Source organism: Electrophorus electricus, chromosome 5 (assembly GCF_013358815.1).
Source record: "Electrophorus electricus isolate fEleEle1 chromosome 5, fEleEle1.pri, whole genome shotgun sequence".
Classification (NCBI taxonomy): Eukaryota; Metazoa; Chordata; class Actinopteri; order Gymnotiformes; family Gymnotidae; genus Electrophorus; species Electrophorus electricus.
In genome coordinates this window covers 28,547,395-28,619,483 of record NC_049539.1, presented here as the reverse complement: position 1 = coordinate 28,619,483, position 72,089 = coordinate 28,547,395, and the positions used below count along the sequence as shown (strand labels likewise).

Below are 72,089 nucleotides of genomic sequence, written 5' to 3'. Positions count from 1 at the left end.
ATGAGCTCTATAAAGAGAATGTTCCCATAGAATCTGAGTGGTGGCATCTGAGCAAAGCGATGACTTGCTGCAGAGTGTGTGAGGAGAACTGTCCCTAACCCTAACCCTAACCCTACACCCTAACCCTAACCTTAACACTAACCTTAACCCTAACCCTAACACAAACCCAAACTCTAACCCTAAACCTTAACCCTAACCTTAACACTAACCTTAACTCTTACCTTAACCCTAACCCTAACACTAAACCAAACTCTAACCTTAAACCCTAACCCTAACCTTAACACTAACCCTCACTTTAACTCTAACCCTAAACCTAACCTTAACTCTAACCTTAACACTAACCCTAACCCTAACCTTAACCTTAACTCTAACCTTAACCCTAACCCTAACCCTAACCCTAACCCTAACCCTAACCCTAACTCTGACCTAACCCTAACCCTAACCTTAACTCTAACCTTAACCCTAACCCTAACACTAAGCCTAAAACTAATCCTAACCCTAACTCTAACCTTAATACTAACTCTAACTCTAAATCTAACCCTAACCCTAACCCTAACCCTAACCTTAACCCTAATTTGGTGGTGTGTTTCTTTCAGAGCTACCAGGTCTGTCTTCAACTCCTCAAGCTTTAGGAGGACTGAACTGTGCAGGCCATGGTACGCTTGAGCAGAAAGTCCTGAAAGGTTGAAAATCAAACTGGAATATACAGAACCATGAGAAAAACAACACAACACAATCTATAATCTAACAAACACCACATCTCATTAAAAATAAACACAATCTTACATTCTGAATACAAGATTATATATAATCAAGCAGTAAACACAACATGAATAATCAACTGATCATATTAATAGGGCTTTGAAAAGTAGTATCCAGTGTAGGATCCAGTGTAGGATCAGGTATGACTGTAGGGCTTTCATAAAGTATCAGTATGGCCCTTTCTTGGAAGGATTATGTGTAAAGTGGTTCAAGTGAAGTAAACTGCACTAAGAAATGAGTCTCAAGTACTCACGCGGTGTGGTCAGGTGATCTGACAGTACACAACCCCAGACCCTCAAAGCCCTGCAGGTTCTTGTAAAATTGTTCCAATGTTGTTTCATTTCTTCCACAAAAGCATCTTCCTCCATCAATCTCTCCAGCTGCATCACCTTCTCAACAACCTTCTTCTTCATGCCTGAGGTAGTGTCAGGTTCTAGAAACACAAATGATCAGTTGAATTAAACACCCTATTAAAAGACTTCATAGCTTTGGGAGTAAAAGCAGATGCAGCTGTCTGTCCAGGCAAGACAGGCAACAAGTTATTGGTGTTGCATGTGCAGAGAGGGGAAGAAGTGGGAGAACCATCTTAACACGATAATCAGAGGAGTCAGGCATGCAGTCATTTCTTTAGAGTCTGTGAGAGATGGTCTCTCTGTGGGACTGATAGCAGTTTCATTCACGTGACTGAGAAAAAGGGGGAAAATGTTATATCTTGTCTTCATGCTCAAAATCTGCACATTGAAAGACATGAAAAGCAAACAGGCCTCTTTACTTTGAAATGATTCACTAAAATAAGATAGGTGAAATGCTGCTTGATGCAGAATGTGTGGTACAATAGTTATTTTATACAAAATACCTGCATCTACTCCAAATCAGCCATTGCTGACTTGGAGCACTTAAGGCCCTTTTCCCGGACATGGAGACATAAATCTAATCTTAGACTCAAAGTTTATTATCAAGTGGAGATCTTCAAGTTCTCCATTAGTCTAGGACTAGACTTAATTCACGTCTGGGAAACCAGCCCAGAGAGAGCTATCGTTAAGGCACAAATGAACAACTTGATCAAATTAGTCATTTCCCACAAAGTGCCAGGTAAATTCGTATAGTTCTATGGTCATGTGGTGTGTGATTTTGTTTAGTGTGTCCACATGAGAGATAATGAGAATGGGACAAACGATAATGAATAGATGTTCAAATCTGGGAAAAAAGTTTAGAAACACTTTTAAAAGACCTTCTAGTGTCGGAGATACAGACTCACCAAATACCCCCTGCTGCTGGATAACATCATCAAACACACAGAAGGCATGTAAAGAAACACTAATGCACAATGTATTGAACCATGAAAACACTTCATTATACACCAAATACCAGCCTGTATATAAATACCAAGCACATACATACATGTATACATGAATAAAAATGCTACGTGGAAGAGGATAAAAGACTGAATTCTCCACATGACCACAGCAACAGATGTAAACATTGGACAGACATGCATTCACACCCACATCTGCACACTTGGCTCTAAACAGCTTGTACATCACTTCCACATTTACATTGCAATGTGCTTCTTATTGAATTAGATCACCAGTCACACACAGAGTTACACACAAACACACACCCTTTCTCCTGGATTAACACTAGTATGGGCCCCCACAACAGCTTGTTCTCCAGACCTGCAGCAATTGCTGAGGGCACAGGTGTGCTGCTGTGGGATACTACGAGCTGTCAATGAGAACAACATTGTCTATAGACATACAACAATGTACAAAACAAGACATAACATATAAGAATTTGAATTTTAAAATGTGGAATATATACAGAACTTCTTTCAGCCCTACAAATGATTTCTTCATTAATCAGAACCACATGCATCCAAAAAATAACTAAGAAAACCAGGAATGAAACTGAAACCAAAAAATGGCTGAAAACTCACCCGGTGGCACGTGAAGTAAAACAAAGAGTATTTACAGGGAAAGGAGGCCTATCATTGCATTAGACATTAATAACATAGAACATAAGGGAGTATAGAGATTCTGTGTCCTTTCAGAATGAAATGTGGGTTTCATGTGTGATTGTTAGACATTCTCTGGAGGGTGCTTCAATAATGCTTGTTAACGTTAACCTGCAATAAAGGACAGGACCAGATATTCTCTCCAACTCATGCTGAACTCTGCATCTTTATTTTCTACTTGAATATTTAACTTTAAAACTAGCTGACTGGGCATTTAGGAAAGACAGCAGTGAGGAAGTGCTCTCTGAGATTCTCCTTGCCGGTGAGCAGGTGGGAAGGCCCCAGCAGCTGAGTGAGCTTCTCCAGCGCTGTTGTTTCCCATCACAGTGCTGTTTGGTGGCTGGAGGGTTAAAGGAAATACAAACAAACGGTAGAAATACATCTGGAGCTTGCAAACACATGAGCTCCACCATCCCCTTTCTTACAGGGACTCACACTTTCCTCCAGAACAAATGAGAACTGCAGCAACTACAGACTGCCCAAAAATGATTTACTATTTACCTTAAACTACCTGGTTGCCTACAAATATGAGCTTAAACAGAAAGTCAGTAGACTATATAGGGCGAGGTTTTACTAGTGTAAGGAATGGCTGCCCTCCTGGTGTCCCTATTTCTGTTTTTTCCTGGTTGTGTGTTTTCCTTTGCATCTCTGCTCTGTTCCTTGGTTTCGTTTTCGCCACCCCTCGTCTGCACCTTCGTTCTGGTCCGTGTTTTGGTTCTCCCTGTCCCATGTTCACCTGAGTCTGTTTAGTGCATGATTGTTTTGGTTATTTGTACCCTGTGTTTGCTCTTTTACTTTGTCGGTTATTTGGTAAGTTATGTTTGTTCTGTCATGTTTAATTATGCTCGTTGGTTCGCCGTTGTTTTTCCATTTGTTTAGTTTGTGTATCATGTTGCCTCAGTGTTTTCTCCTGGCCCCTGTTATTTTGCCCTCAGTGATTGTGTTTTTCCTCCGTTAATAAACTGCCCCCTGCATATGTATTCTGCCTCACGCTTGTTCAGAGTGGAAACGTTACAACTAGTGCAACAACAGAGCATTCAAATGACACCAAAACAGTGCCAGCTGTATAGATACTATGTACTGACATGCTGTTCATTGATTATAAACTCAGAGCTAATGGGATTGGTCTAGATTCCATTAATACTGCCTGGTATTGACAGGGCTCTGCTGTACTATAAATGTGTTTCTGTCTTCTACTAAAAGTCTCTTCTGGCAGTGCCATTTATTTTGGTCAAATGGCTGCATGACCGTTTTCACACATCTGTAGAGGTGTTAGTGAGGTGAGTCTTCCTGAGTCCCCCGGCCAGCAGAGCATGCATGACCCGAGTGGACAAGCAGCTCTGCATCAGTTTGTAGTGCACAGTTCTACCACCATGTGTAAGCACAAGAAATTCCTCTCTAGAACATTCCAAAGTGACTCTTCATCAGGTCAGAACCATTTTGTTCACAAAACGGAGCAATTCCAACTGGGACAGCAAAATGTGAAGCTCCTTTTCGGGCCCTTGTTTATATGATTTGATTAGAGACCCCTCACCTCCTGGACCACAGCCAGACACACTGTAGGTAATTAGAAGTATTTTATAATCAATAGGAAATTTTACTGGGAGCCATTGTATTGTAGCTAAGATAGGAGTGATGGGATCAAATTTTCTAGTTCTAGTGAGTTCTCTGGCTGTTGCATTTTGAACTAGCTGAAGCTTGTATAGGCACTTAATGGTACAGCCCAATAGTAAGGCATTAATTTAATGCAATCTCGAATAGATAAATGCGTGGACTAGCTTTTCTGCATCATGTGAGGAGAGCATGTTCCTAATCTTTGAAATATTCCTAAAGTGGAGAAAGGCAGTCCTAGAAATATTATTTACATGAGCTTTGAACGAGAGACTGGGAATCATAATAATGTTTAACTGTTAGGGAAGAAAAGATTGTGATTCCACTGAGGTTTATTGAGTAATTAGAGGACTTGGCTGTCTCTGGGTCTAATAGATGCACCTCTGTTTTGTCAGCATTACGTGAGAGAAGGTTTCTCAACATCCAGTGTCTGACATCCTTTATGCATTTGGTTCCGATTCGGATATGTGCTTAGCTGCTGAGCTACAGCTTTTCTAGGATCTTGGAAATAAATGGTAGGTTTGAGATTGGCCTGTAGTTTGACATGTGACATGAGTCGAGGTTAGATTTTTTTATAAGTGGTCTGATTACTGCTAATTTAAATGATTTAGGAACACAGCCAACATTTAAGGAGGAGTTTGTTAAATTTAGTAAAGATTCGATTACTTCAGGTAGGATTTCCTTAAGAAGGTGTGTGGGTAGTGACTCTAGTAAGCAAGTGGAGGATTTTGAGCATGACATCAGAGATTTAAGATCTAGTTACTGTAGACCGGTAGTTCCACCAGGTGGTACATCTCACTGTGAGACTCCTGAAAACAACACACCCCACTATAATATATCACCACATCCTACAATATTATATAACATTATAACATGGACTACACACTATAATACAGCACAAACACGCATATGCACATCAAGGACATTCCTTGTCCAAACACACACACACACACATACACACACGTGTGCTTGCACACAAACACACTGCATGTGTGATGCATTATTCTTTACACACTTTCTGGAGGACATAAAGAGCAGCAGTAAATGCTTTGTCAATATTTTATCATCAATATGTACTCTCCATAGTTTACAGTATAATATGAAACATAAGTATTGCACACATGACTACTCAGGGCACAGTGGTAGCTCACCAGTTATGTTACTTGACTATTAGTCAGAAAGGTGCTAGTTCAAGTCCAACCACCACCAGTTTGGCACTGTTGGGCCCCTGAGCAAGACCCTTAACCCTCAATTGCTCAAGTTGTGTTCAGTCAGAATTGTAAGTTGCTTTGGTTAAAAGTGTCAGCTAAATGCCATAAATGAACTCAGGTTAGGTGTATGTATAGCAAGTATTACTAATACTTTTAATATTGTGTGTGAATATGTAAAATATATATAAACACATTATATACACTAGCACCATTAATACATTATTAATTATATTAACACTACTAGCATTATATAAGCATTATAAAATTATTGGAATAAAAACTGATCTGTAAATGTTTCCATCTTTCTGTGTTTTAGTGAGTGATTGTCTAACTTTCTTACGTGAAGTTGGTAGGTCTGGATGGGTTCTCTATCATAATGAAATGTTCCAAGAAGTTTTCCTCGATTTCATGTGAACACATTACACCCCTTAAAAAGGAGCAGCTCTATCTGAGATGGTAGGGCAAATTATTAATTAAAACTATTAATTAAAACAATTATTGTGCTACATGTATTACCTTTGGTTAAAATACCCACACAGCATAATGCATAACATTAATACATATGCCTAACATTAGATGCATATGCATAATACAATCTTTACAGCAGCCTCAGGCAATGTTGGTGTGTGTGTGTGTGTGTGTGTGTGTGTATGTGTATGTGTGTGTGTGTGTGTGTGTGTGTGTGTTTCAACACTCACATAAACAGTGAAGTCCTTTGGATTGCTGTTTATGTGTCCAGTGGGTGACACATTACGAGGGATGTATTGGAAGGTAACATAGGTAATCCGGAGAGGATAGGACAGAGCGATGACCAGGAAACCTTGGGAACCACAGAATGGCCAGCACTTACCAGGGTAGAGCTCAGCCTGCAGAGAGAGAGAGAGAGAGAGAGAGAGAGAGAGAGAGAGAGAGAGAGAGAGAGAGAGAGAGAGAGAGAGAATATTTTAAACGTTTGTAGTGTCAGTCCTGCAGTGACTCTTCAAGCAGTGAGAGTACTCACATCCAGAGGGTACATGTCTGTGTGAAGGTGCGTGGGATCAATAGTTATTCTTTTCCACAGTGTCTAACAGTTCTTCATTGACAAATGGGTACCAGTACCACACTCCTGTAAAAAATAACACACTTGTCACTAACACTCCAGTCATCAAAACATCTGTTACCAAAACACCTGCTGTCACTTCCTAACTGCTACCAGCACACCTGTCATCTTACTGCATTGCTGCATGTGCGTTCCTCCTATTGTGTCTTCTGTGTGTTGCCTGTAAATGTTTTCCCCACACGGGAGCTCGAACATGAGATGATTTGAGATGTAGTGACTCGGGAATGCAGACTGTGGAGAGACAGAGAGAGAACACGGCTGTGCAGAGTGCAGAGTTGCACAAACACACATGCACATACACACTCACGTACACAAACACACATATACACATTCACATGCACGCACACACATATCTGCACACAAACTTACCTGCAGAGCAGAAAAACATCAAGCACAGAGATTCCAGACATCAGACTGTACCATGCTGCTCCCAGCAACAAGCAGAGCACGGCAAAGGCACGAGCTAAACAAACAAACAAACAAACATCATTCAAACAGGTGATAATGATGATGAACTCTGTTTAATATGGAGAGGAGTGAGCACTTTTCAGAACCCAAACTCTGCCTCGGCTGAAGCCTGAACAGAACCTCAGAGAAAGACATGGGCAGAATAAATCTCCATCCCCAACACTCTCTGTCTAACTGTTTGTCTAACTGTCTATACTTCCTATACCCTACCTCCTACACCAACATATCCCCTATACCCTACCTCCGACACTAACATATTCCCTATACCCTACCTCCTACACTAACATATTCCCTATACCCTACCTCCTACACTAACATATTCCCTATACCCTACCTCCTACACTAATATATTCCCTATACCCTACCTCCTACACTAACATATTCCCTATACCCTACCTCCTACACTAACATATTCCCTATAGCCTACCTCCTACACTAATATATTCCCTATACCCTACCTCCTACACCAACATATTCCCTATACCCTACCTCCTACACTAACATATTCCCTATACCCTACCTCCTACACCAACATATCCCCTATACCCTACCTCCTACACTAATATATTCCCTATACCCTACCTCCTACACTAACATATTCCCTATACCCTACCTCCTACACTAATATATTCCCTATACCCTACCTCCTACACCAACATATTCCCTATACCCTACCTCCTACACTATTATATTCCATATACTCTACCTCCTACACTAACATATTACCTATACCCTACCTCCTACACTAATATATTCCCTATACCCTACCTCCTACACTAACATATTCCCTATACCCTACCTCCTACACTAATATATTCCCTATACCCTACCTCCTACACTAATGACTTAACATGCCCACACACTCACACACAAGCATGTCCTCATTTAGCACAGTGAAGTGTGCACACACCCATGTCCACACCATAACTCCACATAGAAAATGTCTCTCTCATTCACTCTCTCTCTCTCTCTCACACACACACACACACACACACACACACACACACACACACTCACACACAGTCACACACACGCTCAAACACAAACACACACACTCACACACACACAAACAAACACAAACACACACACACTCACAAACACAAACACTCACAAACACAAACACACACACTCACACACACACACTCACACATACACTCACACACACACACACACACACAAACACAAACACACACAGGCATGTCAGGGAATTACAGCTGATCTTGGTACTGTCCACCCTGATTTGCATTTTTAAATGTTTATTTCAAGTGCCCATTCATTACTGTACTTTACTAGTACTGAAAGTAATTATCTGGCTGGGATTGCCATGGGAGTATATTCTACATTATTTGTTATTTCAGGATATCTTGCTTTACTCCTTTATTTTGTATTCTGTTCTTTTTACACGGCTGGATGATACTGTAGAGTGACTTTATTATATTGTACACTTGACAGTCCACACTATTCATCTGAAAATAATCCTTGGTGCCATACTGAACCATTCTGTCTCTCTCTCTCTCTCTTTCTATATATATATTTGTGTGTGTGTATAGGCTCATAAAAAGAATAACTGGAGTAAATTATATTGGATGTGGAACCAAAGTATTAATCAATCTTTTTTTCCGGAAAGCCCAGTAATATGAAGGCAGTCCAGCTTTAGGAGGCTCAGTGAATGTTTACTGCATTTCTTGACTGACAGGAGAGCATAATCTCTATAAAGTATTCATGTGACTATTACTGAAAAACACTAACCAAAGAGAGTGTTACATCCTGTGTTACATCAGCAGCTTTCCTGCAATTTCTTCTTTTTGGATACAAAGTAATGTCAGTTTATGGCAGGTGTATCACAGTTAAAGACTACAGAATGAACACAGAACACAGAATAAATGAATAGCTTTGCTAGTCGTTAATATAAGATTTTGCAGAACCTTCACTGGTGCTCATGACTCACAGATGTGTTTGAACTACTGAGTCTATATAATCACATGGATTGGCTTGGGTTTGATATTATACATGATCACCTGCCATTAATGCCAGTCGGGAACAACAAAGTTCTTTATATCTAAACTCAAGTTAACTACTTCGTGGCATCACCTGTTAATAATTAATTAGTAATTAAATGAGCCACTAAACAATCTGACACCTTTAATGATAGAAAATCTACTGGAAGGGGCATAGCCTTTTACTATAAAGCTCCCACACTATGGAATAACCTTCCTGTGAATGTTCAATATTTAGACACAGTCTCAATATTTAAGGCTAGGCTGAAAACATTTTTGTACGGTCAGGCATTTTTTTAACTACTTCCCATCTTAGGTAAAGGTGTATATCTGGGGGTCCATGGGCATTGAGAGTTATAGTAAACTGGGAGGTTATTGAAATTGTCTATTTATAGCATTTAGCTACCACTTTTAGCCAAAGTGACTTATGATGAGTGCAACATGAGCAATTGAGAGTTAAGGGCCTTGCTAAGGCACACAACACTGGAAACTTGGCAGCAGTGGGGCTTAAACTGGCAAACTAGTCAAGTGACTCTATTACTAGTCAAATACCTTAACCACTAAGCTACCACTGCCCATGTTGAGGATGTTATGATGCTGTCACTTCACCTCTCTTTTGTCACTCAAGTTTGTTGACAGAGTGGTGGAGTGCTGGTGTTCCAGGGTGCCCTCATGCCTGTGGTTCCTTCTGGCCCTTTCCTTTTAGCTGTGCTACCATAGCTAGATCTGCTGGAGTCCATCACTGCACATTATAGTTCCCTAATTTACACACCCTCATACCTGGACATGCCTAATAATGTATTCTCTCTTTCTGCTGAGGTACACCTAAACCTATATATACAGAGAACATATAGAAGTCCTAGATGTGGTCGAGGCACACAGATCAATGTTGTTCCCTCATTTTCATAAAAGAATCAGAAACTCATTCAGTGTCACATGATATGATCATAACGAACCTTCCCACAGAAGCCTTGGAACCCACATCTAACAGCGATTATCATCATGGAAGAGACTAACAAATATATAGACCCTGAGAGCATCTATGCAAACATAGATGACTACAAGAACCAGCCAAGAGTGCATGAGAGATCCTGCCAGGACGGTAAATTACAGAAATGAGGTAAATATTCAGATCAACCACCGAATCAAAGGCAGAACAAAGTGAGGAATATTTAGGATCTATATCCCTCTGTAACCAAAGAGACAATTAACTATATTTTTTAGTTGCCTAATTTCTAATTTAGTTCCCTAATAATGTGCATCTTCAAAAAATTGACAGGATTTAAGTAAAACATAAGAAATGAATGGTTGAAATGTTTGGTTGTGCTGCAGCAGAAAAAAAAATTTGTTTTTAGATAAAAGTAAATAAAAGTATTAAAACATTTAAATCATCAAAGAACTATTACAACTCTTAAATCATTAAAAGTGTGTTTTAGATTTTGTCTGATGTAGATTGAAATACATCTGCAATGCAGACAACTGGAACATGATGTTTTTAAAAACAAAGCAACATTTCAGGCTTCTAATAGACAGAAGTTGTGGGTTAAGAAGGAAAGAGGAAGTATTACCTGAAGTTTCTGCCACATAAAATAGCCTATATATAAAATCATTTTTAAAAGAGATGCACCCTCAGCAAATAGTTTTCTTCAGAACTTTAGTTCTTCACCATCATCAAAGTATAGGAAAGTTACTTCAAATGATGCAAACTCTACAATAGACAATATTTATCATAGCATAATCACATATGTGTTATTTCATTGGTGTGATACCTTCCCTGTTTTGTTTTAAAGGAGAAAATATAGAAAAATAAACAAAGAGTAGGTGTGTCCAGACTTTTGAATAGTACTGTACCATTGCAGTAGAATCTGAAAAGTAGTAGAGGAAGTCTAACCGTGTTGCTGTTGTAATTCTCCCAGGCTGTGAGGCTGCATCTGAGGGAAGGCAGGCGTGCTCTGGAAACCCAGCTGCAGTGTGTTTGGGCCTGCTGTGTGTTCTCCTACTGGCTGTTATCATTGGCCTGGGAATAAAACACGATTCAGGCAGAGACCAGTTACAGAGAGGCTATGACAACATGACTAAGGAGAGAGACCGACTACTGGACATTAACAATAATTTGACTTTAGAGAGAGACCAATTACAGAGCAGTTATGATAACCTCACTATGGAAAGAGATGCAATTCAGCAAAAACGTGGTGAGGATGAATAATATTAGTACTACCACAATGGAAGATATACACTTACTGATGAAAATGCATTATTTGCTAAAAGACAGTTTACAGTCACACCACTCTTCACTGTCTTTCTTTTTGAAGAGATGTGTTTTAAAGGTTGGAGGAAATTTGGAAGCAGCTATTACTACTTTTCTAATGAGAGAAAGAACTGGGCTGAGAGCAGGCAGTACTGTAGAGAGATGGGAGCAGATCTGGTGATCATAAACAGCAGAGAGGAACAGGTGAGGGGAGTGGAGAGAAGACCCTCAGATCTGATAGAAATCTCCTAATTCAACTACATTCTATAGACTGAGTAATCTAGATTATATGTATACACTATCAGCACAAATCTCCTTATTCAACTACATTCTATAGACTGAGTAATCTAGATTATATGTGTACACTATCAGCACAAATCTCCTTATTCTAATTATATTTTCCTTCCCTCCAGGAGTTCATTAAGGAGGTAAACATATATGCCTGGATTGGTCTCAGTGATGCACAAACAGAGGGGAACTGGAAGTGGGTGGATGGGTCACCACTAACCACTGTGTGAGTAAAACAACCTTCCCTATTTTCATGACGGTTCACACATTTGCGAGTGTAGACTACACCCATACACTTTATTTTCTAACATCCTGTGGTAATTTTTCAATGGCATGCAAGGTGGATTAACTCACTGAAAACAATCTCAAGGATGCTGTTATGCACTGGTGCCATTTTGTGGTTAAAACAAATTAAAATGCTGTAATATGTGAGCTGTAATCTGTGTTGGAATCTATGTGCTGTATTCTGTGTGTTGTGTGTTAATTCCAGATACTGGAGGAAAGGGGAACCCAATGATGCTCATAAAGATGAAGACTGTGCTGTTTATCTCAATGAAGTTGTCTCTCTGAATACGTGGAATGACATCCCCTGCTCATACGAGGCAGGCTGGATCTGTGAACTATAGTTCCTTCCATGTGGCTTTAGACATTTACACCAGTTGGTTTCTAAAACCAGTATAATTTTGGAAGGGTGTTAGTCTATATTTTAATTCATTTTCAAAACACACAATTTTAGATGCACCCTCAGTAAATAGTTTTCTTTCAGAACTTTAGTTCCTCACCTTACAAGTGCTCTGCATTTGTGAAAATGTATAATGAAAAAGCATCATAGGTGACTGTCTCATGAAGCTGGTTAAGAGAACACCAAGAGCATTTAAAAGTGTCATCAAGGTATAGAAAAACAAACAGGAAGCATAGGTATAGACCTTCAGTCTACCAGCCAAGTGCTCAACACTGAACCTCAAACACAGTGGAATGTTTCCTCTTACAAATACCATTCATGTTCTTTATTTTACTACATCCCTCAAAAATCTATCCAGTGTAGCTTTCTCTGTGTTTCTCTGTGTTTCTGTTGGTGTGAAACAGATTAAAGCATCTTTTCTTCAAGAGCAAACTTCCCTGTATAGAAGGAGACCCTCTTATGCATAAAACTACTGAGTAAAGACCACACACCTGTTCCAGGAAAAAGACCTGTGTGCACTGAACACAGCTCTTAATGGTGCATTGTAAAGGTGTATGTAGGAACAATGTTGCATTATAAAGTTGTTACCACAATGTTACTAAACATGTTCAAGCATGTAAATATATATATGTAGAGAAAGAGATACTTTTTCATATATACTTTTTCATATGTACTTTACTACAATTTTGAGTATATCTACATTTCTTACTACAGTATACTGCAGTTCCTTGTGTGTGTGTGTGTGTGTGTGTGTGTGTGTGTGTGTGTGTGTGTGTGTGTGTATATATATATATATATATATATATATATATGTGTGTGTGTGTGTGTGTGTGTGTGTGTGTGTGTGTGTGTGTGTGTGTGTGTGTGTGTGTGTGTGTGTGTGTGTGTGTGTATGAATCTCCTGTCACATCACATCCAAAAGGTGCTCTATTGGATTGAGATCTGGTGACTGTGGAGGACATTTCAGTTCAGTGAATACTTTGTCATTTTCAAGTTTGAGATGATTTGTGGTTCATGATAAGTGCTTTATCCTGCTGGAAGTATCCACCAGTAGATGGGTTCACTGTGGTCATAAAGGGATGGTGTAACGAATGCTCGAGTGCCGCAGGGTGTGGAGCAGGATGCAGAGACTCTCTCGACTTTGTGAAACATTTAGGACATAGAACATTTAGGACAATGGTGGCACTCACAAATAACTGTAACAGCGAATATATACACACTAAACGTTAACGATTAAGATTGTAATGTAAACACATGCTATACAAACACTAACAAGGGCTACACAAACATGGACATTAACATTATACTCAGATGCTAACAAACAACGACCAACAGTGAGGCACACACTGATGGAGGTTTAAATAAACTGACAAACACTAATGATTAACCCAGTACAGGTGGGTGTGGCTACAGGGGTGTGGCTACAAACAGGAATAAACCCCCACCCCCCACCCCTGCACGCGGCAGGCCATACCATGTGACTTGGACGGCACAGAAGGAGTGAGAGGCGAGGTTTCAGGCTTTTATTGTCCATGACAATAAGCAGAGCAAATGAAAGGAAAAGAAAATACATGGAGAAGTCAGAGTTTCAGTGGCGCTCGGTAATCTCTCTGTAGTCTGATAATGCACAGCACTGACTTCAGGTACCTGTGAGCTTAAATAAAAGAGGAAAATAGGGAACAGATGTGTGAGGTCAATAATCGGGTGATTGTGAGAGGAGCAGGTGTGTAGTGCAGTCCTGAGCAGGAGTGGGCGTGTCCCTTCTGCTGGACGACCGGCCTACCGTGACAACAGGTCATCCTATCCAACACCAATAAACATGTTCAAAGCCACTTAAATCATCTTTCTTCCCCATTCTGATGCTCAGTTTCATCTTCAGCATGTCATGTCTACATGCCCAAAGGCATTGATTTGCTGTCATCTGATTGGCTAATTAGATATTTGCATTAATGAGCAGTTGATCAGGTGTGCTTAATATAGTGGCTGGTGAGTGTATATTGACAGAATCACTTATATTCATCTAGGCAGCAAGTGCTTAATTGCATGTAGAAGAGTGTATAACACAAATTGCACTGATCATATAAAACGTATGATAATCCGTATTACTACACTTAACAGTAGGCAGATATTTGGTGTGTTTTTATGGAAAGTACATGCAGCTGTTGTACCTGCTGAGGTATTTGTTTGTTAAATGTGACATACGGACTTGATCATGATTCATGATGATGACACGGAAACACTGAAACACAAGGCATACCAAACTTAATGCTACGGTACTGAGCAAACTTAAACAGTAGTCAGATCAGAACTGACCCAGCAGTTTTATTGGCATGTGGAGGCAGGTGCATGTGTGGAGGAAAGCAAAATTTATTAGGTGCAAATCCAAAGTCATGGTCGTTAGGGTCAGAAGTCCAGGGTCAGTTTACCAATATGAAGAGTACAAGGATACATGATAAACAAAGGGCTAGGATAAACAAAGGCTAGGAAACACAAACCAAAAGCACATGAAGGCAAACAGGGGAAGCAGCTATAACAAAGATGCTTGGAAGAACTCGGAGAAACAGTACAGTATCTAAAGGGTTAGGGTTAGGGTTAGGGTTAGTACAGTATCTAAAGGGTTAGGGTTAGAACAGTACAGTATCTAAAGGGTTAGGGTTAGGGTTAGTACAGTACAGTAACTAATGGGTTAGGGTTAGGGTTAGAACAGTACAGTATCTAAAAGGTTAGGGTTAGTACAGTACAGTATCTAAAGGGTTAGGGTTAGGGTTAGTACAGTACAGTATCTAAAGGGTTAGGGTTAGTACAGTACAGTATCTAAAGGGTTAGGGTTAGTACAGTACAGTATCTTTAGGGGTGGGTTTAGTACAGTACAGTATCTAGAGGGTTAGGATTAATACAGTATATTTAGGGTTAGGGTTAGAACAGTACAGTATCTAAAGGGTTAGGGTTAGTACAGTACAGTATCTTTAGGGTTAGGGTTAGAACAGTACAGTATCTAAAGGGTTAGGGTTAGGGTTAGTACAGTACAGTATCTTTAGGGTTAGGGATAGTACAGTACAGTATCTAAAGGGTTAGGGTTAGTACAGTACAGTATCATTAGGGTTAGGATTAGTACAGTATCTTTAGGGTTAGGGTTAGTACAGTATCTTTAGGGTTAGGGTTAGGGTTAGAACAGTACAGTATCTAAAGGGTTAGGGTTAGAACAGTACAGTATCTAAAGTGTTAGGGTTAGTACAGTACAGTATCTTTAGGGTTAGGGTTAGTACAGTACAGTATCTAGAGGGTTAGGATTAGTACAGTATCTAAAGGGTAGGGTTAGTACAGTATCTTTAGGGTTAGGGTTAGTAAAGTATCTTTAGGGTTAGGGTTAGTACAGTACAGTATCTAAAGGGTTAGGGTTAGTACAGTATCTTTAGGGTTGGGGTTAGTACAGTACAGTATCTAAAGGAAGACAGCTGCCTGTGTGTAGCTCAAACCTTGTTTGACAGCCTTTCAAATACATAAAAACAGACATAAGGTACATTCAGAGGATAGATTTTCTGTACACATGCGTGGATTCTTATTGTTAGAAATGTATATTTTTATATACATATATAGTCATATATAGTCATATATACATATATAGTCATATACATATGACTACTTTAGTATTATTTTAATTCTTCCCAGCACTGTGTTATAAACTGTGTGATGAGCTCTGGAATGTGAGCTTGCAAATTCATAAAGTTTGTACAACTGTAACATTAGCAGTAGCTACTAATATTAATGTGTTCTCTCTCTGCCTGGCTGTCTCTCTGTCTCTCTTTCCACCATTCTACCTGGCTGTCTTTCTGTCTCTCTCTCTATTGTTCTGCCTGACTGTCTCTCTGTCTCTCTTTCCATCATTCTGCCTGGCTGTCTCTCTCTACCGTTCTACCTGGCTGTCTCTCTCTGTCTCTCTCTCCACCGTTCTGCCTGGCTGTCTCTCTCTCTCTCCATCATTCTGCCTGGCTGTCTCTCTCTCTATTGTTCTGCCTGGCTGTCTCTCTGTCTCTCTCGCCATCATTCTGCCTGGCTGTCTCTCTCTCTCTCTCCAACATTCTGCCTGGCTGTCTCTCTGTCTCTCTCGCCATCATTCTACCTGGCTGTCTCTCTCTGTCTCTCTGTCTCTCTCTCCACCATTCTGCCTGGCTGTCTCTCTCTCTCTCCATCATTCTGCCTGACTGTCTCTCTGTCTCTCTCTCTCTATTGTTCTGCCTGGCTGTCTCTCTCTCTCTCTCCATCATTCTGCCTGGCTGTCTCTCTCTGTCTCTCTCTCCATTGTTCTGCTGTCTCTCTCTGTCTCTCTTCCCTTCCTCTCTTTGTAGATCTGGTATACCAGGGCCAGTCTCCAGACGAGGGTGCTCTGGTGACAGCGGCGCGTAACTTTGGCTTCGTGTTCCGCTCGCGCACCCCAGAAAGCGTGTGTGTGGTGGAGATGGGAGTCCCGCGCACCTACGAGCTCCTCGCCATCCTCGACTTCAACAACGTCCGCAAGAGAATGTCTGTCATCGGTACGGCTGGCCTTCTGACCTCGGGGTTTAGATCAGAATGAGGTGAAAAGCCTCTGTCACACAAATCCGCACGTGTGAAATCCGCACATGGGTGTGCATGTGTGAAATCAGCACGTGGGTGTGCGCGTGTGCGAAATCCGCACGTGGGTGTGCGCGTGTGTGAAATCCGTACATGGATATGAAATTGGCACGTAGGTGTGCACGTGTGTGAAATACGCACATGGGTGTGAAATCGGCATGTGGTTGTGGGTGTGTGAGTGTGAACTTGTGAAAAGAGATGTCACGAGTGATGTGAGATGTCCTGAGTCATATGTGATTATGACACTCTGTCTCTCGCTCTCTCTCACTCTCTCTCTCTCTGACTAGGACTTTATTTCTCTCTCTCTCTCTCACTCTCTCTCTCTCTCTCTCTCTCTCTCTCTGACTAGGATTTATTTCTCTCTATCTCTGATTCAATTTCATTTTTTGTTCTATGCTTTATTGGCTTTGACATGACTGTGATTTAGACAATTTATCTACAATTTCTCTCTGTCTCATTGTGCAGTTCACGTTCAATTCAAATTTGTGCTATTGGCATGAGAGGCAAAATATATGCTGCCAAACTGTACAGTGCCTCAATTAAATTAAAAAACAAAACAAAGCATAATAATCAGAATAATAATAATGACTAAACAACAACAAAAAAAAAACCCAAAACAAATTATTAAACTGAAGTAAGTAAGAAAGGTAAGTGTAATTTAGTCATTTGTGGCACAGTATATGAAAGCAGTTAGTCAGAATGAATCTGTCTCCCTGTCCCTGTTTCAGTGCGTAGTCCTGAGGGAAAGCTCGCTCTCTACTGTAAGGGAGCAGACACCATCATCTACGAGAGGCTGCACGAGTCTTGCAGCAAACTGATGGAAGTCACCACAGAGCACCTCAATGTGAGCAAGCAGCAGAGGGCACACTTCAAATAAACTTGTTCTATGAGCAGGTTACATGTTATGAGTAGGGCAGAGGAAAGTATTGTGTAACAGTATTCAAAGTCCCTTTCCCTTAACAAAGTAGTGTGACACATTATAATTTAAATTCTGGTCATGATTTTACAATAACTGACAACTGGACTTTGTTACACTCATTACTTTCATTATGAGATTAAATTTGTCTCACTACTTTCATACTTTGCTATAGTTACTTTCATTGTTCTTGTGATTTTATAGAAGAGTGGAGATGGTTGTCTAGCCCAGTAGTGTTTCTGGTTGTCTGATTATCTAGCCCAGGCCTGGTTCCGGTTGTCTGATTATCTAGCCCAGGCCTGGTTCTGGTTGTCTGATTATCTAGCCTAGTAGTGTTTCTGGTTGTCTGATTATCTAGCCCAGGCCTGGTTCCGGTTGTCTGATTATCTAGCCCAGTAGTGTTTCTGGTTGTCTGATTATCTAGCCCAGGCCTTGTTCCGGTTGTCTGATTATCTAGCCCAGTAGTGTTTCTGGTTGTCTGATTATCTAGCCCAGCCCTTGTTCCGGTTGTCTGATTATCTAGCCCAGTAGTGTTTCTGGTTGTCTGATTATCTAGCCCAGGCCTTGTTCCGGTTGTCTGATTATCTAGCCCAGTAGTAGTTCTGGTTGTCTATGTGTTTGCAGGAGTTTGCTGGTGAGGGTTTGTGCACTCTTGTTCTGGCCTATAAGGATCTGGATGAGGAGTATTTCTCTGAGTGGAAACAGCGCTACCATCAGGCCAGCACAGCACTGGAGGGTCGTGAGGACAAACTCAATCAGCTCTATGAGGAGATAGAGAAAGACCTGCTGGTACTCACACGAATATGTGAACTTGCATAGGACAAACACACTCACCATGCATCATACATGTACTCATACACACACACACAAACACACACATGCACGCACACTCATAGACACACTACAGCGATTGTGTAGACAGCTAGAGTTTGATAATGACTAACTAAACATATTAATAGATTACATGGATGTAATCAGAGCTCCTTGCAGTCATCACCCCTCTGAAGTGAAACAAAAACCAAACAAAGAGAACATGCGCTTTATGCGACCCAATCAACATCCACTTCCAACACCAGCCCAGCACGTGAACCTGGCAAACTGGTGTCAGAAAAGATGCTGTTTAACACATCTGATGCCCTCTTAGACAGCGTTCATCCATCTCAGCCTGGTTTATAATCTTACAGTTTGCGGTCTCATCATGGAGCACCTGTGCATGGACCCTGTCCAGTGACAGACCGTCTCCGTTCTGTTGCTTTTCCAGAGACAGCCGAGAACATTGGATACTCCTGCAACCTGCTGCGAGAGGAGATGGATGACATTTTTATTGTCGCTGCAGACTCCCCTGAGGAGGTCGGGCAAGAGCTGAGGTGTGTTGAGTGGTGTGAGGCATATGAGAGAGATGTACAGGTGACAGAAAGGTGGCATGGTACTGAAATTAAAGGTCTCATAATCCTAGGGATTATTTTTGTGCTCTCCTGTTTATTTGTGTCTTATCAGAGATGCTAGCATGAAGATGCGTCTGGATTCAGGAGAGGATGCGTTCTTTATCCCAGAGAGCATTCTGGGTAATAACCCTAAAGTGGTACAGGATGAGAATGTGAATGGGGAATATGGCCTGGTCATCAATGGTCACAGCCTGGTATGACACACACACACACACACACACACACACACACACACACACACACACACGCATGAGACATGCACGCACACACACACACACACACACACACACACACACACACACACACACACACACACACACACCACCACCACCACCACCAGTTTGGTGAGAGAAACAGAACAGTAAACATTAATTTCCCACTGTCTGTCTTTCTCTCTCTTCTCTCTTATATGTATTGATTCTCTCCTGTCTCATGCATAGACACAACATGTTTTCCCCCTCTGTGTGTGCATGTGTTTCCAGGCATATGCTCTAGAGGGCAGCATGGAGCTGGAGTTCTTGCGGACAGCGTGTATGTGTAAGACGGTGATCTGCTGTCGAGTGACGCCAATGCAGAAGGCTCAGGTGGTAGAGCTGGTCAAGAAATACAAACAAGCCGTCACTCTCGCTATAGGAGACGGGGCTAATGACGTCAGCATGATTAAAGGTACTTATGCCTTTAACCATTCAGTACACATATGCAAAGCCATCGGACATCATTTAAGATTCGATTTAAGCCTAGAAGAATGTGACATTAATCCAAGACCACGTATATTATGTTACACAGGCAATTACTGATTAACTTCTCCTTCTCTCTCTCCCTTCTTTCTCTCTCTTTCTCCCTCTCTTACTCTGTCTCTCTCCCCGCCGTAGCTGCCCATATTGGAGTGGGCATCAGTGGTCAGGAGGGCATGCAAGCTGTGCTGTCCAGTGATTTCTCCTTCGCTCAGTTCCGGTACCTGCAGCGCCTCCTGCTGGTGCACGGTCGCTGGTCTTACCTGCGCATGTGCAAGTTCCTGAGTTACTTCTTCTACAAGAACTTCACCTTCACCTTCATGCACTTCTGGTTTGCCTTCTTCTGCGGCTTCTCCGCCCAGGTGAGGTCACTAATCAACTCAGGTAAGGTCACTAGTTGACCTGGGTGAGGTCACTAGTCTACCCGAGTGAGGTTTCTGCTGCACCCAGGTTAGATCACTAAACATTTTGCAAAAAGCACCTTTTGTGGATAGCACCATACTGTAGCGGAAAACTTTGTTTTGCTATGAGTTCTCTGTTTAGTAAGTAGGACATAAATTGCAGAAAGAGAGGGAAACACAAAAAGAGAGAGAGAGCGAGAGTGAGCGAGAGAGACAGAGAGCTAGAGATGCATTTTATTTCATATATATTTAATTCATATACACATAAATATACATGCATTTGTGTGTGTGTGTGTGTGTGTGTGTGTGTGTGTGTGTGTGTGTGTGTGCGTGCGTGCGTGCGTGCGTGTGTTATGTTTTCTTGTGTCATTGTGCAGACAGTGTATGATGAGACCTTCATAGCGCTCTATAACCTGATGTACACAGCACTCCCAGTGCTGGGCATGGGTCTGTTTGACCAGGTACAGTGAAACAAATACCCCATTAAACAGCACAAATCAAATACCACAACTACAGCAAAATGCCCCAACTAACAGCAAAAATCAAATACCACAACTAACAGCAAAAATGCCCTGACTAACAGCAAAAATACAACTAGCAGCAAATACCCCAACTAACAACAAATCCCACGTATAAACAAATATAGCTAACAACAAATTCCCCAAATTACCAACAAATAGTTGGAACTAACAGCAAATATCCCAACCATAGTGATTAATGCCTAGCCTATACTGTTACTAACAGTCATTATTGTTCAGTGAGTATTAAGAGTTCTTCACCCTGGGTCTGCTCTGTTAACCTTTATTGGCTTCTATCATGAGTGACCTAGTTTTGACCAAGGGCAGGTGTTGGATTAATGTTTTTAATATACATATACACTGTAAGTGACTTTGGAGTGTTTATTAATACAGCATAAACTGGTACCATCATCTCCTGCACTGCACTTGTCCTGAAACAGGTCAGTCATAAATTCATATGACTTAGTCACGGCTAAGTTACCATTAACCCTTTAACTCCTGAAGGACTGGCAGCCTATGAATGAAAATGATAGAGCTCATACAACACAGGCAACTTAGCTATAAAATGAGAATCTTTTCTTTAGAATCTGATTGGTGATGTCATCACATGGCAAGCCTCTGCTGTCCTGAATGTTAATGACTGCTACAGTCAGTCAGCTGACCCAGGGTGAAGATCTCTGCTACAGTCAGTCAGCTGACCCAGGGTGACGAACCCTGCTACAGTCAGTCAGCTGACCCAGGGTGAAGATCTCTGCTACACTCAGTCAGCTGACCCAGGGTGAGGACCTCTGCTACAGTCAGTCAGCTGACCCAGGGTGAAGAACCCTGCTACAGTCAGTCAGCTGACCCAGGGTGAAGAACCCTGCTACAGTCAGTCAGCTGACCCAGGGTGAAGAACCCTGCTACAGTCAGTCAGCTGACCCAGGGTGAATATCTCGGCTACATTCAGTCAGCTGCCTTCAGAGTACTGTAACACTGCCTTCAGGGCTTGCATCTAAAAGTGGAATTTAACACGAATGGTAATCTCTTAGGTTCAGCTTTAGAAGTGATTCCCCTAGTGTGAACCAAACCTCTCCACTGAACTGAACTGAACTGAACTGAACTGAACGACTCCCTTTGCTTTTAGGATGTGAGTGACGGCTGGAGTCTGGAGTACCCTCAGCTCTACGAGCCGGGCCAGCGGAGTCTATACTTCAGTAAGGGCGCCTTCATTAAGTGTGCCCTGCACAGCTGCTACAGCTCCCTGGTGCTGTTCTTCGTGCCCTACGCCGCCGTGCGAGACAGCGTGAGCACGGACGGCCACGACATGGCTGACCACCAGTCCTTTGCTCTGCTCACGCAGACGTGCCTCACCGTCACCGTGTGCGTCCAGGTGAGGAGATTGCCTTGGAAGGCTTCACTGCGCTTCCTGAAGTGTGTCATATCCCTGACTCTTTGGACATAGTGGGTGGTGGTGTCAGGGGTAGTCGTCTTGAATATTGAAACTTCTTAAATAATTGAGCAAAGATGCACAATTACACAGTGTGTGTGTGTGTGTGTGTGTGTGTGTGTGTGTGTGTGTGTGGGTGGTATAGGTACAGCTCGTAACTCTCTGGACCAGGTCACTGTGTGGCTGACGGTCCTGCTCACAGCGGTACTGTGTGTGCTGCCAGTGGTGGTTCACCGCTTCCTGTTCATGCAGCTCAACCCCACCATCAATGACAAGGTACACACACTCTACTCACACTGATACACAACGACACAAAGTACACACACTCTACTCATACTGATACACAACGACACAACTTAACAAGGTACACACTGATCCACAACTACACAACTTAACAACAGAACAACTACTTAAAAACAGAACTCCTATCCAACAAGACACACTCATTCATATTTCAGGGTTAGAGTGTACATCTATTAGAGTTACATCTGTTTCACCTGGACATATGTGAGCTCATATGAGCACTGGCCATGTATAGGTGGATGGATGGATAGACAGATAGATAGACAGATTGTAGTAACTCTCCTCTGCTGACGCAGGTGAGGTTGAAGGTGCACCAGATGAAGGCCCAGCCTCCTCCCCCTCGCCGCCGTGCCAGGATCCGCCGCTCCAGCACTCGCCGCTCCGGCTATGCCTTCTCTCACGCCTACGGTTATGGTGACCTAGTCACCTCCAAGCGGTTCCTACGGCGACCGGTTCCATCGCGCTCTGCGGGATCTACTCCCGCAGGCCGCTCGGCCGCTTTCAGGCCCGCGGGCCACTCGGCCGGGTACAGCCCGAGCGGGCAGGAGCAGAACCCCAAACAGGCAACAGAACCCACGGAACTGCAGCGGTACCGAGCCGTCCACGACGCCACCTTCTGTAGACGGGGTGTAGCTCCTGAATGAGTGCTGGACATAAGCAGCCTGAGAACCAAATTATAGCAAAATACGAGGATGCTGTTTATATGAAAATGGTATTTGTATGAGAATGGCGTTTCTGTGAGAACAGTGTTTATATGTTTACAGTGCCGCTGTTGGTCATGAACAGCCTGCAAACACGTGTGCACACTAAGAATGATAAAGAAACCAACATATTTCATAAATATATCAAAGTTTGGTGACACACACAAACACATTATTCAGATAAGGAAGACCTAACATAAGGAAGACCGTGGTGCTTTCCTTTTGCCTTGGAGGTCACTCTGTACTGCAGTGGTGCAGTTGGAATGAGAAGGTGCCGTTGATGTCACAGAGCAATGATGTCGCAGAGGGCACATTCCTCTGCAATAGTCTGGGTCAGATTCATGAGAAAATGTCATTTCAGGGAGAAAACCGAGAAAAGCACTGTTTACCCATCCTGAGAACCCCACTCTGCCACACCGTTTCTGCCTCCTGTGCTAACATGCTTGATTCAGCTCATCGGCGCAATGCTGATTTCATCATCCCTATTCTATTCCTGAAGAGGAATCAATGTAATCATGACACTGTGCAGGAACAGGAGCAGTGTTCTGTTGTAAAATCAAAAACAATTTGGTAGTTAACAGTTCATGCAAACATTGCTCAAACCCTCAAAAATTGAGTTATTAAGTGTTTTGAAATGTTCTGGCAAACAAAACAAGCATCCTCTATTTATTTTCTCTTGGATCTTAATGACTAAAACTGACCTTGTTGAAGAACAAGGCACAAACAGAGGAAAGATTTCAATTCGCAAAAATCTTGAGCATCTGCAGGACACAGGTAATATGATCTTTCAAGGACTCAACTCATTGTCAGCATGCCGCATCATTGCAGTCCAGAAGATCAGATTTGTATTATCATGTACATCAGAGATCAGATTTGTAATATTCCAATGTGTTTTCATATAATGCAGAGATCACATTTGTATTACTCTAATGTGTTTTCATGTAATGCAGTGCAGTTTCTCTGTGCCTGGTCAAATCTTTGTTTGACAAATTGCAACTTTGTGATAATTGACTATAAAGGTGCGGAACAAACTGAAATTAGGCAAGATTCAGGTATGTGTGCATGTGTTGGTGTGTGACACAGATGCACGTGCCTAACTGTAATGCTGAAATCTCTACTGTGCTATGACAATAGTCTTGTTTCTGGTGACCTCTTATACTGTAAACCAAGGTCAGTATATATATCCAAACATGAATATTACCTGTCCTGTTTCCCAGGTTTTTTAGTGACAGCTGAAAGTTATGCATGCTGACATCAAACTAGATAATCATTTAGTTAATCATTTTAAGGCTGTCAACACAAAAGAGACAAACCTTCAATACCCACTTAGCTTTATTTTCATATGGGTGGGTAAAAAATGGTGACAGATATTGGAAACATGAAATGTCTCATTTTTTTTCATTGTGTTTATTTTTGTAATGTAAAAGATTAGTATAAATAAATTACTTTTCTACTCTTGTAAATTATGCAGTTTTACCTCTCAGAACCCCTCAGAAGACAGAGAAGATAAGCCCGAGACTCTTCTCTGTACTGGCGCCAGGTGGTGTAATGAAATTCCATTGCTTGTCCTCTGAGATGTCTCATACACTGAAGACCCACCTCTTCAAAAAACGCCTGAATGACCTCCACATAGATTAAGTCAGGCACCACATAGAAACACCCACAACACAGATTAATAAAGAAAATAGTTTAATTCTGGATACAATTAGCCCGTGAACAGAACCACAGCAACATGTGAGAAATATCCTCTGCCCACTAACCACTGACAGTCTGAAGACTAAGCTGAGACAAAAGGTGTGAACTGAGCTACACATGATGGGTTCAAAAATGGTCCATGGCATTATCAGTAGCTCAAGCATCAATAGCTCAGGAATAACACATTAAGAAGACACATGGTCTAAATCACAAATAGGGAAAATGTCTGGCTTTCATTTGCTATGAAGGACACAGATTAGCTGCAGGTGGAATCAATATCAATCATAATCACTGGAGCTGAAATGAACTAATGATGTGTTCTCATACTCATCTGTGATTTACATGCACACAAAAACATTAACCACTGTAAGGAGTACTAGTCTGAATGCATGTACTGAAATGAACATCATGATAACTCTATTTCTAAATGCGCCTCTAGCTTTACTTTCATAACCTGGTTTTCTTGAGTTTTATTTCCTCATTTTCAGATAAGGTCCTCTTGTCTGATGACTTTCTCATTCAGATTGTGGTTGTTGCCAATTTCGTCAAAGAACTTGTTGTTATTTGATTCCTGAAGGATTTAAAACATTGTTACTTTTTTCATTAAAAATTAAAGATTGTGATTCTGATTTGAATATTTGAGACTGATGTAATGAGACTGATTAATAATTGATGCAATGTAAATCTTATATATTATAAAGGATTAGTAGGTGAAACCCCTACACTAGCCTAGTGTCAGATATGGAAAAATAGTTATTTTTTTAATCAAAAAGATTAAGCATATATTTGATTGGAATTATGAATCAGAAACAAAGAGAACATATCTCGCATTTAAGTTAGACATGATTTAAATATTTGAAACTGATGTTTCAGACAGTTTAAACTGAATTCCAATTAGAAATATTTTATTAGTAATTAGAAATATCTTAAATTCTTATTTTTACAAGTTAAAATGTGTATGTTAACTGGAGATTTGACAAGTCCTGAATGAATTATGCATCGGGCAGCTTATGTCAGGGTGATCTGAGACTGAGACCAAGCAGTTTAACACTATGAGTGTGGAAACTCCTTTAGACAGGTGCAGTGTTCTCTCAGTCTGCTGGGGGAACAGGTTCCATAACAGAAAAGGTTACAGCTATGAAATATGCTTACCAGTAAGTTAGCAAAACATTAAAGTTTTGCTTATGTAGCGTTATGAATACCTTAATCAATTGTCAATCGAAATCGATAAAATTAATTGGGGCACCACCCTGTTTAACAGGGAAAATTAGTTAATTTGTATTATTATTCCATTAATTATTATGTTAATTGAGTCTCAACTCATAAAAGTTGCAAGTTTGAAAACATAATCATTTCTATCTGAAATTAGGAATACCACTCTGGAATCACAAGTGTTGCAACTATGGGAATGTTTATTGAGTGATCGGAGATAAGGGAAAGATGCATTAAGAAAAATGTAAATAATGACTAGAGGTATCAAATTCACTAAAATTGATCTACAGCAAAACAAAACTCAAGAAACAAAATTAACTCAAACAAGATTTTGATGAAATGAGCATGACTAAAACAAATAAAGAGAGGAAGAAAAGATTAAAAAAAGATAAAATAAAAAGATTATCCTTAAAGCAATGTGTGTGGAGAAATAACTAGAAATGAACAGGCACACGGGAGAAAGGAGTTGCCTAATTCAATTCTGATGCATAGATATCACAGTAACTTTATCGGTACCAACTGCATGACGTATGAGGGATGCAGGTCAGTGTGTTCAACCAGGTTGGAACCAGCTGTTCCAGTAATGGAGGGTCTCCCTTTCTATCACGTTGCTGGTTCACAAGTCTGTGCATGTGACATGGGCCTGATGGATGAGATGATGCAACTGTTCTTGACCCACTGGACTTGATTCCCAAAGCTGGCTCAGTCAGAGAGCTAGCTGCATTTGTATGTAGGGCTTTCCAGATGCTAACGCAATGGTAGTCCATGTACTGTAGTATATTCTTGTCTTTGTTGAAGATTCTAGGACTGACTAATCACCAGGTGTACAAGAAAACTAATGTTTCCATCAGCACAAACAAAAACGGATTTGCTTGATCAAAAGTATAGGTCACAAAAAGGTCTGTGATGAGCGAATTCTGACAAACATGAAAGATAAGAAATGAATGAAGAAAATAAAATGAGACTCAAGGTTTTAAATTTATTTTTTTTTCTTTTTTCTTTTTATTTTTTTTAACTTTGCTTAGCGAGAGGCTATTGGCTAGGTTTCTCAGAAACCAATTAAACTTCTTGGTTTCTTCTCACTAGCTTACTTCTTCCAGTCAGGCACAAAAATCTCTTTTCATCTCTTATCCACTCTCCTACAACTTTCAACACCCCTTTTTATCAGGGTGGGGACATGTCTGTTCAAGGTTCATGCCTATTAATATCATTTTAATGAAAGGGCTGGAATTCCTTTAAGGCATTCTAAGTAGGTCCAATATGAACAAATCAATCATTTCTTTGTTAAACAATTTCATATCTAATGTCTTTGAAGTATCATATGAAGTATCATACACATGTGGAATATGGGAAGTGATTAAACCCTCAATGTCATCCTTTCCTACTTAAAAGCTAAACTACTAACTTATTATATTTTGTCTACTTGGTTCATATAAGATTACCAGTAAACACAATTAGAAGTGGTCAGCAATTTTGTTGACAATATGCATGAGCTAAACAACATATAACGAAGACAATCATTTACCTGACGCTTTTGTCCAAAGCAACTTAAATTTTGACTGAGTACAACTTAAACAATTGAGGTTTAAGGGCCTTGCTCAGGGACCCAACAGTGGTAACTTGGCAGTGGTGGAGCTTAAACCCACAATCTTCTGATTAGAAGTCAAGTACCTTAACCACTGAGCTACCACTGTAGCAAATAATAATAAACAAGTAATGAAAAGACTTTGACAATTGACAAGATATCAGACATTACTTGAGTTTATTACAGTATTTGAGGTCATAATGAACACCATCTGAAACTGCTATTTTGTAGAGTTTATACCTATGGGAAATGAAACATATATCAACATTTCTCCTCACCACCTGGCACAATGGACCCATGAAAGACAAATAGATTTATTATACATATAAACTCTTGCAAATAAGTTAATGTGAAAGCACCTTGGGATGTGCATTGAACATTTTGGTTGTCTTGGTAGGTTTTTGGATGTAAGTGGGAGAAAGGTTATTCTTTACATTTTATTCCAGAAAACGAGACCAAACCAAAATGGCCCAAATTTCTTTCTGGGATTGAAGTGACAGGCATTTTACTGCAAATTCATTTGAAAACTGGGTTCAGCACAGCTCCAGATTTCCTAGCCGAGTAAAGCTTAAAGCAACAGCTTTCCTGACACTTTCATGGAGGCAATGCAGATAATAAGTTGTTAAGTCTATTTCTAATTAACAGTTATTGTTTCATTTGACACTTTATTCAATAACATAGCAAGCAATGAGAGAATAACCAAATCTGTAGGCTAACATTTGCCAATTTTATGTAATTTAGCTAAACTACAAATGTATTTTTATAACATCACATGATATGATGCACTGACATTTTAAAAATGACTAATAATGGACTTTCCCCATGTTTAGTCTCCCCATGATTAGTTGAAGCCTGATAGCTAGCTCTGGTTAATCAGGGCTATATATATATATATATAAACTAGCTGACTAGCTAATCATAGCTAACGTTAGCTAATAGCTTTAATGTAAAAGTCATCAATTTTTAAGAGATGCAAAGAAAATACCACTTTAAATATATTCTTAAAATATTAACTGGTGTATCCATTAATTTATGCAGAGAATTCAGTTAGCCTGTATTTAAACATGGCAGGGTTCCGCTGTTGACCAAGACACCTAACAGCCTTTCGCGTTTTCAGGTTCAGACACGTAAAGCAGTGTTGATGTGATCTGATTTACAGTCTACTCCATACTAACTAACTGGGTGGTTTCATTTGACACTGAGGCTGTCATTCAATCCACTAGCGTCCACACCCACAAAGCAGAACAGTAAAGGCCAAAAGAAAAAAAAAATTCAAAACACTCTTTTAAATGGCAAAATAATTGGAAGGTAACTGGAATATATAACATTCTTTGCAGAAGTATTTATTTTTCACAGATTAAAAAAAAAAACAATTGTGCAGGGCCCTTAACACTAACCTCATTAGATCTTAACCCTAGTGCATGCAGGGTGGTGAAAACCACAAAACCCTGCTACAGCTCTTGATAAGACTTTTAACTATTCATTTTTTAGTAGACAATTACTACTGTACTACTTCTTGATTAGTATCCAAGAAGTGTTTTCAATCTACAGTAATGTTTTTCTTGAGTCATTCATTCATTTATATTTATGTACTGATGCAGTGATTCATAAATTTCAGACTTATGTTTTAGCAATGATGACATCACTGGTAACTGGGAACTGCTCCAGTTCTCCCACTGCCACACACCTGATCTCATACACAGCATCAGCATTCAGGTCTGTTAGTGTGACTTCATCTTCTTTATGGTGCAGAGATTGACACTTCCACTCCTCCTCCTGCTCCATCTTGTACTCCAGGTTTCGCTTCACTGTCGATTCACATGCAGGGCTTAATTTCACTGTTACACTGCTGTCAGTCACAGCACCAGTGGTTGAGCAGATGGGTTTAGATGGCGGGATAAAGCAGACGGTGTCATCACATTCATGTCCGTACAACATTATGCAAGCACCAGGGTTCTCCTCGTTATAATCTGACACCACAATAAATTTGGTGTTGTTACTCTTACTTGAGCTCTTTAGGCCATTGAATAATTTCAAGGTTTTCCTCATTCTCTGACCTACGTCTTGAGTCAACCAGGACTCAGGTTTCTCTCTTTTGCCTTTATGTCTCTTTTCAGACTTTTCATCTATATAGTTTGTTAGATAATCAAGAAAAGGATCTGACTCATCCAGAGAGGTGAAAGTAAAGCACACCACATCTTCAGTGTGTGCAAAGACCTTGCCAATGCTTTTATATACATCTCGAACAGGACACTCCAGCTTCTCCAGAAAGGCTTTCAGTACATCTGCTTCATCCTGTTTGATCTTTATCCACTGGTCAAGTTCAGTGCTACTGAAAGGAGACTCCTCATGATGCTTGAGGAGGTCTACAAGATCACATTCTTCTTCTTGACCTCCACGTATTAATGGCAGCAGAGAACCCACTTTCTTCAGCAGATCTAGCTTATAGTCATTGCATTTTTTCTTCAGCTCTTGAATCTTTTGATGGAAAGCAGGAAACGCTTGTGCAGCAGTGTCTACTGCAAGATCATTGCATCTAATTTCTGCATTGTTCAAACTCTCGATTACATCTGATACAGCCGTAATAAGGCTATTGCTTATGTCACGGACACATTTTGCTGCTTTTGAATCCAGTTTGGCAAGAGGGTAGAGCCACGCTTTCAGTGGAACTGTGTTTTCTCCTTTCTCACCAAGCATGTTTGGAAGTTGTTTGTATATGTCCATTGCACCTTTAAATGAGAATGGATTAGCTGGTAATCTAAAATCTGTATAGAAAGTACAGCTGAATTTGTCAGTCACTGCCTTCTCACTCTCATTCAGTTTCACTGAGGCCTGACCTTCCAAATTCCCTAGTTTACCGAGATTACTAAGAGCAGCTTTGAATGTTCCTTCTACCTCAGTCTTCTCCTCATTTGAATCTAAATCTCTATTAAACACTAAGAAAGCATCAGCACTGTACAACCCAGCAGTGACCACATGTGTACCTAGATCACTGTCAAACACCTCAGTGTATTGAAAGCTCTTATGCTCCAAATGATCCATTGTGAGGTGTTCAAAGTGTGTGCTTACATGGTATTTCAGTGTAATCCTGGACTGTTTAGTGGACTTTTTGTTGTCATTGAAATATTTAGCTGATCCTGCTACATTTACTTTTCCAGACAGAACACTGAGCTTTAGGGAGCCACTTATGTTCATAGAAGCTGCCTTGTCTTCTAAACTGTCTGAAGTGCTGACCTCCATTTGAGTGAAGTGTTTTGGAATCACATTTTTGTGTTTCTGAAGTTTATTGTTGTCCCATAAGCTCAAGCCTGTGGATAAAGAAGAGCATATGATTTGACATACCATATTTTAGTGTTTTTTATGGGATGGGTTATTTTTTTCTTGTCTTAAATGGAAAAGGCATTAGTAAATAAATTATTATTTAGATCTAAATCATGCACTAGATCACAAATGGGTCATAATAATAATTAGATGACTAGGTACATAAGTATGTAATAAGTATGATGAATGAGTAATAATGCATGTCTATGATTGAAAATGTCTGCAGTTTGTCAGAGCTCTGTTTGCTTGAATTATGTTGACATACCATCAAAGATTTTTATTAACAACTTTATTAAGAACAATGATGCTAGCTGTCATTCAGTCATCAAACATGTCACCCTTGTGTCACACGACCTATAAAAATGCAGCACATGGCAGAGAAAGCTATCAAATGTATGCTTAGACAGAGAGAGCCAATCAGACCTGCTTTCACTAGCAAACAAAGAGTCAGGGGAGGTCACCCAAAAATGACTTCATAGGGGCTCAACCCATGTTGTGGTCTCACTCTCATTCTCATCCCCATTTGGACATATTTTGTAAACTCTTGGGCATACCAATGTTAGAAATATCAGATGACATCCCCACTTTTGACACACGATCCTTCTGAAGTGTTAATTTCACAAAATGTGAAAAACAGGGTCTGGGTAGACAGGGCTGAGCCAAACCCCTTGAGTTAACTAACTATATGACCTCAGAGCAGGTGATTGGGCGGCAGTGAAGGAACTAAGAAGGAAGCACTGGTGGCAACCGAGGTGGAGGGGATTATTCAAAGTACTCCTGATAATGCATCCTGCTGTGAAATTAGAGGGATGGACACTGTGGACACACAAACAACTGCAGACGTGTTCTAGAACATGAGGGTGATAGCTAGTGTCATTCTAAAATTCCTCTATATAGTAGTATAATGATGTCTACTTAATTCAAGAATAAAAATGCAGACTTGAGAATTAATTGATGAGAACAACTGGTCCTGTTCTTTATTGCAGGTCAATGTTAAGAAGTATTATTGAGGTATCCTCCAGAAAATGTCTAACAATCACACAAAGAACCCACATTTTTTTATAGTTTTCAGGAGTGATTATATAATCACCCCACCTTCTTTAACATACTAGTGTTTGAAATACATTATTCAATATATGCAGTTTGAGATCCTTCATTATACAAGTTGAAGCTTGACAATATTATATCCCATTGGAAGCTTTTCCTTTTTTAAGCAAAGATGAACTCAACTCACTCCACCAACCACACTTAGGCTTCATGGAGGCCTCTCAAAGCTTCTGCTCTGCAGCCTAAGGCTCTTAAACACAGCCCTAGAACTGAGCATAGGTGGGCAGAAAAGGGAGTGAACAATAATTGGATGATGGATTGGATGAGTGGTTTGGCAAGTGGAAAGGAGTTGTTGTTTCATCTATTACCGCCTTAATGTGTACTGCTTAGCGATACTAGGATGTTGTATTATTCCATGTATCAGGGGTTTAATTAAGAGGTGCATTGAGAAAAGTATTTCACATCAAATATTGCAGTTGTAGAGACAACCACTTAAACAGAGGTAATGATTAGGGAAACCACAAGGGTGGAGAGGAACTATAACAAAGTGTGTGTGACTGTTTGGGGTTTGCTCTTCTGACAGTTCTCTGTGAGAAAAACTGAGTCCCTTGTGCACAATAATACTTGATAATACTGGTGCACAAGTATTAATAAAGCATTCAAATAGCATCTTCTGTCTGAGGTGTGACTGATTTCCAGAGTTCCACCACAAGCAGACGTGCTTCCACTAGTAGACCGAGAGAGGCAATCAGCCAATCAGACCTGCTTCTCTAGTAGCTCCACCTACCTGGTATGAGACAATCCCTCCTCATATCATACAGCATGCCCAGCTGGAATGGTCTTCCCAGACATGGCACCTCAACAGCTTCTTTTTGCAGTGAGCTCATGGTTGGTGATACTTAAACACAAAACAAAAATACAAGTTTAATAAAATTATCTTGGTAATTCTAAAAGATTTGCTATTGTCACAATCAGTGACATTGTGTATATTTGTTCTCCTAGAAATCATTGTGTATGTTTGTTCTCCTAGCCTTTTTGTTTCTTAGCCCCAAGTTTTCCTAGCGTCTTTTGTTATAGCCTGCTTCCCCTTTGCCTTCGTGTGTTTTTGTTTGTAGGCATGTATCTACATACTCTCCGTGTCGACTCTTTGACCCTGGACTTTTTTACTGACTCTGATTCTTGATATGCCCATAATAAATCTCACTCTTCTCTGCACATGCGTCCGCCTCCTCACTGCTCACCATTACAGCTATGCTGATTTAAAGAAAGAATAAATAAGAATTAGAGGGAACTTTGAAATAGTGATTCATAAAGATATTTCTACTGAGTGTGTTAACCGATTAAAATTAAAGTCCAATGCACCTAAAAGATAGAGGAACTTTCAGTTTCACTGGATAAGAGTATCTCTAACTGCAATAAAATCATGCAGTATATATTCAGAATGAAACTGTGTTAAAATATAATTAGCTTAATGTTTCAGCACTTTGAGTTTCAATGTGAAGACATTTTATCTGAGATTCTGAGCTATTTTCTTCTTTATTTTCTTTAAGGTCACAAATCATCTTTTGTTTGCAGAGCTACACCACCACATCACCAGGATTCTAAGGCAAATGTTCTGATCCAACCATTTAATGACATTTTAGTCTTGCGTGACCTAGACTTAATAGCAGTAGCTCTGCACATACAATCCAAACAGGCCATCAGCTCCAAGATTTCCTGTTTTCACAATAGCATTTTTATTCAATTAATCTGTAAATCAATGTGAAAGCAAAACTAACATTTCTGTCAGTGTCAAGCTGAACAATAAATGTTTTAAACATATGAACAATGTCTAGTCACAATAATTAGCCCGATTTAGCTGTCGTAGGCCAATTTGTGCATCTTTAGGAATCGGTGCATTGTTTAGGAAAGATTCATAGGAATCTTTATATTATGTGAAGACCTTATTTAGTAAGGAGAACTTGCCGAGTTTAAAAGTTGGCAAAAAGCAATTGGGGAGCGATATTTTGTGGGTCTTTAAACAGATAAAAAGGATATTGAATTGCCAGTAGACATTCCACCAGTGGGTGTAATAATATTGCAGATGGATATCAGCCCACCAAAGTGGGGGGAGGTTCAGGTAGTGGTGCAGTGCACAAAGGTAGGTTCTGCACCAGGGCCTAATGGATTGACATGTCAGTTTTTATGGAAGATGATGGTCATACTCTGGAAGAAAGGAATTATTCCTAAAGAGTTGAGAAGAGCAGAAGGTAACCTTATTGCATAAGAGAAAGATTCAGTGGGTATAGAACAGTTATGGCATATAAGTCTTCTTAATGTAGAGAGTAAAATCTTTTTAGTGTGATAGTGCAGCAACTGGTAGCACACTTAAAAGCAAATAAATCTGTTGATACCTCAGTATCAGGGAAGGCATTTCTGGATTTGTAAATTGTTTGGAGCATAGTAGTATGATATGGCATTGGATTCAAATGACTAGGTTGGTTAAATATTATTTTAAGGATCTTCAGTTAAAAATATGATTCTGATTTGAATGAAACTGAAATTGGGACACCTTTCAAACTCACTTTAGTATATTATAAAATGTTTTAAAGTTGATTCTATTAAATGTTTTCTATAATCTTAAATTCACTGACCGATTTTACCTGAAAAGACTGTGAGGTGGAATTTAATATTCAGAGACTGTGAAACTATACATGATCCTCTAAATGTTTGACTGTGATCTTTTCATACTGTGTTCGGGGAAGTTGGGCAATAGCGTGTATGCAGTATACAGAAATGTTCCACTATGTTTGTGAAAGACGGATGCGGTTGCGACCCAGGACGTTCTTCTCGTATTAGGTTTCTTGCGCCTGCCTCAGACAGGTCTGAGGTTTACAAACTCATTAACTGATTCTGATCAGAGCAAACGAACTATAGGTGTGAAAGTATGTTTTGCTTAAACAAAAAACAAAAAAGTAAATGAACGAAGTCGTTTTTAGCTCGATGTTCGTGATCACACAATTGTTTTGCAACGTTTTCAGAATGCAACGGAAAACAAAAGTGCAGAAACGAGTGTCAGTTTAATTTTCTAAGTCTTCTATCAACTACCCTTACCACACGAGAAAGACAAGGTGCACGCTACGAAAACTCAACTTACCCTAAATTCAAGAAAGAGCTGAAGATTGCCACCTGTCGTCTGAATAAGCCCCGGGGTTTCGCTTTCACTCCTTCCAACAACAAATGGTATATCTAGACTATTGTCTCAGTGGCAGCGCCTAACGTGTATGTCTTTTTTTGCTGTCCGCCCTTTATCGCTTGATCGTTTCTCAATTATAGCCACATACATTCTGAGCCAGCGCAACAACAGCCATGGTGAGATTCGATCAGTTTTATATTGTAACCACACAGCAAGCAGGGCGGCGCGATAAATACTGGTAAAAAGCAAGTACAGCGCTTAGGTTAAGGGAAAATAGTTTTTGGCAAGACAAGTAGGCAACTTGCTGCATGCCGCAATTCACTTCCTGAAACGCTATCTGCAGTTAAGAAGACGGCTTTCAATCTTCAGCGCTCTTGGGGTGAGTTTCCTCAAACTGGAACATCTTTAGTAGTGTGCGCCTTATAGAAAACGTTGGACACTGTTCTCGTACACTGTAAAAATATTCGTAAAATTTATGATAAAATTCTGACAGTTTTGGTTGCCAGAATTTCACCGTAAAACATACGATCGTAATGTATAAGATTTTACATTATGTTTTTTGACAACCGTAAATTTTATATTCATTCATTATATTCACTGTTTTTTTCCAGTACATTACTGCGAAACATACATTGTACAAATCCCATAGTAATAAATACGGTACAACGTATCCTACTACTACAGTAAAAATATATTAGTACTGCTGATTTTATGGTTTAGGTTGCAGTTTGATTCCATACTGTACCATATAAATACAACATTTTGCCACATAAAGAAACACTGTTTTGCCATAAAATTAACATGACAATACTTTATGAAAACCGATTAAATAAAGTTATTTTTTTCTGCCATGAAATAAGGCAATTCTAAGACATATTAACGGTCTAACGAGTTCACGACTAATATGTATGAAAGACAGTTTGACTATTTAACAAAGTGTCTCACTATTAATTGCGTTAGGTTACACTATAAAATCTTTAATATAAAATTGTAATATAGGCCTATTCAACATAAATACAACAAATACTCAATGCTATTTAAGTGAGATACTGTCAACTACGCTTGTCATATATAATATCGCTTATCTCATATTTTACTACTTGTTTTAACACCATCTTACTAAAAAATAAATAAACAAATAATAAATAAAAAAATAATTGTATACAAGGTGTTGTAGTGACAGTCTTACAAAAAATTAAATAAATCTAAATAAGTCACTTGAATAAGGTATGTTGGCTATATCTGTATGCCTACTCATTTGGCGTGATAGAATGAAGAGTACAATGTCCATACCGTTTATATAATGGTAAGTGTGCCCATTTATTTACCAAACACACCATAACAGTAACATACAACATTAACATTAACATACTTCCTGCCTGCTCGTACTTGGAGCTGGTTTGAACTCCTCCTGCTCCTCAAACAAATTATGAACAAACAATTAAATGGTAAAAGTTGTATTTAATATTTCAGTGTTCAAAAAGATCATGAAAATAAAATCGTGCTCCTTAAATAAACAGAAACTTGACACAAACAAACAAACAAACACAAAAATACATCAGTGCTCAGTATGATACTTCAGCTTGATGGTTAAGAGAAACTGAATTGGCTCCAGAAAGCAGATTGCTCAAACCATTCAATAAACTTTTCTGAGTGAAAACTGATGTTTGGAATTGCTCAATATAGCCATGAAAACATACTAAATGCATAGATTTTACTTCATAATCACAAAACAACAACCTCATTAAATCTAATCATTTAAGAAATTCCTGAAACTAACAAGATGCCTGGTGTCTCTTTCAGGATGAATTGAGTATAAACACCTTAATAAAAACAGTGTTACTTAAAGGTTTGCAAACACCTTATTTTAATTTTCATCATTGGCTTTTCCTAAAGGTAGATAAAGGAAAAGAACACAATTAAACAAATTAGACAAAAATGTCATACATGGTATTTTTGTTTAGTGAGAAAAAATGCCCAACAATACATATCTGTGAGTGGTGAAAGTATGTGAAGGTCTGGGATTAGGAGATAATTTGAAGGTGACATTAGAGTCAGTTTTGTAGTTGAGGTAGTTCAAGTTCAAGTTCAAGTTCGGTTTATTTGTCACATATATAGTCATACACAGTATACTCGCAGTGAAATGGTTGAGAGTGCGCTGTCCAAACTGAGGAAAACGAAAACAGGGGTGCATAGAGAAATATATATATTCTATATATGTACAAAAAATATATTAACAATGTATGTACAATATATATATATTATGTTTATATACACAATGTACAATGTATATGGTTTTGTATATATATGTACAGAATGTACAGAATGTACAGATCCATTTTGTAGAATAACATTTACAGTTTTTATGTTACATGGTAATTGAATATACATACATACATACATATATATATATATATATATATATATATATATATATATATATATATATATATATACATACATACATACATACATATACATATACACATATATATATATATATACATATACATATATATACATATATACACATACATATACATACATATACATATACATATATACACATACATATACATACATATATATATATATATATATATATATATATATATATATATATATATATATATATATATATATATATATATATATATATATGTGTGTTACATGGTGGTGGTGGTCCCCACAGTTTATCAGTTTCCCTGATTCAGGGCCCGAATGGCCTGTGGGAAGAAGCTCCTCTTCAGTCTCTGTCTTGGTCTTCAGGGAGCAAAAGCGCCTCCCTGACCTCAACAGAGAGAAGAGCCTATTGTTGGGATGGGTGGGGTCCTTCACAATCCTCCTGGCCTTGGTCTGGCACCGCTTGTAGTAGATGGTCTGCAGGTCAGGAAGTTCCATGTGAGTGATGCGCTCTGCTGAACGCACTACCCTTTGGAGTGCTTGTCTGTCCTGCTTGGTGCTATTCCCAAACAGACTGTGATGTTCCCCGTGAGGATGCTCTCGATAGTGCAGGTGTAGAAGTTCCGCAGTACCTTGGAGGGCAGTCTGAAGTCTTTTAGGCATCTGAGGTGGTAAAGACACTGACGAGCCTTCTTTGCCAGGGAGTTGGTATGGCGGGACCAGGACAGGTCCTGCAAGATGTGAACACCAAGGTAACTGAAACTATCTACTCTCTCCACCGTGGTTCCACTGATCCTCACAGGTTGGTAGTGCCGCAATCTTGCTGCAATCCACGATCAACTCCTTTGTCTTACTGTGCAGTCGTAGGTGTACAGTGAGTAGAGCAGGGGGCTTAGGACACAACCCTGAGGAGCTCCAGTGCTAAGGGTAAGGGTGGATGAGGAGCAGTTGCCCACCCGTACTGATTGTGGTCTGTCTGTTAGGAAGTTGGAGATCCAGTCGCACAGGGATGTATGCAGTCCTAGATCCTCCAACTTAGTAGTGAGTAGGGAGGAGATAATAGTGTTAAATGCTGAACTGTAGTCAACAAACAGCATTTTAACATAATTTCCCTCCCTTCGTCCAGGTGAGTCAGTGTGGTGTGGAGCAGATGTGCAATTGTGTCATCAGTGGAGCAGTTGTGGCGGTATGCAAACTGCAGTGGGTCTGTGGAGGCTGGCAGTGAAGATGTGATGAAGTCTCTGACTAGCTTTTCAAAGCACTTCATCATGACCGATGTGAGGGGAACAGGGCGGTAGTCATTGAGGTCGGAGGGTTGAGGTTTCTTCGGGACAGGGACGATGGTGGATTGCTTGAAGCTGGACGGGACGATACCGAGCGTCAGGGAGAGATTGAAGATGTCGGTGAATACCAAGGCTAGCTGATCTGCGCAGGCTTTGAGGACCCTCCCACAGATTGAGGTCCCACCGCCTTCCTGGTATTCACCCTTTTAAACACTCTCCTCAGGTCACTCTCCGTGATGAGTAGTTGAAGTAGTTCTGTTCATATACTTTTGCCACTCAGACTTATGTAATTAGATAATTTTCCTCAACAAATAATTGACTTATTATAATATTTTTCCTGTTTGAGTTCTCTTTATGTACTTTTAGGACCTCTGTGAAATCTGATGTTTTAGGTCATTTATGCAGAAGCATAAATTCTGAAAGTGTTCACAGATTTAGCGCTATAGTATGTAGCAAGTGCGAGGTGGAAAAAGAATTTCGAATAAGAAAACGACCGTCCACACACCCTCCCTTTCCCCTAAAGTGTATAAATGCAGCATGCCCAAACTTTTGCTTTTGGCCCTTTTGTTAATTTTGAAACTGTAAAAGATGGTAATAAAGTAATGTTGTGTAGGTATCAAGCAATCCAGCAGGTGGCAGCACCACCAGTGACGCATTCAGGTGTTTTAAATATCTTGATCAACAGAACTTCGTTCTCTCTCTGGCTTTTCCTGCACCAAGGTTAGACCTAAAAGAGGAGTTCTGTCATCTCTCTGTTGGGTTCTTTCTTCACTCAGTACCACGTGGACACTTAACAGCAAACAGCTGAAAAGCGTATTTCTTAATTTAATTCGTTGAAGTAACGGTAGAATATAAAGTAACGTCTGCTTCCAAAGTAAACTTGCGAAGGCGGTCACGCAGCCTGAAACAAGGGCAATCAAATCCCTCTTGTTAAACTGTGGACAAAACTCATATTCCTGGATGTGAGTGCCAGAAGGACAATTAAAAATGTATATATTTTTAAAATATGAAAGAAGTGTCATCTTTAATGTTATGCCTTTTGTAAATTATGTAATCTTTTATTTGCTTAAAATGAGTAAACAGAACAGTCACAGAAATTTTCTGAGGGGTGCCTAAACTTTGCATACCATTATGAAGAACAACTGACAGCTGAAATAAAACTTGCATTAAAATTTATAACAAGAAAGAGAAATTATATATTTTGAGGAAACTCTAGTGTTGACCAAAGTTCCACTGGGTAGTGCATGTTTAAAGCAGTAGTAACTGCCAAATGAGGAAGTGGTCATTGAAAACCTCTTAGTCAATGCTGCATGTGACTGTCTCAGCAGTAAAGCAGGAAGACCCTGAAAAGATTAACAAACAACAAAACAAATAAATAAACTGCAATAAAAAGGGCATTAATGTCAGCCATTGACTAAAAATACAGTGATGCTTTATATATATATATATATATATCCAGTGGATGCTAGGCTGTTATCAAGTGGTTGCTATGGTCTTGCTAGGTGGCTGCTATGGCATTCCACATGGTTGCTAGGGTGTTACCAAGTGGTTTCTTGCATGTTACCTAGTGGTTGCTATAGTCTTTTTAGGTGGTTGCTAGGGCTATGGGGTAGTTGAAACTGTGAAAAGTGTAAACATTTGGATAATAATAATAATAATAATAATAATAATATTATTATTATTATTATTATTATTATTATGAAGAAGAAGAAGAAGAAGAAGAAGAAGAAGAAGAACAAGAACAAGAACAAGAAGAACAGAATGTTGGCAAACTTTATGTTGGCTTGACAAAGCAGCTAAAAAGGAAATGAAGGCTGTTTTGCTTTTTTTCATGAACTTGATAAATACTGTGAAATTATGTTAAATGCTGTTTAAATGTAATGCAATCCTGAAATTCTGTTAAATGAATTTAAACACAGGTTAAACCTAAAATATAATCCTGAAATACTGTTAAATGATATTAAATGCTGTTTAAGCATAAAATTAAATAAAGCATATTTGACCAGTACTTACTAAAAGACTATCACTGTCCTATGTCTTTCAGATTTTTAGAAATATATGGTCCATTGACCCTATTCACAGATATTCACAGAGGGTAAAGGTTATATGTGGTATGTAATTTTGTTTACAGAACACTTCTAAAAGTTTCTAAATGGTGTACTTGCAAAAACTGAAATGAATATAATTTATGTTGTAGGTGTCTAACATGGAAACCCTACAAGATGACATAATTGAGATGGCAGCGATGGGCCAACCATTCCAGCTGGGCATGCTCTATAATCTAAGAAAGAAAGTTCTCATACCAGGTACAGGGAATGATAATAATTAACCATTGCACAAAAATCACTCAGTACAGGTAATGATATATTTTTTCTATCAAGCAGTTTAATTGAGTTCTGATCATTGTTGTGAACTTCCATTTAGAAAATAATGTGTGCTTATCCATATTTCAGTCAGATTGTTCTTGTTGTTTTAGTTTAGTTGCATAGAATCTTTAGAGAGTTTTGAGCTTGGTCTTTCCCCTTTCTATGATGCAGGAGTAAAGAGTTAGGGATCTCAGTAAGATCACCACTATCAGTGTGCAGCATTGCTGATTGTCAGTGCTACAAATCAAAGTGCAAAACACCTTAAGCTCTCCAGCAGCAGCAGTTAAGAGGAGTCTGTTGTTCCAACCTGTTTCTCTGACGAATAGTGAACAAGGTTACCATAGGACAAGTCTGACTTAAGTACTGTTAACCAAATGTACACGGCCCTCTGAAGTGATCTCCTTTGCTCCTCTTCATCCACAGGGGTCAGTTTATGGAGCCACAGTGAAATTCAGAAGAACAAAAGCATCACACCTAAAAATTCAACTGAATTTTCTGCTACTGGATCTGAAAGCATTGAAGAAAAAGCAAACTCTCTGAAATTAGATACCCATCTTGGGCTCAGTTTGATATTTGAACAGATCAAAGCAAGTGGTTCAGCAGAATATCTTATGGCCACAAAGAATTCACAGCAGCATGCACGACTTACTCTAAAATACCACACGACCACAAGATTTGAACAACTGACCATGAGTCATTTGACCATTAGGAATGGTTTTCAAATGGCAGAGCTTAAAGATAACTCAGCAACACATGTGGTCATAGCTGTGTTGTACGGGGCTAATGCATTCTTTACATTTGACAAAAAAGTAACTAACGAGGAAAGCAAGGAACAGATAAAGGGAGACTTGCAGCAAGCTGTTAACATACTTTGGGGTCTGGCCAAAGAGTCTGCCTGTGTTTCACTGAGACTGAGTGACAGGGAAACCAAAGAGCTTCAAAACATGATCTGTTCTTTTTATGGAGATTTTAAGTTGGATGTAAATCCATGCACATTCGAAAATGCGATGCATGTGTATTCCACCCTTCCTAGCCTGCTTGGGAAGGATGGAGAAAACGCTGTTCCTCTAAGGGTGTGGCTCTATCCTCTGTCCAGACTGGGACTAACAGAAGCTCCGCGTGTAATAGAAATAAGCAGTAGCTGTTCTACATGCATATTTCGCATAATTGAAGATTTTGACACAATAGAATTAAAGTGTAATCATCTTCTAAATGAAGCAGCAGCACAAACATTTCCTGTGACTCATGGCAACATCATGGATCTTAAGCAGTCATGCCTGAACTATAAGAAACATTTCATAGAAAAGATTGGTTCTTTGCTGCCATTAGTGTATAATGGTGTAAAAGAAGAGAAAGATATTGCTGCATTATTGGAACTCCATGAGAGGTCTCCTTTCAGGAGCACTAATATTAACCAGTGGTTAAAGTTCAAAGAAGAAGAATTACATACAGTGCAGGCCATCTTGAAGCAGCTTAGGGGAATTGGTGTAGAGCTGCTCACTGATGAGGAAACTGAAAATGTAACTTGCTTTACTTTTACCTCCCTAGAACAAGCAGCTCCCTTTCTATCTCAGTTATCAGAGTATCTAACAGGCCTGAGTGACAACCTAACAGGCACCAGAGCTCGAGTGACAACCGACAGCCCTCTGACATGGTTAACAGAGGAGGTCAAAGTGACAATGAGAAGAAAACTACAATTATTCAAGAAACTGAAAACATCCATCAGCACTAAGTTTGCTGTGTCTTTAGAACACCACAAGAAGCACCCTGGTGCTTGTATCATGGTGTACAGAGATGATTGTGATGGGGCTGTTTGCTTTAGTCCTCCATCTAAACCCATCTGCTCAACCACTGCTGCTTCATCTCATAGTGTAACAGTGACGTTAAGCCCTGCCTCTGAGTCCACAGTGAAGCGAAACCTGGAGTACAAGATGAAGCAGGAGGATGAATGGAAATGTCAACCTCTCCAGCAGGACATAGAGGAAATCACAATAGCAGGACTTAATGCTGATAGTGTGTATGAGATGAGGTGCACTGCAGTGGGTGCACTGGGATACACTGCTACTAGTGATGTCACCACTGTTCAAACTAAGAAGAAAAGAAGACAAACCACAAAAATGGCTTGCCCACACACTGTCCCCACACCTCAAACTAAAAGTTTCCAACCACCAACTGACCGAACTGTCAGTCCACGAGCTGAACACCAAACACAGATCAAACGCAGCAACCCTACAAAAGATCAAAGTGTCATTAAGAAAGACACAGCAATGCAGACTGTGCATGAATCACCATCACATGTGGTCACAGCTGTTTTGTATGGGGCTGATGCTTACTTTACATCTGAAGAAAGAACTTCAAAGAAGATAGAGGAACAAATTTTTGAGGGTGAGATAAAACTTAATTTTCACAGGTGTGGTGGTATCAAAACAGGCAGTGAAAAGGCAACACCTGTGCCTGAGAAATTCGGCTGCACTTTCTCTGGAGATTTTAATCTGCAACCACACCCTGCCTCAGTTATAGAAGCAATAAATCTGTATACAACACTTCCAAACATGCTTCCAGACAAAGAAGAAAAAGCAGTTCCACTCAGATTGTGGCTCTATCCTTACTGCAAGCCAGAATCAAACACAGCTAAAATTGTCAGAGACATACACAGCCATCTAATTACAGATATATCAGATGTAATTCATAATTTGAACATTGCAGAAAAGAAATGCAATGACCTGGTGAATGATACAGTAGCACGAACATTTCCTGGATTCTGTACAAAAATTCAGATTCTGAAGAAGGAATGCCACTGTTATAAATTTGAAATGATGAGGAAAGTTGGCTCTCTGCTGCCCTCTATCTGCCAAGGTGAGAAGGAAAGCGCCCTGTCTGAGTTCTTAACATTGCATGAAGAGTCTCCATATAATAGCACCACACTAGATAGGTGGTTTAAAGTAAAAGAAGAAGAATCCAGTGTCATAAAGATATTTTTGCAGGAGCTGCAGGATATTGGTGTAGATAATGATGATGTATCAGATCCTGAAACTAATGTTGTCTGTTTTACATTTACCTCTCTGGATCAGCCAGATGATTTTCTATCTCAGTTGTCAGACAATGTGAAAACAGGAGCAGTGAAAAAGGAAAGAGGTCCTGAAACTGAAAACTCAGAAATTCAAACATGGCTAACTGAAGATGTCAGACAGAGGATGAGAGAAAAACTACAATTATTCAAAAACCTCAAAACATCCATAAACGGTGATCATACCAAATTTACTGTGTCTTCAAAACACCATAATCTCCATCCTGGTGCATGTGTGATGGTGTTTAAAGGTGGAGCAAGTGAAAGTGAAGCTGTCTGCTTTACCCCGCCATCTAAACCCTTCTGCTCAACCACTGGTGCTGTGTCTAACAGCAGTGTAACAGTGAAGGTATGCCCTGCATCTGAGTCCACATTGAAGCGAAACCTGGAGTACAAGATGAAGCAAGAAGATGGGTGGACACTGGTAGCTCTGGAGAAGGATGCTAAGGAAATCACACTAGCAGAGCTGAAGGCTGACACTGTGTATGAGATCAAATGCACTGACATAGGCCAACTGGAATATACAGTTGCCAGTGACATCATCACCATTCAAACTCTTAAAAAGGTGCACCCACCAACTGACCTAAGAGCCATGAACATTACATCTTCCTCAGTCCTGTTATCTTGGTGCCACTCCATGTTGAATAGTGGTAGATTGGTGAATGGGTACATTGTTGATTATAAGGCGGCGGATAGTGGCCAATGGCTAAGCATAAAATCATCATCAGCAGAAGACTGTGTATTCAGTTTAGGTAGTTTGACACATGATGCCTCTTATGTGCTTCGGATCCCTAAAACTCTGACTGAGATGTACATAGAGTTCCTGCACACTCAGATCAACATGAAGAATGAGAAGTATGAGCGGAAAAAGGAAAGAGATCAAAAGAAATATCTGGAATCCAACAGGTCCATGATTCTGAAACTGGCTGAACTGGCTTTCAAACAGCTGATGAAGGGAAATGTGATGTTCTATGAAGAAGACCTGAGAGAGTGTGGCATTGATGTCACTGAGGCCTCCGTGTACTCTGGGATCTGCACTGAGATCTTTAGGGAGGAATCTGTGCTTTACCAGAGGAAGGTCTACTGCTTTGTACATCTGAGCTTTCAGGAGTTCCTGGCTGCTCTCTATGTGTTTCACTGTTTTATCAACAATAAAAGGAGGGCGCTGCAGGCTTTTAATTTACAGCCCTGGTTTTGTTCTAAGAATGTTCCTCTCAGTGACCTGCTGAAGGCAGCAGTGCGTAAAGCCTTAGAGAGTCAGAATGGACACCTGGACTTTTTCCTCCGTTTCTTGCTGGGCATCTCACTGGAGTCCAATCAGAGACTCCTACGAGGCCTCCTGACACACACACACAGCAGCCCAGAGAGCATCACATACACAGTCCAGTACATCCAAGGCAAAATACAAACAGAGGACCTCCCCACTGAGAGATCCATCAGTCTGTTCCTCTGTCTGTCTGAAATGAAGGACCACTCTCTCGCCAGAGAGATTCAGGAGTATCTACAATCAAAGAAACACTCAGGACAGAAGCTCTCTCCTGAAGAGTGTTCAATACTGGCTTTCATGCTTCTGACCTCAGAGGAGGTGCTGGATGAGTTGGACTTGGAGAAATACAACACAACAGAGGAGGGTTACAGGAGGCTGATCCCAGCTGCTGCAAACTGCAGGAAGGCTCTGTGAGTGTTTAACTATTATTTATTCAATAATTTATATTAGTAATTGAGTACTGATGGCTAAATGTTTCATTCACCCTCACAAGGAAGATGCCACACAGCTTTAGAGTTGATACACTGGATCATTTATTTGGGGTCCCTCCATATTGTCCAGTATTCCCTCAACTCACACACACCACAACACACCACCAGGTGGTGTAGAACCAGCAAAAATATTTCATATAGTTCAATATGAAAATACCTCTTAATTTTTGTTTCAAAACAGAATTTACATAAAACATTGACCTTAACATCTTTTTGTCCACTCCTAGTCCTAATGAGTGTTAATGGAAGGTATGTGGCTATGAATTAAAACTAGTCTTAATGAGTGTTAATGGGAGATGTGTGACTGAATTAAAACTAGTCTTAATGAGTGTTAATGGGAGATGTGTGACTGAATTAAAACTAGTCTTAATGAGTGTTAATAGGAGGTGTGTGACTGAATTAAAACTAGACCTAATGAGTGTTAATGGGGGTATGTGACTGTGTATGTACAGTCAGGGTTATGATTCAGTTAGAGTTCACTTTGCTAGGATTACTGACTGTTACTGACTTCAGTTTATCACATCCAACTTTAGCCATTTTACTATTAATATTAAGTGGAGTCTTTAATGAAGCTAATTACACCCACTGTAATCTACAACTACAAAAGTTAAACACAGGAAGTTCTTTCTCTGCTCTTTCTACAATACCTGCCTTACCCCGTGTACGTACGTGGATGACACAGTGTATTGTAGTTAAAGATATAGAAGTCGTAGACATGGAAAGGGAGATCACAAGGTTTCCAGAGAAACCAGATTTAGGTCAGAGGTCCTTCATCAGCTGTGCAAGCAAATAGCCTGTTTACACCTTAAATTAAAGTGTTTCATTTCCTGATTGTACCAGAATTCACTTTGGCTGGATTCTGTTTACACTTTTCACTAAAATGTGTCCTCAGAGTGATCAGATGTGCTTCGATCTTTTTTTAACATTTTAAAAGCACACCAATCCACACATCGTTTCTGTTTTGCTTCCTGAAACCTACATGGCGCCGGTGAGGTCGGCTGCCGTCACGACTGCTCCGTCCACACCTGGCACTTTTTTCGCTCTTTTCACTGTCTTTTTCGCTCTTCCCACTACCCCTGACTTCTCCGCAGCCCTTCTCTACACACCACGGCACGTATCTCGTACAGCAGAGATGCCCTTATTTCTCTTAATCTACATAGCACTCACCTCAAGCCGTCTGTAACCCCGGACCCAAGATGGCCGACGGAGATCCTGAGGGAAAACAGAAGACGCGGCGCGGGGAAAAGGCCGCGAGGGAAGCGAGCCGGCGTCAGGAACAGGCTGAGGGCTCGGGCACACCGAGCTCCCTTACCCAGCATCCTGCTAGCCAACGTCCAGTCTCTGGACAACAAGCTAGACGACCTCCGGGCCAGGATAAAGTTCCAGAGGGACATTCGGGATTGCAATCTCCTCTGCTTCACCGAGTCGTGGCTGAACCCAGCGGTACCAAACCACGCTATCCAGCCGGCCGAGTTCTTCTCGGTTCACCGCATGGACAGGACGGCAGATTCGGGGAAGTCGAGAGGCGGCGGAGTGTGTGTGATGGTAAACAACAGCTGGTGTAACAATGCCAATGTTGTTACTCTCGCCTGCTCCTGCTCACCCAACCTGGAGCTGCTCGCCCTCAAGCTTCGTCCTTTCTACCTTCCTCGGGAGTTCACTTCGGTCATTATCAACACCGTGTACATCCCACCTCAGGCTAACATGGACACTGCACTGTGTGAACTTCATGAGGCTCTCACACAGTTTCAGGCACAGCACCGGGACGCTGCACTTATTGTGGTTGGGGATTTCAACAGCGCTAACCTCAAGCGTGCGGTGCCCAACCTTTACCAGCACGTAACCTTCCCCACCAGGGGAAATAGGACACTAGATCACTGCTACACCCCATACAAGGACAGCTACAAGGCACTAGCTCATCCACCGTTTGGTAAGTCGGACCACGCCGCCATCTTCCTCCTACCAAAATATAAACAAAGGCTGAAACGGGAAGCTCCGGTTCAGAGGGAGGTCGCGCGCTGGACAGACCAATCGGTGGCCGCTCTGCAGGACGCTCTGGATGACGCGGACTGGGACATGTTCCGGCGCAGCACTGATGATGTCAGCGAGTTTACGGAGGCAGTAGTAGGGTTTATTGGGAAACTGGTGGACGACACGATCCCAAGAATCACCATCAAGAAGTTTTCCAACCAGAAGCCCTGGGTGGACAGAACCATCCGCGAGGCTCTGAACTCTCGAACTGCTGCCTACAATGCGGGGATCATCAGCGGGAACATGGACGAGTACAAGTCTGCAGCATACGGAGTGCGCAGGGCGGTGAGGGAGGCGAAGCGGCGCTACAGGAAGAAACTAGAGACACAGTTCCAGCAGAGTGGCTCTAGATCCCTGTGGCAGGGACTACGGACGATCACGGACTACAGGAGCCCACCCTCCGGACTGATGAGTGCGGATGAGTCTCTGGCGAACGAGCTGAATACATTCTTTGCTCGCTTCGAGGCTACATCTAGCAGCGCTAATGCTAGCAGCACAAATGCTAACGGCGCTAGTGCTAACAGCGCCAATGCTAACGGCGCTAGTGCAAATGGCACTATCGGCGCAGCCAATGGCACATGCGCGGGGCCCACCATAGAACAGCGCCCTCTCATCATCACGGAGAGTGACGTGAGGAGAGTGTTTAAAAGGGTGAATACCAGGAAGGCGATGGGACCAGACGGTATCTGCGGGAGGGTCCTCAAAGCCTGCGCAGATCAGCTAGCCCCGGTATTCACCGACATCTTCAATCTCTCCCTGACGCTCGGTATTGTCCCGTCCAGCTTCAAGCGGTCCACCATCGTCCCCGTCCCGAAGAAACCTCGACCCTCCGACCTCAATGACTACCGCCCTGTCGCCCTCACATCAGTCGTGATGAAGTGCTTTGAAAAGCTAGTCAGAGACTTCATCACATCTTCACTGCCAGCCTCCACGGACCCACTGCAGTTTGCATACCGCCACAACCGCTCCACTGACGATGCGATTGCACATCTGCTCCACACTACACTGACTCACCTGGACGAAGGGAGGGGAAATTATGTTAAAATGCTATTTGTCGACTACAGTTCAGCATTTAACACTATCATTCCCTCCCTACTCACTACTAAGTTGGGAGATCTAGGACTGCATACATCCCTGTGCGACTGGATCTCCAACTTCCTAACAGACAGACCACAATCAGTACGGGTGGGCAACTGCGCCTCATCCACCCTCACCCTCAGCACTGGAGCTCCTCAGGGTTGTGTCCTAAGCCCCCTGCTCTACTCACTGTACACCTACGACTGCACAGCCACTTCCAGCTCTAACATCATTGTCAAGTTTGCTGATGACACCGTTGTCGTGGGTCTGATCTCGGACAACGACGAGAGGGCCTACCTGGAGGAGATTAAACACCTGGAAAACTGGTGCCAGGAAAATAATCTCCTCCTAAACGTCAGTAAGACAAAGGAGCTGATCGTGGATTGCAGCAAGAAGCAGGAGCGGCACTACCAACCTGTGAGGATCAGTGGAACCACGGTGGAGAGAGTAGATAGTTTCAGGTACCTTGGTGTTCACATCTCGCAGGACCTGTCCTGGTCCCGCCATACCAGCTCCCTGGCAAAGAAGGCTCGTCAGCGTCTTTACCACCTCAGACGCCTAAGGGACTTCAGACTGCCCTCCAAGGTACTGCGGAACTTCTACACCTGCACTATCGAGAGCATCCTCACAGGGGAACATCACAGTCTGGTTTGGAAATAGCACCAAGCAGGACAGACAAGCACTCCAAAGGGTAGTGCGTTCAGCAGAGCGCATCACTCACTCGGAACTTCCTGACCTGCAGACCACCTACTACAAGCGGTGCCAAACCAAGGCCAGGAAAATTGTGAAGGACCCCACCCATCCCAAAAATAGACTCTTCTCTCTGTTGAGGTCAGGGAGGCGCTTCCGCTCCCTGAAGGCCAAGACAGAGAGGCTGAAGAGGAGCTTCTTCCCACAGGCCATTCGGGCCCTGAATCAGGGAAACTGATAAACTGTGGGGACCACCACCACGTAACATGACTGTATATCTGTACATCTGTATATATAGATTTAGATTTATACTCAATTAACCTGTTACAACAACTGTAGATATGGTACTATACAATGGATCTGTACATTCTGTAGATTGTGTACATATATACTCAACCATATACATTGTACATTGTGTATATAATCATAATATGCATATATAGTACATACATTATTAATCTATTTTGTACATACATAGAATATATATATTTATCTGTATATATATATTTTTTTCTCTATGCACCCCTGGTTCTCTTCCTCAGTTTGGACAGAGCACTCTCCACCATTTCACTGCGTGTTGTACTGTGTATGACTATGTATGTGACAAATAAACCAAACTTGAACTTGAACTTGAAATAATAAACCATCATAACACAATAGTTACAGATGACACACAATCTACAGAAACAACACAAACACACACCTTTCACCTTTTAACTGTGTATGTATGAATGACCTCTTAATTACTGGTGTCCCAGATCGTGTAAACTCCACTATCAGATGATGCTGTTCCTCTCAGCTCAACAGCAGAGACGAACGACACTCCAGTGACTGTCCACTAGAGGGAGCAGCTGCACCTGTGTTGTTATAAATCACCTCCACTGACTCTGATATGAGCAAATCCAACATCAGAGGTTCACCATGCTTAATCTGAGCTGAAGAATTCAAAGCTGAGGAGAAATCCAGTCAGGAACGTCATTATAATATAAAGTTGCTTTGATCATGTAACTACAGAGCTGCAAATCTGATACCGACCATTAATGATGATTAATGATTGTGATGTTTACAATTCTACATTCTACTGCTGTAACGATGCAACATCCCCGCCCCCCCAGGATCAATAAAGTTCTATCAGCATCAGTGCATCAGTGATGCTGAGGATCTCCCTTCAGGTACTGATCATGTGACATGTGAAATCCCTCCTTTGACTGGCAGGATGTCTGGTTTATTGGACACAACAGTCCATGTGAGCAGACCAGAACACGTTTGAATGCAGGGGAGAGTAGCATCATCATGACGATTCACCTTTAGTGAGCTGAGAGACGATGCAGAATGAAGAACTGGAGAAGAGGAGAAGACGGAGGATGGAGAATTCTGTGTTACACAGCACACACTCAACACACTCAACACATTCAACAGCACACACTCAACACACTCAACAGCACATATTAAACAGCTGCTAGATCTGAACCAGTCTTAACATTTGCATCAAATTAACACTACCTGTTAAAACATTTTATACATTTAATCTCACTACAGGCCACTGTAAGTGAGAAAAGATCATGATTTATGAGACAAGATCACTGCACAAGAACCAGTTCATACTTTCTGGATGCATAAGTCATTGCTATACCAAAACACCTACTATGAAATACTGAACCAAATTCCCAACCAACACCTAACAACCTAAGTCACTAACATCTTTGTGTTAGTCACTAACACCAAAACATATCTAATGAATTGTGTTGCATTACATGAAACATGATTGAAAAAACTGCAGATACAGAGACAGAGAGAGAGAGAGAGAGAGAGAGAGTGGGGAATACAAGGAGAAACTTTGTCCCTCTTCAACTTTATATTTGATTTGACTGAAAAAAATCAGAATTTAGTATACGCTAGATAGAAATTTAAACTTTGAATAATAGGTTACAATTTGCAACCCTGGTTACTTATGCAGTGGTGCCAGCAGAAAATATTTAGTGGGGGACAGATGGGACCAGTGAACATCTTGTGGTGATGCACTAAATTGTGTTACAGCCAGAGGGTTAGGGTTGTGGTAGGACACTAAATGGTGTACCAGGTCCTCTTAGTGTAATCAGCATCAGTGATGGTGAGGGAGAGATCTCCCTTTAGGTACTGATAATGTGACATGTGAAATCCCTCCTCTGACTGGCAGGATGTCTGGTTACACTTAGCCAGAATGTCAAGTTGTTTATGATACACAGTTTATGTGACCAGACCAGAACATGTCTGAGTGCAGGGGAGAGTAACATTGTCATGAAGATTCATCTTTACTGAAGAGGGGATAAAAAACATTGATGAACTCTAGTTTGTTCACCATGTGACGATGTAACTCTGAGGAGAAGCATGACTGAGCAGACAAAGGAGAACCCAGTCAGTACTATACAGAGGATACAGGAGAACCCAGTCAGTACTGTACAGACTAGACAGGAGGACCCAGTCAGTACTGTACAGAGGATACAGCAGAACCCAGTCAGTACTGTACAGACTAGACAGGAGAACCCAATCAGTACTGTACAGATTAGACAGGAGGACCCAGTCAGTACTGTACAGAGGATACAGGAGAACCCAGTCAGTACTGCATAGAGGACACAGGAGGACCCAGTCAGTACTGTACAGAGGATACAGGAGAACCCAAAAAAAAAAACCATACAAAATCAAATCAGTGTAGGTTATCTGGCATGTGTGATGCTGGCGGCACAGAAAAAGCGAGAGAAAGTTAAACTAACGTGCTCTTTATTATCCATGACAAACAATCTAGCTAAGGGTTTAAAAAACTGTTTCTGTTTTCACACAATTGTTGAGGCCCACTGAGCATACTGCAAAGATTTGGGAAAGTAGCAAATGGCAAATCACATTTACAGATGACATATTTATCCAAAGTGACTTACAATTATCACTGAATACAATCTGAGTAACTGAGGACCAAGGGCCTAGCTCAGGGGCCCAACAGTGGCAAATGTTTAGTGTTGGGGCTTAAACTGGCATTTTTCTGATTACAAGTTGAGTACTTTAACCACAGAGCTACCACTCAGTTTTACCTGGTTTACGGTTTTCATGTGTGCAAACAAAACTCTATATTGTCTATATAGTCTTTACATTCATATAACCAGTGTACCATCTACAGTTTTTTGTAATTAACAATCATTTAGCATCATTACTCTAGCTTTGTCCAAATAGTGTTTAATGACTATTCCATTCACAAACAGATATTCCTGCACATATCTTGAAATACAGAGATCCCATGAGAAATAGGATGGGTATGTTTATTTTTAAAATCATTAGAAATTAAGAAATTTTGATATTTACTTATTTGTTTTTGTATTTCACAAAATGTTTTGTTTAAAACCCAGAATGTTATATGGCACTTAAATGCCCTAATTTGGGTTAGTTTTGAAAGATATTATCGTATGCAATGTAAACAATAAAAATGTTGAGTTTTCTAAGGAAGAAATCAAATTGTTAATTTTAAGAGACTTGTCCTATTCTGATTTGTATATTGACTATTGTTCTTTAATAAAGCAAATGTAATTTGTATCAGATTTGATACAATTGATATTTGATTGATAAAGTAATCCAAAATTGAAGTATTTAGCAGAATACTCAATTACTAAAATAACCTATAGCTACAGATGAATTGATTCTTCTACATATTGCTATGCACGGTTTATCAGCCACAAGAAAACTGTTTCAGGTTTTATAACATGTTTGTCAGATACATTTAAGGCTGGTAGCAGTGCAGCCAATGACTGACAGTTTCTGGCTTTCCCTGTCCCAGCACACCTGATCCAAGTCATCAGCTCATCATCAAGTCTTCCATCAGCTGGATCAGGTGTGAAACTGTGCATGGCAGTGGCTTTCCAGAACCACCAGATGTAGAAACCAGCAGATGTAAACTTCTTTCATATTTAGGCTACTTTCATACTTCTCATGTGTGTTAGTGTTGCCAGAAATATCTAAATGTATGCTGGGAATTAGGGAATTGAACTAGGTGATACAATATGATGGCAGGACATTGATGTGTTGGATCCTGGACTAATCCTCCTCTGGTAAACGAAGACGACTGTGCTGCTGAGGTGTTCTGGGGTTTAGTCCTGTTTCTACTGTGGGTTAGTGGATTGCTCCTTTTTCCACTGTGGGTTAGTGGTTTAGTCCTGTTTCTAATGTGGGTTAGTGGTTTACTCCTGTTTCTACTGTGGGTTAGTGATTTAGTCCTGTTTCTACTACATGACTAAAGACTAAATGCTAAAGGCAGACTATTGAAACACAGGGCTACAGGCTTGAGATGAAAACTCCTTTTTCACTGGGTATGACATAATGTTTACTCCAACATGGCATTGTGCACATGAATAAAATAACCTGGGGTTATTTCCACTGGTCATTACACAAAGGAGATTGAAAGTGGATTATTGTTATTTTCTGAAGTCCAGTTTTGGGGACCCACTGCCCTGCAACCAACCTTGTACCTGACAAACATGGTAATACACCTGAAATCGTTTTTCTAGTGGCTGATACTGTACTTGGCCACATGCAGAATCAATTAGTCTGTAGTTGTACACAGGTCTGTAATTCACCTATAAAACAGGAGTACCTACAATAACAAGACAATAACAATAACAAGAATAAAATATATATATATTACAACCAAGTGTAACACGTGGAGGCTTGGTAGGATGCAAAGACAAGCCGTGTAAAACACGACGACGTTAATTGAAAGACACGACAAAGACAATGTAGCCCTTAGGCTAACGTGAGGTCAAACACCAACATCATCCACACTTAAACAAGAGACTTATATGCACTATATTGTTATAACGACACAAAATGAGGAACAGGTGTAAAACACACAGAGGTCGTGGCACACACACGGAGACGACTGGGAGGAGGGGCCATACCGTGACACCAAGAAAATGTTTCCACCTAAACTAAGCTTTTATTCCCCAAATAAACGTAATTGTATTTGGCGCCTGCTGTTTCCATGAACTTTGAGTTACACTTATGCAAAAATATGATAAATTATGTAGATACATTTAATCTGTCAATAAATAATTTTTTAAAAATAAATTAAAAAATTATACATCTAATCTGTCAATAACCACCAACAGCACACCATCGCTCTGGTAATCTGCCTCTTTATTTGATTTATTCGTCCTCAGGTTTTAACTAACAAGCGGCAACTTTGGATCAAAGCAAAAACTTTTGAAATGCTAAAAATATTCTGAATTATTACAGGCTTTCATTTGATGACATTTTCATAAACATTTTCACATCTACTAACACATTAGATAATCTACGTTCGTCTGCTCTACACGATGAATCTGTTCATAGGTCAGACTTTCTGACCCCAATCACTTCCTGCTTCAACTATTCAGAATCCAAAAATATCAAAAGCTTTCCATTCAAACCCCACAAAAGCACTCATCACTATGATAGCGCACATATTTAACAGCCATAAGAAGCACCGCTAGAGATCATGTTGGTATACCAAACATTACATTTACCGCCTTCCTCGTCCTGCCTCCCGCTAATCAAAGTGAAAGTACCTGCTTGTTTTGGACTGCGCATGTGCAGAACACCACTTTATATTACACTACCTTTGTACAGCGGTACCTCACTGGAACTTTACAATTTACAGCACTGACCACATCTGCAGAATACGTGGTTAAACCAACTGCAGATATAGAATACTCACTGCATTACTGGGTTGACTGCCAGGAAATGCATGTTCATTATTTCATATCAAACATACGAACATTACATAGATGTGCTTGTTTGAAAATTACAGCCTGATATAGTCAACGGAAAAACTTTCACTTTTTAACCATCTTCTGTTTATATATAAATGCAGAGTTCTTAGCGTTAAACATATTAATTAAATAATTGGGTATAATAATTGGTCTACGCAGTGTCTTCGTTTATGTAATCGGTCAACGTAATTATTATATGTTTCTACACGTAATTATTTATGTAATGACTCTGTATATTGTTGCCTCTATAGCCAGTAATGCTACACTAAAGTACTACATCAAAGTAAGTAGACACAACACTTCAAGAGGCATGGTGGTTGGCTTTTCTTCAGTTTCCTTTATTCTCCAAAGGCACAGTAACCACCTACATTTGGTTATTAGTGCCCTCTAGTGTCCAGTTATGCAAACTGCCTACAGGTGCAAACAAACCATATACAATACAACTGGTTTAATGGCCTCGTGTCCTCGCAGATCAGGCAGCCAGACATATCCCCAATAGCAGGGCAGACTTTGGGTTATGGAACAACATAAAAATATTTAAAAAGCTCTCCTACTGTGGCTAAGAACTGTACACATAGGGGTCAAAACAAGCTTCAAGATGTACAACATACAAATGAAATATAATTGGAGACATTGTCATCTAGAAAGCAGAAGTAAAGCCACAGACGCAGCACATTTCATCAGGACCTTCACTGAGAATGACCTCAACAGCATTAAACAACGTGGCAAAGGAAACAAAGTAATACAGCAGGACTTTGATTGTACCAACAGGTTGTTAAATATCATGGGATGAGAAGGCCATCTACAGTGAACATGTGAAGAGAACATGTAGAACATTTCACCAACAATTCTATTATCTCTGACTGGGTGCCACTATTCCACACTGAATATCAAATATAAAAGAAATATTTCAGTAACTATACACTTATTAATTATCATGGACAGTCCTCTGGCACAGCCTAAATACACTTAAGAACAGTGAGAAAAGAATAAATGCATTTATCACATTTCAAGCATATAAACGATAAATTAATTCTCACTTGGCAATGCAGGTATTCAACCATCTCTAGAATGAGAAGAAAATCTTACAGTCTTCCATGAAAGAAACGAAACAGCCGCTCCACCCTCCCAGTATTTAACAGGATATATTAATCCAATAAATTGGTCCTAGTATTATATTCAGTAGTCAGGTGGTAATAACTCAGATACTGAATGAAGTGTTACTCTCATCAGTGTGTGTGTCACGGACTGCTCCTCCCCCATAAGTCACGTGGTACAGCCCACTGCGTGCAGGGGGATTCACAAATGTACTGTGTCTCTGTTTGTAACCATGCCCCCCGGGATTGCAGCTGGAGAAGTCTCCCCAGTTGGCGGTTCCTGGCCTGCCTGGTAGTGGGTGGGCACCCGACAGAGCCGTGCAGTGTTTGTCTGTGTGTGTATGCACGGTAGCCTGGGGTGGACACTTCGGGAGCCGCGCCCCTTGGGAGGGGGTTCTGTCATGGACTGCTCCTCCCCCATAAGTCACGTGCAGGGGGATTCACAAATGTACTGTGTCTCTGTTTGTAACCATGCCCCCTGGGATTGCACACACGTGTAGAGGGTGTAACGTATGGAGGCTTAAGCAGGATGCGGGGACGAGGCACATTGAAACAGATGTTTATTAATGCACTTAACAATAAGACGTAGCACGCAGGCTAAGGTTTCAAACACCGACAACATCAATGATAAGACAAGAGACACACGACAATGACATACAACAAGGATCAGGTGAGAAGCACAAGAGGGCGTGGCGATACAGATGAACACACACGGAGCTGTTTGTGGGGGGAGGGGCCATACCGTGACAGAGATGTTAATGTTAAGGTCTTGTGTGTCTATTTAAACTGTTCATGTGTGCTCCCTTTGTTGGTCATTGTCACAACTTTGTGTTTACATCAGTCTGTATGTACATCGCAGCAGTAATGTGGGTTTGTGTTTCTTCCTTATTGATGTGTAAGTGTTCATTGTGTTCACTGTGTTAATTATTTAAGTATGTTCTCTGTAGATGTTATATGTGAGTGCCACTGTTGTCCACGTTTTATGTTAATAAACGTCTTTCACAGACAAGGGGGTCTGTGCGTCCTGCTCCGCGCCCATCGGCACTCACATATAACATCCAACGTTACAGTGTGACTGTTTGTAAAAGCTGATATCTGTCTGTAAAGCATCCTTGAGTCTGAGAAATGTATATAAATGTATATATTATTATGTAACTAATAAGAGGAAGAGGAAGAGGAGGATGAGGAGGAGGAGGAGGAAGAGTCTACTCTAATGTGCAGGGATCCCCTCCACTAGAACCTCTTCATGTAGGAGACGTTCTACTGTACAATGTAATCAGTGTAGATGGACCACACACAGGTGATGTATTTTCTGTTTATTAAGTTACGTAAAACAACAGGAACGGTTCATATTACTGGACAGTAAATGAGTTTATTATTCCAAACAGTGAGTTTCACTATATTTTGATTGTCTTCATAGTGAAGTATATAGTGATGTATATAATGAAAATATAAAACAGCAGATTATAATAAATACTCACCTTTTACTGGAGGCAAAGTCATGTTCTTTCCTACAACACCAGATTTATAAGCAACCAAAAATCACACAGAGAGAAACATAAAGATAATGAAATCTTGCAATTTGATTAACACATGAGGTTACCTGAGAGTATCCTGAACATGACTGTGCTCAGGCAGGTTAATGTCTTACCTTCTACGGTGACTCTAAAGGTGAATACAGTCTCCTTATTCCTGATGTCCCATATGATGTAAACGCCACTGTCAGACTTTTTCAGCTCCTTCAGCTGCAGACTGGAACTGGAACTGTATCTCTGCTCATACTCAGAGACACACTGACACACTGAATTTCATGACCTATGACCTCACATAATCTGACTGCATTTGGACTGGCATCACTAGTCCTGTTAATAAACATCTCCACTGGCTCTGAGATGGGAGCATCCAGTATAAGAGATTCTCCAGACGTAAACTGCATGGAAACCTCAGTAGTTGCAAGGACACACACACACACACACACACAGAGATTACCACCAGATGGATTCACCTTATTTTTTATTCTCCAATTGCAAATGTTTAGTAGGTTAAATAAAGGAGGACACTTACCCTCCATCTGTAGACTCACATCACAGATCCTACACATCACACTCACAGGTGTACCAGGTCCTCTTAGTGTAATCAGCATCAGTGATGGTGAGGATCTCCCTTCAGGTAAGATGACGCCAGTGAGGTGGGCTGCTGTCACGGCTGCTCCGTCCACACCTGGCACTTTTTTCGCTCTTTTCACTATCTTCTTCGCTCTCTTCACTCTTCCCGCTACCCCTGATTTCTCCGCAGCCCTTCTCTCTACACCACGACGTGTATCTCATACAACAGAGATGCTCTTATTTCTCTTTATCTAAATAGCACTCACCTCAAGCCGTTTCTAACCCCAGACCCAAGATGGCCAACGGAGATCCTGAGGAAGAACAAAGGACGCAACGCGAGGAAAAGGCCTCGAGGGAACAGTGTCAGGAACAGGCTGAGGGCTCGGGCACACCGAGCTCCCTTACCTAGCATCCTGCTAGCCAATGTCCAGTCTCTGGACAACAAGCTCGATGACCTCCAGGCCAGGATAAAGTTCCAGAGGGACATTTGGGACTGCAACCTTCTCTGCTTCACCGAGTCATGGCTGAACCCAGTGGTACCAAACCACGCCATCCAGCCGGCCGAGTTCTTCTCGGTTCACCGCATGGACAGGACGGCAGATTCGGGAAAGTCGAGAGGTGGTGGAGTGTGTGTGATGGTAAACAACAGCTGGTGCAACAATGCCAATGTTGTTACTCTCACCTGCTCCTGCTCACCCAACCTGGAGCTGCTCGCCCTCAAGTTTCGTTCTTTCTACCTTCCTCGGGGGTTCACTTCGGTCATCATCAACACCGTGTACATCCCACCTCAGGCCAACACAGACACTGCACTGTGGGAACTTCATGAGGCTCTCACACAGTTTCAGGCACAACACTGGGACACTGCACTTATCGTGGTTGGGGATTTCAACAGCGCTAACATCAAGCATGCAGTGCCCTACCTTTACCAGCAAGTAACGTTCCCCACCAGGGGAAATAGGACACTCGACGACTGCTACACCCCATACAAGGACAGTTACAAGGCACTAGCTCATCCACCATTTGGCAAGTCGGACCACGCCACCATCGTCACCATACCAAAATATAAACAAATGCTGAAACGAGAAGCTCCGGTTCAGAGGGAGGTCGCACAGTGGACCAATCGGTGGCTGTTCTGCAGGACGCTCTGGATGACGCAGACTGGGACATATTCCGGCGCAGCGCTGATGATGTCAGCGGGTTTACGGAGGCAGTAGTGGGGTTTATTGAGAAACTGGTGGATGACACGATTCTAAGAGCCACAATCAAGAAGTTTCCCAACCAGAAGCCCTGGGTGGACAAAACCATCCACGAGGCTCTGAACTCTCACACTGCTGCCTACAATGCGGGGATCGTCAGCGGGAACATGGACGAGTACACAACTGCAGCATACGGAGTGCGCAGGGTGGTGAGGGAGGCGAAGCGGCGCTACGGGAAGAAACTAGAGACACAGTTCCAGCAGAGTGGCTCTAGATCCCTGTGGCAGGGACTACGGATGATCACGGACTACAGGAGCCCACCCTCCGGACTGATGAGTGTGGATGAGTCTCTGGCGAACGAGCTAAACACATTCTTTGCTCGCTTCGAGGCTATATCTAGCAGCACTAATGCTAACAATGCAAATGATGCTATCAGCGCAGCCAACGGTGCATGAGCAGAGCCCACCATAGAACAGCGGCCCCTCATCATCACGGAGAGTGACGTGAGGAGAGTGTTCAAAAGAGTGAATACCAGGAAGGCGGCGGGACCTGACGGCATCTGCGGTAGAGTCCTCAAAGCCTGCGCAGACCAGCTAGCCCTGGTATTCACCGACATCTTCAACCTCTCCCTGACGCTCGGTATTGTCCCATCCGGCTTCAAGCGATCCACCATCGTCCCTGTCCCAAAGAAACCTCGACCTTCCGGCTACAACCACCACAACCGCTCCACTGATGACACAATTGCACATCTGCTCCACACCACACTGACCCACCTGGACAAAGGGAGGGTAATTATGTTAAAATGCTGTTTGTTGACTACAGTTCAGCATTTAACACCATCATCCCCTCGAGACTCACTACTAAGTTGGTGGATCTGGGACTGCATACATCCCTGTGCGACTGGATCTCCAACTTCCTAACAGACAGACCACAATCAGTACGGGTGGGCAACTGCATCTCATCCACCCTCACCCTCAGCAGTGCAGCTTCTCAGGGTTGTGCCCTAAGCCCCCTGCTCTACTCACTGTACACCTACGACTCCATGGCCACTTCCAGCTCTACCATCATTGTCAAGTTCACTGACGATACTGTCCTCATGGGTCTGGTGTCGGACAATGATGAGAGGGTCTACCTGGAGGAGATTAAACACCTGGAGAACTGGTACCAGGAAAATAATCTCCTTCTAAAAGTCAGCAAGATAAAGAAGCTGATTGTCGACTGCAGCAAGAAGCAGAAGCGGCACTACCAACCTGTGAGGATCAACGGAGCCACAGTGGAGAGGGTTGACAGTTTCAGGTACCTTGGAGTTCACATCTCGCAGGATCTGTCCTGGTCCCGCCACACCAACTCCCTGGCAAAGAAGGCTCATGAGCATCTTTACCAATTCAGACACCTAAGAGACTTCAGACTGCCCTTCAAGGTGCTTCTACACCTGCACTATCGAGAGCATCCTCACGGGGAACATCACAGTCTGGTTTGGGAACAGCACCAAGCAGGACAGACAAGCACTCCAGAGGGTGGCGCATTCAGCAGAGCGCATCATTCATACGGAACTTCCTGACCTGCAGACCATCTACTACAAGCGGTGCCAGACCAAGGCCAGTAGGATTGTGAAGGACCCCACCCATCCCAACAATAGGCTCTTCTCTCTGTTGAGGTCAGGGAAGCGCTTTCGCTCCCTGAAAACCAAGACAGAGAGACTGAAGAGGAGCTTTTTCCAGCACGCCATTCGGGCCCTGAATCAGCACAACTGATGAACTGTGGGGACCACTCTGTGTACTGTGTAGGATGTCAATAGCATCATAAAAAGACTGCAATAACTGTAAACTGTAAATTGTAAGAAAAACTGTAAATTGTACATTGTCTATATACAAATATATACATATATATATATATATATATATATATATATATATATATATATATATATATATATATATATATATATATATTGTACATTGTGTATATATACATGTTATACAAATATTGTAATCCCTGCATCTCTCCTCAGCTGGGACAGAACAGTCACAAAGACATTTCACTGCAAGTTAGACCATGTATGATTATGTACGTGACAAATAAACTTTGAAACTATTTTATCCACCTTCCCACATTAGGAAATATTATGAGTAGCTAAGAAAGTGATTTTATAAATGTAGTTGATTTAATAGAAAAAGCTTTGAATTTACAAAAATAAAGACTTTTCTACATATGCTTCTACATATGATAAGCACACATGTTCTTTAGGTGCATTAGACCCAAGATATGTTTAATTAAGCTAAAGAACACGTTTAGTTTAGATTTTTATTGTGTGCGATAAAGGAGCGAGAAAACTTCCCCCTAGGGATGATGACGACACAAGATGTAGTCTCGGGCCGAAGCCTTCAGTGCGGATGTGGGATGTGCATCAGATGTTACGACCACAAAACGGGGTTTACCTCACGTGAGTGTTTACTACAAGTGGGGATTTACCACGCACAGGTGTTTAACTAAAGACTCACAGCTGGATCACACCTCAGTTTGGGTTGATCTGCTTTGATCCACCAGACGGTGAACGGCTGATATGTTTACAAACAAAACGTTGGCTTGGGAGTCGGTCCGCATGTTATTTAGAAGCTAGCTTACTATCTAAGTAATGAAGTGGAGTTACAACAGTTACGATTTCTCTTTATTTTGTGTAAACACATCTTTTAGTTTGTTGAATGCCCGCTAACTCTCAGAAATGTTCTCATTCCGGGTCCGTGCTTGTTAGCTAGCTCTCCTAGCTTCGCTAACGTCTGTAGCTACAACGCTAGCTAGGTTAACTGGAAATGTAGCCTATCGGAGTATGATGGTTATTTCTACATGGGATCATCAATTCCCCAGCTTGTTACATATGAAATATAAATGCTTTAATCCATATTGACCTTGTAGCGCTATTTCTGCTAAGTTAGCAACAGCTATCGGGCCTACACTGGCTCTCCTTCCATAACACATCAATAGACACGAAGAGGAGTGTTTGTGCTCTTATAGACGTTAATCTAAGAAGTGTGAGGCCTTCTGCACTAATGCTTGTGCTTGATCCGTTTCCAATCCTTCACGCATTATGATGACTCTTCAGATACCCTAAACCAGATCCATGTAGAGAGAGATCTCGGAAGTTATCATCAAATATTAGCAGTGCAGTTGTACACAAAAGTCGAGACTGACAAATTTTGCTTTTCACAAAGTTTACTGCCTCAGTTTATTAGATGTTTATATGGTACAGCTAAGTACAATTAAGCATTTCAGACTAATGCAATTCACCTTGGCATGCTGGATATTAGCTTCTGGGCAAAGTCTTGACTGATGGCAATCCATTCTTGCCTAATCAGTGCTTGGAGTTGATCACAATTTCTGTGTTTGTCCACCTTCTTTTTGAGGATTGACCACAGGCAAAATTTTGAGCAAACCCACTCCTTTGGATGAGAAGCAACCCCATACATGAAGGGTGTCAGGATACCTCACTGTTGGCATGACACAGGACTGATGGTAGCACTCAGCTTTTTTTCTCCAGACAATCATTTGTCTAGATGTCCCAAACAGTCTGAAGGGGACATCTTTGTTAGAGAAAGTAACTTTACCCCAGTCATCTGCAGTCCAATCCCTCTACTTCCTGCAGAATATCAGTCTGTCCTTAATGTTTTTCTGGGAGAGAAGTGGCATCTTTGTGGCCCTTCTTGAAGCCAAGCCATCCTCCAAAAGCCTTCACCTCACTGTGTGTCCAGATGTGTGTGAAAACACCCATTTAGCATAATAATAAACAGTTAGCTACCCAGCTAAAATAATTTGGGTTTGGTGTTTCTGTAACAGTAATGTAATAAATATAGCTAACTAACCATAAACTTGACATCGTGTGTGACCTGTTTAACACAGCAATGTCATCTGAACAAGGTTAATTCAGATATGTGGCTGTGGACGTTATCTTCTAACTGTTCAGCTAACACTATCTAGTAATATAGTAAGCCAATGTTAACTGCGTAGTGTCGTGTCCGTTAATGCAAGAAAGAAGAGACCAGAAACAATGCATTACCCTGTGGCCTTTTATTAGTGCAGAGCTCTGGAGATGTCACTTCACAGCACAGTGCGAGTGAGATCCAAAGCATAACTTTGCAACACACAGACTTATAGTTTTCTCGCCTTGCCCCCACTTCTGCTTTCGTACTTTTCCATCTCAGCCATCGCCTCTGTCTAACTGTCACGTACACATGTTTTCTTGCACAATCGCACATATGCACGTCTAAGGCATTTCCTGTTATGTCTTCACATACAGCAATTATTTTATTAATTCAAGCATTAATCCTAATCCATTTTGCGCATCATTCTCTATTTATGTAAGATTAGCATTCACTTAGTTTATGCAATCCCACAGTAGATAGCTCACATAGGCTAATATTCATGAATATTAGGACAGCTACACGGTTGTCTTTAGTCTAACTAACCTAGATAAGCTACCAATATTCAGCAGAGTTCCGAGTAAACGTTACTTTCAGTTTCCTGGCTAGGATAGCTTAGCTAGGCTAGCTAGCTTTTCTTATACAGGCCAGGCGCTAACATGGATAAGATATTTACGACGGGCTGATTAGTTAAAGTTACGTATCGTGTCCAGATATCTAACCACAGCTACAGCGGTTGTCCGGCAGCTCTACCTCCACTGTCCTCGGCCAGGGGCGGTGAGGTCCGAGGCTGTCTGAGGGGTTCCCGCTGGCTGAACACGGACACACGGGCGTCCCCGCGTCCTAGCTCGGGCTGTGGGCTGGTGTCCCCCGGGCCAGGACCGCTCGACGCTCCCCGGGTCCTGCCAGCGCCGGGCGCCCTGTCGAAACGCTCCGTCATCACTCGATAAAGACGTCTGACTGTATATTATACAGATTATCTGTCGATAAAGTCGAGCCGTCAAATGCGAAGTATTATCTATATGACCAAACGCTACACACCGTCTCTCTCTCTCATATTTAGCTGCCACGCTAACGCTTGCTAGCTCGTTAGCTGTTGTCTGGTGAGGCCTGTCAGCCCGTTTTCTTGCTCTAGTTTGTCTTTAGCAGGTCCGTTACGAACACCGACACCTGTCCCACACGCAGTCACTGTTTAATGCAACTAGTTCAGACTATTATAGAGCTTCAAGTAGTGATATATAGTCAACTGAATAGACATTTAACAACATATCGCCATCCCATTACTCCAAATTCCTACAGTAAAAACACTACAATGTCATAATCTTAATATGTTGCAGTGTTTTCCAAGTATATCACAGAGTGAACTGGTAATTTGATTTGTTTTTTCATGTAATTTCAAAATATACAATAGTGAACTGATTAGCAATTTGCACAATATTGCTCTATATTTTATCCACCTTCCCACATTAGGAAACTTATGAGTAGCTAAGAAAGTGATCTTTATAAATGTAGTGGATTTAACAGAAAAAAAGGAAGGTTTGAATTTCCAAATAAATTGTCTTCTACATATCCTCCTGACTACCAGGGGGGAAAAAAATCTCATATTTCATTTTTTTTTACTTCCCCAATTTTTTGGATGGTAATGAGCATACTGAAAACATTTTTTATTTTTAACATTTTTAAAACATTTTTATTTTTAAAAATGTTTTTATTTTAAAAATATAATGTGTGCACTACAGTGGACATCTGAAAACACTACCTATGAAACTGAATTATAATCAGTAAATCAATCCCAAATAAAATACCAAGTTGTCATAATATTTATGATGAAAACTATCAACAGCTGAGCTAATCTATATGTAACTCTTTTCTAATGTATGTCTAGTGTTTGTATTTTGATGTTATGGAGTTATGTTTATGAAGTACGATATTTCAAAAAGCAATTCCCTGTCTTTGAAACACAGAGGAAGATTTTGCATTTTGTACACATCACATACGTTTTGCTGTTGCAACCATCTTTGGGAGATGGATGGCCTCATAGTGTCTCAAAGCTGCATTTGTGTGAGGTTTCCACTTTTGATGTGGGGGAGTGTCGTCTTCACTCTCACTGGAGATTCCTACTTGGACCTGAGTAATAATCTGCTCACCAAGGAGCAATTTGAATTCAAGGAACTTCAGTGGTTTCTTTCCCAGAACTTAGCAGTCAGTCAGTCTTATACTGAAGCCATACATTGGTGATTGCCAAATCAAAAAAGTGGAAAATTGTATGCACTGTCCATTTCCCGAGTGCGAGTGGCCATCCTATAGAAACTTAGCAACTGGTTAACTGGTTTGTTGTCAAACCACTTGATGACAGCAAGTTCAGGATCTGACTGGACCACCACCTCAGATGCTCCTCTTCCTTTCCTTTTGATGGCCTGATCCCCTATAATGTTGCACTCCTTTGGAATTCTGTTATTCATGAGAGTTCCTGTACCTCCCAAGCATTTCTCCATCATGGTGTCCAGGACATTTGTAAAGAACCTGTCAAAAAACAGGTGGGTTCCTCTGGAAACAGTCTCTGCCAAATGAAGGACAGCTTGTTCTCCAATGCCCAATCCCTCTGTCACTCTGAAGGTGGTCTTACCTTGGTAAACCACAAAATCTAAGACCATACCACTTGGTGTGGCCAAGACAAACAGCTTCAATCCAGTCGGGTATGGTTTGCCTGGTACATACTGGCGAATTGGGCAGCGACCAGTAAACGGAATCATTTGCTCATCAATGGACAATTTTCCTGTTCTAAGCTGATTTAGACATCCTTGCCTCACTTTGTTCAGAAGGGGCCTGACTTTCCACAAGAGGTCTCTGCTTTTGTCCTCATCTGAAATATCAAGGTCATTGACAATCTTAATGGCATTTCTTAGTTTATAGAATAGATTTTTGGTCATGGATTCTGCCACTACTTGAACTCTGGTGTTTGAGGCCCAATACATCTGTATATTTAGATATCCTAGACAGGCCATGTAGACAGAACTGCCAATGAATGTTTTCAACTCTTCAGGAGTGGTGTTTAGTGCTGCTCCAGACACAAGGACTTCATGTTGGTTTGTGCGCACAGCCATTTCTTCAAACACAGAGTAATCAATGTACTGTTGAAAATAAATAATTCATTGGGGTACAATTTTGGCGTGTTATGGCATCATTACTCTGAATAATGGGAGAATTATCCAGTTGACGGTTGAATCTTAGCAAAAATAATAAAGGTAGAAAAAGAATATTAGTCTCAATTATTCTTAGAAAGAATTATCAGAATAAATCAATATGTGGACGGTTTTGCTTGCTCTGACTTTTCTGCCTCTGTTTGCCCTATCTCAGTTTCATCCTCTAAGCTCTCTCAGTCCTCTGCCTCAAAAACTGCATCTTCACCTTTTTCATCAGTCAACTCCAATATCTGAGTTTTCATGAACAATTCGCAGTAACATTCTCTCTACCTCTGACAGTGAATACCTTCCTTCATAATTGAAAATACAGAGAACAAAATGTAGGTAATAAGTACAGATGTCCACTGTGGAGGACATATTTTTTAAACACTCTCCTATCATCGTAATATATTTTTACATGACTTTAGAAAATGGTTTAAAGTGTTCTTAGGAGATTCATATAAAACATGACAACATTTCAAGATAAAATTTGCTCATTAATAATTATTAAGCACTAATTGTTTTTAAAAAACTATGATAGTCTTGTTCTTTTAAGGTAATGTTGATTAGGGCACTGAATAACTGGCTTATTATAATTTTCCAGATTCTTCCAGTGATCCCTACAGTACTGACTAGATTCTCCTCAGCCATGCCATCCTATAGCATGTGTCCCTGGGTCCTGCTGTTATCTGTGCTGACAGTCATAACCGGTAAATTGACAAAATGGCTTCTTTGTTTTCTAAATATTTCAGCTTGGTCCCATTCTGTTGTATTATAATCCAGGTTTATAACTATATTTTTTGTGCTTAGCATAGAAAACAGAGAACGTACCTGAGCATAGAAAACATTTAGTAATTGGCAGAATATAAACTGAGGTAAATGTTATTTTGTTATTGATACATGAAAGTTGCAGCCATTTTATTTGGTATTGGATATATTTAACAAGTGATAGAGACGAATATTTACCTTATATCTAATATAGCCAACCTTGCTAGGCTACCTTTGGGTACTAGAGAGAGGAACAGAGCCTCTCTTCAGTAATATGCTCCCACACAGGCTGGTGTTCAGTCTTGTCATTCTCTTTATGAGTGCAGGTACCAGGCTGGTTGGGATAGTGGTACATATGAGGTTGAGTGTGTTCCTCAAGTAACCCTTTTCTCTCAAGCTTCTTCCCTTATGAGACCAAATCCCTGGGGCTCATCTCTTGGGATTTCTCTGGTATCTCTCTATTAAGCTCTGAGTTCTGTGGGTGTTGTTTTTGTTTTTTTGGAGGGGTGGGGGGTGTCTGTTAATTTTCACATTATATCATAGGTGTAAAAAAACTTAATTCTTCTCCCATACCAGACATTAACATACAAACATAATGCATTGTCAGACTTCTGTATAAGACAAACTGACAATACACGTAAAATCAAAGGACAGAATAGGTTATATTTGTAAGGGCTGGATCTGTAAAAACTCAGTGACCCAGTCGCTCAGTGTTGGGTCCTTGCTAATGTTTTGAGCTCCTAGCCGGTAACTCTGGGTATTGAGGTCTGTTAGCCCTTGTGCTGCACCTCTCTTCTGCTCTGTGAGGGTGTATGTGTTTTTACACGTCCCCTCCTTTCTCCAGTTTTCCCTCTTGAGTCTGTCTCTCTCCCGAGGCTTTCCTTAGCCATTCGAGTTCCTCTAGGTTTTTGGTTTTGTTTCGGAAGTTTTAGTTTGGTTTTCCCCAGTGTATTGGGGATGCCATTCTTCCTGTGCTGTCCTTTGTTCTCCCTTTTTCCACGCTTGGAGTGGTGGTTCAGTTTTTCCTCTTGTTTTATCTGTTCCAAGGTCCCACCATCATTAGAGCATGGTTGCTCACCCAGTAGGCTGTCAGTGTCATCACCTAGCTGACGTGGGTTCGAGCTTACCCAACAATATTATCATGCTGTCAGTTTCCATGTTTTTAGGAAAGGTTGCCAAATAGTATTCTGGTAGACCTTCTGGCAGCGTATCTAATCTTCTCCATGGTATGGGGATGGGACATGACTTTTCTGATCCAGTTACTGTATGTGGGTGGAATGGATTCTTTCCATTTAAATGCTGACTATCCTAGAGAAGGTCTCAAAGATGATTTGCCAGAATGTGTAGAACTTTGTCCATTTCCAAAACGTATGCAGTAGTGTTGGGGGAGGGGGAGTGACATTGGGGTTAGAAGAGTAGGAAAGCAGTCCGGCTTCAAGGTAGCAAAGTCCTCCATAACTGATGTGGTCTAAAAGAAGTGTGGTCTCTGTCTGATTTATGCTCTTATGCAGTTGTTTCTGTTTTTATTCTATATTTTTGCTATTTAATGCCTTTTAAAACTCCACTTTTTTAATCTTTCAGTACCTGTACCGACCTCTTCAGTAAAGGTGAATCTTCATGACGATGCTACTCTCCCCTGTACTCAGATGTGTTCTGGTCTGGTCACATGGACTGTGTCCCATAAACAACTTGACATTCTGGCTCAGTGTAACTGGACATCCTGTCAGTCAAAGGAGGGATTTCACATGTCCCATGATCAGTACCTTAAGGGAGATCTCTCCCTCACCATCACTGATGTTGATTACACTAAGAGGACCTGGTACACTTGTGAGTGTGATGGTGTAGACATCTGTGCTGTGAGACTACGGATAAAGGGTAAGGGTTTGTTCTCTCAGTCTTTGCTAATGAACCCTTAATGATTTAGGTTTAATAGTGTGTATTAGATTGGAACCCATTTGAAGTTCCTGATGGTTTTTGTTTTCAGCATTGAATTCTTCAGTTTGGATCAAGTCCAATGAAAATCTGGTGCTGGATTTGCCCATATCAGAATCAGTGAAGGTGATTTATAACAGCACAGGTGCAGCTGCTCCCTCTAGTGGACAGATCTGCACAGTGGCTGGAAGCTCATTACGATGTAAAGATGAATACACTCAGAGAGCATCTCTCATCTCTGCTGTTGAGCTGAGAGAAACAGCACCATCTGATAGTGGAGTTTACACGATCTGGGACACCAGTAATGAAGAGGTCATTCACACATACACAGTTACTGTTGAAGGTATGTATTTAATGTGAATACTGTGATCTCAATGTTGTCTAGAATTATTTTTTTAGGGAGAGAGTGTATGTAGTGTCAGTAAGGAATCTAGATAAGGTGTAGTGATAAAATTTAATGCAGTTCTCAATAACTACATTATAACTGCAGACTGTTAAAGAATGGCATCTTCTCAGCTTATGAAACCCTAGTAGTATGGTGGGGTTTTTTTGGGTTTTTTTTTAAATTAGTAAACTTGTGCATGAATAATGTTTGTCATGAAGGGGATGCAAAGTCAGACTGCTTTCTTGCATCATGAATAGTCTGCTTATTGTTTGTCAGACTATAATATGTAATTATAAACAGACTGGTCTTTACATCAGCTGTTGTAAGTGTCCTGGTTCTCAAATTGAGGCCTTAGTCCTGCTGTTGTGTGCATGTAAATGATCTATTATGCTGTGTGTTAATATGTAAATGTAGTCAGTGATGGTGTAGTGATTATGTACCAGAGTGAACACTGAACCATCATATGAACCACAGTTTAAACTGTACATGACGCATGTTAAAACCATACACACATGATTATAACTCTGAACAGTTTATATTCACTGACAATTGTGTGTTGCAGAAGTCCAGCCGTGTCCAGATCAGAGCTCCACAGTGACGGTGTTGGCGGTGCTCCTGGCTCTGATGGGAGCGGGGCTTGTGGCCGCATGGCTGGTGATTGTGCAGCTGAGGAAAAAATCTAATATCTAATATCTATGAAATACTTTGTTGCCTTGAAGGCAGACTGCTTTCAAACCCCCCACTGCACCCACATACAATCACTGTATCAGGGAGAGCACGAGGCGTGATGACAACACACCTCTGACACTTCTGCGTTAAAGTGGCGCAAACGGCCTGTGAGCAGGTCAGCACTCCCGGGTCTGCACGGACACACCTGCTCATCTGTGTCACCGGGACCGGAGCTCAACCTGGTGGTGCAGTGGATGTCTGGGTGCAGGTCTGGAGCTCCATTCTGCTGATGGAGGCAGTCTGATAAAGGCCACCAGTGCGCTGATGGGGTCCAGCAGGACTGATGCGTTGGGGTTTGCTTCCAAGGCTCTGATTGGCTGGTCCTACCCAACTCATAAACCCTGACCATAATTATAGCATCAACATCACTCAAAGGCTCGTATCTCAGAACCTTCTGGCTCTATCCTTCTGTGAACATGTGTTGTAAAAAGCGCAATAGAAATGAAATTTGATTGAAAAATAGATGCAGGAAAGCAGTTTCTCTTTATCCTCAGTCATAATGAAAGATCATGAATATTTTATGTAAATGTTTATGTAAATACAAGATTTTAGTCCAACATGCTACACAAATAAATAAAAGCATTATTGTTGTTGTTGATGGTGTTAACAATACCCAGCATTAGAATACTTGATCAAATAAACTAAGATTATTAATGTATTAATAATGCAAACAAATCTATGTATTAATTTGCTATTTCCCATACAGTAGACAGCTCTGCCTTGACATCTGAAGTAAATGACTTTGTATGTAATATAGAATAATGTGAAAAATAAATTCTGCTTTTAAAAAGTTCTCTTTTCTACCACTAGGTGGTAGTAGCACTGCCAGTGTTACTAGACCACCACCTGTTGTAGATCGACTCAC

General features: G+C 41.0%; 4 protein-coding genes across 5 annotated transcripts; 3 read left to right on the top strand and 1 right to left on the bottom strand.

The window, feature by feature from the left end:
- The first annotated feature begins 10,164 nt into the window (after nt 1-10,164).
- LOC118241317 (CD209 antigen-like protein C) lies at nt 10,165-12,789 on the top strand. Its single transcript, XM_035525970.1, has 6 exons — nt 10,165-10,264; nt 11,079-11,354; nt 11,475-11,614; nt 11,824-11,924; nt 12,189-12,313; nt 12,785-12,789. The coding sequence occupies exons 1-6, from the start codon at nt 10,165-10,167 to the stop codon at nt 12,787-12,789; spliced, it is 747 nt and encodes a 248-aa protein (XP_035381863.1).
- Nucleotides 12,790-14,063: 1,274 nt separating this feature from the next.
- LOC118241316 (phospholipid-transporting ATPase ID-like) lies at nt 14,064-23,912 on the top strand. The gene is made up of 13 exons (XM_035525969.1): nt 14,064-14,103; nt 16,727-16,912; nt 17,720-17,835; nt 18,532-18,696; nt 19,171-19,274; nt 19,405-19,546; nt 19,835-20,018; nt 20,225-20,448; nt 20,865-20,948; nt 22,132-22,420; nt 22,466-22,470; nt 22,528-22,710; nt 23,034-23,912. The coding sequence occupies exons 1-13, from the start codon at nt 14,064-14,066 to the stop codon at nt 23,379-23,381; spliced, it is 2,070 nt and encodes a 689-aa protein (XP_035381862.1). The 3' UTR covers nt 23,382-23,912.
- A 4,178-nt stretch (nt 23,913-28,090) lies between these two features.
- On the bottom strand, nt 28,091-64,275 carry LOC118241330 (verrucotoxin subunit beta-like). 2 transcript variants are annotated; one of them, XM_035526012.1, is made up of 4 exons: nt 63,917-64,275; nt 47,518-47,562; nt 33,086-33,196; nt 28,091-31,238 (listed from the first exon to the last, which is right to left on the bottom strand). In XM_035526012.1, the coding sequence occupies exons 3-4, from the start codon at nt 33,183-33,185 to the stop codon at nt 29,551-29,553; spliced, it is 1,788 nt and encodes a 595-aa protein (XP_035381905.1). In that variant the 5' UTR covers nt 33,186-33,196; nt 47,518-47,562; nt 63,917-64,275; the 3' UTR covers nt 28,091-29,550. The 2 variants fall into 2 exon arrangements, with proteins under 2 accessions (XP_035381905.1, XP_035381906.1); XM_035526013.1 differs by lacking the exons at nt 47,518-47,562; nt 63,917-64,275 and adding an exon at nt 35,435-35,684.
- Nucleotides 35,763-46,411, top strand: LOC118241315. Its single transcript, XM_035525968.1, has 3 exons — nt 35,763-35,852; nt 41,204-41,465; nt 41,949-46,411. The coding sequence occupies exons 2-3, from the start codon at nt 41,366-41,368 to the stop codon at nt 46,271-46,273; spliced, it is 4,425 nt and encodes a 1,474-aa protein (XP_035381861.1). The 5' UTR covers nt 35,763-35,852; nt 41,204-41,365; the 3' UTR covers nt 46,274-46,411.
- Nucleotides 64,276-72,089: the final 7,814 nt, after the last annotated feature.

Coding starts and splice junctions, on each gene's coding strand:
- LOC118241315 (XM_035525968.1), top strand. CDS start 41,366: ATGGAAACCCTACAAGATGACATAATTGAGATGGCAGCGATGGGCCAA. Junction 41,466..41,948: donor AAAGAAAGTTCTCATACCAG/GTACAGGGAATG, acceptor CTTCATCCACAG/GGGTCAGTTTATGGAGCCAC.
- LOC118241316 (XM_035525969.1), top strand. CDS start 14,064: ATGTGTGAGGTCAATAATCGGGTGATTGTGAGAGGAGCAG. Junction 16,913..17,719: donor CAAGAGAATGTCTGTCATCG/GTACGGCTGGCC, acceptor TCCCTGTTTCAG/TGCGTAGTCCTGAGGGAAAG. Junction 18,697..19,170: donor AGATAGAGAAAGACCTGCTG/GTACTCACACGA, acceptor GCTTTTCCAGAG/ACAGCCGAGAACATTGGATA.
- LOC118241317 (XM_035525970.1), top strand. CDS start 10,165: ATGGAAGAGACTAACAAATATATAGACCCTGAGAGCATCTATGCAAAC. Junction 10,265..11,078: donor TGAGAGATCCTGCCAGGACG/GTAAATTACAGA, acceptor TAATTCTCCCAG/GCTGTGAGGCTGCATCTGAG. Junction 11,355..11,474: donor TGCAATTCAGCAAAAACGTG/GTGAGGATGAAT, acceptor TTCTTTTTGAAG/AGATGTGTTTTAAAGGTTGG.
- LOC118241330 (XM_035526012.1), bottom strand. CDS start 33,185: ATGAGCTCACTGCAAAAAGAAGCTGTTGAGGTGCCATGTCTGGGAAGA. Junction 31,239..33,085: donor GAGGGATTGTCTCATACCAG/GTAGGTGGAGCT, acceptor CTTTATCCACAG/GCTTGAGCTTATGGGACAAC.